Genomic DNA, 72,089 nt, shown 5'->3' with positions numbered 1-72,089 from the left:
AAAACCGGCAGGTTTTGCTAGATCTAGACACAAAATAAGGCTTAATAAACGAGGTGTTATTTTAGCACAAAGAACAAAGATCTCATCATTTTCACTGCTTCATGTGACACTTTCATAATCGATTCTTTTGGACCTGGAGTGAACATAAGGCTGAATCCACGTGATAACTTTTTTCTAAAAAGGTCCAAACTGTACGTTTCAAGTTTAAAACTGGCAGGTTTTGCTAGATCTAGACACAAAATAAGGCTTAATAAACGAGGTGGTATTTTAGCACAAAGGACAAAGATCTCATCATTTTCACTGCTTCATGTGACACTTTCTTAATCGATTCTTTTGGACCTGGAATGAACATAAGGCTGAATCCACGTGATGGCATTTTTCCAAAAAGGCCTAAAAAGCACGTTTCAAGTTTAAAACCGGCAGGTTTTGCTGGATCTTGACACAAAATAAGGCTTAATATACGAGGTGGTATTTTAGCACAAACGACAAAAATTTCATCATTTTCACTTCTTCATGTGACACTTTCTTAATCAATTCTTTTGTACCTGGAGTGAACAGAAGGCTGAATCCACGTGATGGCATTTTTAAAAAAAAGGCCTAAAAAGCACGTTTCAAGTTTAAAACCGACAGGTTTTGCTGGATCTTGACACAAAGTAAGGCTTGATATACGAGGTTGTATTTTGGCACAAAGGACAAAAATCTCATCATTTCAACTGCTTCATGTGACACTTTGTTAATCGATTCTTTTGGACCTGAAGTGAAGATAATGGTGAATCCACGTGATGGCATTTTTCCAAAAAGGACCAAACTGCACGTTTTAAGTTCAAAATCGGCAGGTTTTACTGGATTTAGACACAACATAAGTCCCAATATACGAGGTGGTATTTTAGCACAAGGGACAAAAATCTCATAATTTTCACTGCTTCATGGGACACTTTCCTATTCGATTCTTTTGGACCTGGAGTGAACAGAAGACTGAAACCACGTGATGGCATTTTTCCAAAAAGGCCTAAAAAGCACGTTTCAAGTTTAAAACCGACAGGTTTTGCTGGATCTTGACACAAAGTAAGGCTTGATATACGAGGTTGTATTTTGGCACAAAGGACAAAAATCTCTTCATTTTCACTGCTTCATGTGACACTTTCTTAATCGATTCTTTTGGACCTGGAGTGAAGATAAGGCTGAATCCACGTGATGGCATTTTTCCAAAAAGTCCCAAACTGCACGTTTCAAGTTCAAAATCGGCAGGTTTTGCTGGATCTAGACACAAAATAAGTCTTGATATAGGCGGTGGTATTTTAGTACAAAAGACAAAAATCTCATCATTTTCGCTGCTTCATTTGACACTTTCTTAATCGATTCTATTGGACCTGGAGTGAACATAAGGCTGATTCCACGTGATGGCATTTTTCTAAAAAGGTCAAAACTGCACGTTTAAAGTTTCAAACAGGCAGCTTTCGCTGAATCTAGACACAAAATAAGGCTTGATATACGAGGTGGTATTTTAGCACAAATGACAAAAATTTCATAATTATCACTTCTTCATGTGACACTTTCTTAATCGATTCTTTTGGACCTGGAGTGAACATAAGGCTAAATCCTCGTGATGGCATTTTTCTAAAAAGGTCCAAACTGTACGTTTCAAGTTTAAAACCGGCAGGCTTTGCTAGATCTAGACACAAAATAAGGCTTAATAAACGAGGTGGTATTTTAGCACAAAGAACAAAGATCTCATCATTTTCACTGCTTCATGTGACGCTTTCTTAATCGATTGTTTTGGACCTGGAGTGAACATAAGGCTGAATCCACGTGATAACATTTTTCTAAAAAGGGCCAAACTGTACGTTTCAAGTTTAAAACCGGCAGGTTTTGCTAGATCTAGACACAAAATAAGGCTTAATAAACGAGGTGGTATTTTAGCACAAAGGACAAAGATCTCATCATTTTCACTGCTTCATGTGACACTTTCTTAATCGATTCTTTTGGACCTGGAGTGAACATAAGGCTGAATCCACGTGATGGCATTTTTCCAAAAAGGCCTAAAAAGCACGTTTAAAGTTTAAAACCGACAGATATTGCTGGATCTAGACACAAAATAAGGCTTAATAAACGAGGTGGTATTTTAGCACAAAGAACAAAGATCTCATCATTTTCACTGCTTCATGTGACACTTTCTTAATCGATTCTTTTGGACCTGGAGTGAACATAAGGCTGAATCCACGTGATGGCATTTTTCCAAAAAGGCCTAAAAAGCACGTTTTAAGTTTAAAACCGGCAGGTTTTGCTGGATCTAGGCACAAAATAAGGCTTAATAAACGAGGTAGTATTTTAGCACAAAGGACAAAAATCTCATCATTTTCACTGCTTCATGGGACACTTTCTTAATCGATTCTTTTGGACCTAGAGTGAACATAAGGCTGAATCCACGTGATGGCATTTTTCCACAAAGGTCCAAACTTCACGTTTCAAGTTTAAAACCGGCAGGTTTTGCTGGATCTTGACACAAAATAAGGCTTAATATACGAGGTGCACGTGGTATTTTAGCACAAACGACAAAAATTGCATCATTTTCACTTCTTCATGTGACACTTTCTTAATCAGTTCTTTTGGACCTGGAGTGAACATAAGGCTGAGTCCACGTGATGGCATTTTTCTAAAAAGGCCCAAACTGCACGTTTCAAGTTTAAAAGCGGCAGGTTTTGCTGGATCTAGACAAAAAATAAGCCTTAATAAACGATGTGGTATTTTAGCACAAAGTACAAAAATCTCATCATTTTCACTGTCTCGTGTGACACTTTGTTAATCGATTCTTTTGGACCTGGAGCGAACAGAAGGCTGAATCCACGTGATGGCATTTTTCCAAAAAGGCCCACACTGCACGTTTCAAGTTCAAAAACGGCAGGTTTTACTGGATTTAGACACAAAATAAGTCCTAAAATACGAGGTGGTGTTTTAGAACAAGGGACAAAAATCTTATAATTTTCACTGCTTCATGTGACACTTTCTTAATCGATTCTTTTGGACCTGGAGTGAACAGAAGGCTGAATCCACGTGATGGAATTTTTCCAAAAAGGCCTAAAAAGCACGTTTCAAGTTTAAAACCGACAGGTTTTACTCGATTTAGACACAAAGTAAGGCTTGATATACGAGGTTGTATTTTTGCACAAAGGTCAAAAATCTCATCATTTCCACTGCTTCATGTGACACTTTCTTAATCGATTCTTTTGGACCTGGAGTGAAGATATGGCTGAATCCAGGTGATGGCAATTTTTCCAAATACGCCCAAACCACACGTTTCAAGTTCAAAATCGGCAGGTTTTACTGGATTTAGACACAACATAAGTCCTAATATATGAGGTGGTATTTTAGCACAAGGGACAAAATTTTCATTATTTTCACTGCTTCATGTGGCACTTTCTTATTCGATTCTTTTGGACCTGGGGTGAAGATAAGGCTGAATTTACGTGATGGCATTTTTCTAAAAAGGTCCAAACTGCACGTTTCCAGTTTAATAGGAGCAGGTTTTTCTTGTTATAGACACAAAATAAGGCTTCATACACGAGGTGGTATTTTAGCACAAAGTACAAAAATCTCATCATTTTCACTGCTTCATGTGACACTTTCTTAATCGATTCTTTTGGACCTGGAGTGAACAGAAGGCTGAATCCACGTGATGGCATTTTTGCAAAAAGGCCCAAACTACCCGTTTCAAGTTCAAAACCGGCAGGTTTTGCTGGATCTAGACAAAAAATAAGGCTTAATAAACGATGTGGTATTTTAGCACAAAGTACAAAAATCTCATCATTTTCACTGCTTCATGTGACACTTTCTTAATCGATTCTTTTGGACCTGGAGTGAACAGAAGGCTGAATCCACGTGATGGCATTTTTCCAAAAAGGCCCAAACTGGACGTTTCAAGTTCAAAACCGGCAGGTTTTGCTGGCTCTAGACAAAAAATAAGGCTTAATAAACGATGTGGTATTTTAGCACAAAGTACAAAAATCTCATCATTTTCACTGCTTCATGTGACACTTTCTTAATCGATTCTTTTGGACCTGGAGTGAAGATAGGGCTGAATCCACGTGATGGCATTTTTCCAAAAAGGCCCAAACTGCACGTTTCAAGTTCAAAATCGGCAGGTTTTACTGGATTTAAACACAACATAAGTCCCAATATACGAGGTGGTGTTTTAGCACAAGGGACAAAAATTTCACCATTTTCACTGCTTCATGTGGCACTTTCTTAATCGATTCTTTTGGACCTGGAGTGAAGATAAGGCTGGATCCACGTGATGGCATTTTTCCAAAAAGGCCCAAACTGCACGTTTGAAGTTCAAAATCGGCAGGTTTTACTGGATTTAGACACAACATAAGTCCTAATATACGAGGTGGTATTTTAGCACAAGAGACAAAAATTTCACCATTTTCACTGCTTCATGTGGCACTTTCTTATTAGATTCTTTTGGACCTGGAGTGAACATAAGGCTGAGTCCACGTGATGGCATTTTTCCAAAAAGGCCCAAATTGCACGTTTCAAGTTCAAAACCGGCAGGTTTTACTGGATTTAGACACAACATAAGTCCTAATATACGAGGTGGTATTTTAGCACAAACGACAAAAATTTCACCATTTTCACTTCTTCATGTGACACTTTCTTAATCGATTCTTTTGGATCTGGAGTGAAGATAAGGCTGAATCCACGTGATGGCATTTTTCCAAAAAGGCCCAAACTGCACGTTTCAAGTTCAAAATCGGCAGGTTTTACTGGATTTAAACACAACATAAGTCCCAATATACGAGGTGGTGTTTTAGCACAAGGGACAAAAATTTCACCATTTTCACTGCTTCATGTGGCACTTTCTTAATCGATTCTTTTGGACCTCGAGTGAAGATAAGGCTGGATCCACGTGATGGCATTTTTCCAAAAAGGCCCAAACTGCACGTTTCAAGTTCAAAATCGGCAGGTTTTACTTGATTTAGACACAACATAAGTCCTAATATACAAGGTGGTATTTTAGCACAAGGGACAAAAATTTCACCATTTTCACTGCTTCATGTGGCACTTTCTTATTAGATTCTTTTGGACCTGGAGTGAACATAAGGCTGAGTCCACGTGATGGCATTTTTCCAAAAAGGCCCAAATTGCACGTTTCAAGTTCAAAACCGGCAGGTTTTGCTGGCTCTAGACAAAAAATAAGGCTTAATAAACGATGTGGTATTTTAGCACAAAGTACAAAAATCTCATCATTTTCACTGCTTCATGTGACACTTTCTTAATCGATTCTTTTGGACCTGGAGTGAACAGAAGGCTGAATCCACGTGATGGCATTTTTCCAAAAAGGCCCAAATTGCACGTTTCAAGTTCAAAACCGGCAGGTTTTGCTGGCTCTAGACAAAAAATAAGGCTTAATAAACGATGTGGTATTTTAGCACAAAGTACAAAAATCTCATCATTTTCACTGCTTCATGTGACACTTTCTTAATCGATTCTTTTGGATCTGGAGTAAAGATAAGGCTGAATCCACGTGATGGCAATTTTTCCAAAAAGGCCCAAACTGCACGTTTCAAGTTCAAAATCGGCAGGATTTACTGGATTTAGACACAACATAAGTCCTAATATACGAGGTGGTATTTTAGCACAAACGACAAAAATTTCACCATTTTCACTTCTTCATGTGACACTTTCTTAATCGATTCTTTTGGACCTGGAGTGAAGATAATGCTGAATCCACGTGATGGCATTTTTCCAAAAAGGCCCAAATTGCACGTTTCAAGTTCAAAACCGGCAGGTTTTGCTGGCTCTAGACAAAAAATAAGGCTTAATAAACGATGTGGTATTTTAGCACAAAGTACAAAAATCTCATTATTTTCACTGCTTCATGTGACACTTTTTGAATCGATTCTTTTGGACCTGGAGTGAAGATAGGGCTGAATCCACGTGATGGCATTTTCCAATAAGGCCCAAACTGCACGTTTCAAGTTCAAAATCGGCAGAATTTACTGGATTTAGACACAGCATAAGTCCTAATATACGAGGTGGTATTTTAGCACAAACGACAAAAATTTCACCATTTTCACTTCTTCATGTGACACTTTCTTAATCGATTCTTTTGGATCTGGAGTGAAGATAAGGCTGAATCCACGTGATGGCATTTTTCCAAAAAGGCCCAAACTGCACGTTTGAAGTTCAAAATCGGCAGGTTTTACTGGATTTAGACACAACATAAGTCCTAATATACGAGGTGGTATTTTAGCACAAGGGACAAAAATTTCACCATTTTCACTGCTTCATGTGGCACTTTCTTATTAGATTCTTTTGGACCTGGAGTGAACATAAGGCTGAGTCCACGTGATGGCATTTTTCTAAAAAGGCCCAAACTGCACGTTTCAAGTTTAAAAGCGGCAGGTTTTGCTGGATCTAGACAAAAAATAAGCCTTAATAAACGATGTGGTATTTTAGCACAAAGTACAAAAATCTCATCATTTTCACTGCTTCATGTGAGACTTTCTTAATCGATTCTTTAGGACCTGGAGTGAACAGAAGGCTGAATCCACGTGATGGCGTTGTTCCAAAAAGGCCCAAAGTGCACGTCTCAAGTTCAAAAACGGCAGGTTTTACTGGATTTAGACACAACATAAGTCCTAAAATACGAGGTGGTATTTTAGAACAAGGGACAAAAATCTTATCATTTTCACTGCTTCATGTGACACTTTCTTAATCGATTCTTTTGGACTTGGAGTGTACATAAGGCTGAATCCACGTGATGGCATTTTTCCAAACAGGCCTAAAAAGCACGTTTCAAGTTTAAAACCGACAGGTTTTACTGGATCTAGACACAAAGTAAGGCTTGATATACGAGGTTGTATTTTTGCACAAAGGTCAAAAATCTCATCATTTCCACTGCTTCATGTGACACTTTCTTAATCGATTCTTTTGGACCTGGATTGAAGATAAGGCTGAATCCACGTGATGGCAATTTTTCCAAAAAGGCCCAAACTGCACATTTCAAATTCAAAACCGGAAGATTTTACTGGATTTAGACACAACATAAGTCGTAATATACGAGGTGGAAATTTAGCACAAGGGACAAAAAATTCACCATTTGCACTGCTTCATGTGGCACTTTCTTATTCGATTCTTTTGGACCTGAAGTGAAGATAAGGTTGAATCCACGTGATGGCATTATTCCACAAATGCCAAAACTGCACTTCGGTTTTAAACTTGAAACGTGCTTTTTAGGTATTTTAGCACAAGGGACAAAAATCTCATCATTTTCACTGCTTCATGTGACACTTTCTTATTCGATTCTTTTGGACCTGGAGTGAACAGAAGACTGAATCCACGTGATGGCATTTTTCCAAAAAGGCCTAAAAAGCACGTTTCAAGTTTAAAACCGACAGGTTTTGCTGGATCTAGACAAAAAATAAGCCTTAATAAACGATGTGGTATTTTAGCACAAAGTACAAAAATCTCATCATTTTCACTGCTTCATGTGACACTTTGTTAATCGATTCTTTTGGACCTGGAGTGAAGATAATGCTGAATCCACGTGATGGCATTTTTCCAAAAAGGCCCAAATTGCACGTTTCAAGTTCAAAACCGGCAGGTTTTGCTGGCTCTAGACAAAAAATAAGGCTTAATAAACGATGTGGTATTTTAGCACAAAGTACAAAAATCTCATCATTTTCACTGCTTCATGTGACACTTTTTTAATCGATTCTTTTGGACCTGGAGTGAAGATAGGGCTGAATCCACGTGATGGCATTTTCCAATAAGGCCCAAACTGCACGTTTCAAGTTCAAAATCGGCAGAATTTACTGGATTTAGACACAGCATAAGTCCTAATATACGAGGTGGTATTTTAGCACAAACGACAAAAATTTCACCATTTTCACTTCTTCATGTGACACTTTCTTAATCGATTCTTTTGGATCTGGAGTGAAGATAAGGCTGAATCCACGTGATGGCATTTTTCCAAAAAGGCCCAAACTGCACGTTTGAAGTTCAAAATCGGCAGGTTTTACTGGATTTAGACACAACATAAGTCCTAATATACGAGGTGGTATTTTAGCACAAGGGACAAAAATTTCACCATTTTCACTGCTTCATGTGGCACTTTCTTATTAGATTCTTTTGGACCTGGAGTGAACATAAGGCTGAGTCCACGTGATGGCATTTTTCTAAAAAGGCCCAAACTGCACGTTTCAAGTTTAAAAGCGGCAGGTTTTGCTGGATCTAGACAAAAAATAAGCCTTAATACACGATGTGGTATTTTAGCACAAAGTACAAAAATCTCATCATTTTCACTGCTTCATGTGACACTTTCTTAATCGATTCTTTTGGACCTGGAGTGAACAGAAGGCTGAATCCACGTGATGGCGTTGTTCCAAAAAGGCCCAAAGTGCACGTCTCAAGTTCAAAAACGGCAGGTTTTACTGGATTTAGACACAACATAAGTCCTAAAATACGAGGTGGTATTTTAGAACAAGGGACAAAAATCTTATCATTTTCACTGCTTCATGTGACACTTTCTTAATCGATTCTTTTGGACTTGGAGTGTACATAAGGCTGAATCCACGTGATGGCATTTTTCCAAACAGGCCTAAAAAGCACGTTTCAAGTTTAAAACCGACAGGTTTTACTGGATCTAGACACAAAGTAAGGCTTGATATACGAGGTTGTATTTTTGCACAAAGGTCAAAAATCTCATCATTTCCACTGCTTCATGTGACACTTTCTTAATCGATTCTTTTGGACCTGGAGTGAAGATAAGGCTGAATCCACGTGATGGCAATTTTTCCAAAAAGGCCCAAACTGCACATTTCAAATTCAAAACCGGAAGATTTTACTGGATTTAGGCACAACATAAGTCCTAATATACGAGGTGGAAATTTAGCACAAGGGACAAAAAATTCACCATTTGCACTGCTTCATGTGGCACTTTCTTATTCGATTCTTTTGGACCTGGAGTGAAGATAAGGTTGAATCCACGTGATGGCATTATTCCACAAATGCCCAAACTGCACTTCGGTTTTAAACTTGAAACGTGCTTTTTAGCTATTTTAGCACAAGGGACAAAAATCTCATCATTTTCACTGCTTCATAGGAGACTTTCTTATTCGATTCTTTTGGACCTGGAGTGAACAGAAGACTGAATCCACGTGATGGCATTTTTCCAAAAAGGCCTAAAAAGCACGTTTCAAGTTTAAAACCGACAGGTTTTGCTGGATCTAGACACAAAATAAAGCTTGATATACGAGGTTCTTTTTTGGCACAAAGGTCAAAAATCTCATCATTTCCACTGCTTCATGTGACCCATTCTTAATCGATTCTTTTGGACCTGGAGTGAAGATAATGCTGAATCCACGTGATGGCATTTTTCCAAAAGGGCCTAAAAAGCACGTTTCAAGTTCAAAACCGGCAGGTTTTACTGGATTTAGACACAACATAAGTCCTAATATACGAGGTGGTATTTTAGCACAAACGACAAAAATTTCACCATTTTCACTTCTTCATGTGACACTTTCTTAATCGATTCTTTTGGATCTGGAGTGAAGATAAGGCTGAATCCACGTGATGGCATTTTTCCAAAAAGGCCCAAACTGCACGTTTCAAGTTAAAAATCGGCAGGTTTTACTGGATTTAAACACAACATAAGTCCCAATATACGAGGTGGTGTTTTAGCACAAGGGACAAAAATTTCACCATTTTCACTGCTTCATGTGGCACTTTCTTAATCGATTCTTTTGGACCTGGAGTGAAGATAAGGCTGGATCCACGTGATGGCATTTTTCCAAAAAGGCCCAAACTGCACGTTTGAAGTTCAAAATCGGCAGGTTTTACTGGATTTAGACACAACATAAGTCCTAATATACGAGGTGGTATTTTAGCACAAGGGACAAAAATTTCACCATTTTCACTGCTTCATGTGGCACTTTCTTATTAGATTCTTTTGGACCTGGAGTGAACATAAGGCTGAGTCCACGTGATGGCATTTTTCCAAAAAGGCCCAAATTGCACGTTTCAAGTTCAAAACCGGCAGGTTTTGCTGGCTCTAGACAAAAAATAAGGCTTAATAAACGATGTGGTATTTTAGCACAAAGTACAAAAATCTCATCATTTTCACTGCTTCATGTGACACTTTCTTAATCGATTCTTTTGGACCTGGAGTGAACAGAAGGCTGAATCCACGTGATGGCATTTTTCCAAAAAGGCCCAAATTGCACGTTTCAAGTTCAAAACTGGCAGGTTTTGCTGGCTCTAGACAAAAAATAAGGCTTAATAAACGATGTGGTATTTTAGCACAAAGTACAAAAATCTCATCATTTTCACTGCTTCATGTGACACTTTCTTAATCGATTCTTTTGGACCTGGAGTGAAGATAGGGCTGAATCCACGTGATGGCATTTTCCAATAAGGCCCAAACTGCACGTTTCAAATTCAAAACCGGAAGATTTTACTGGATTTAGACACAACATAAGTCCTAATATACGAGGTGGTATTTTAGCACAAACGACAAAAAATTCACCATTTGCACTGCTTCATGTGACACTTTCTTAATCGATTCTTTTGGACCTGGAGTGAACAGAAGGCTGAATCCACCTGATGGAATTTTTCCAAAAAGGCCTAAAAAGCACGTTTCAAGGTTAAAACCGACAGCTTTTACTGGATCTAGACACAAAGTAAGGCTTGATATACGAGGTTGTATTTTTGCACAAAGGTCAAAAATCTCATCATTTCCACTGCTTCATGTGACACTTTCTTAATCAATTCTTTTGGACCTGGAGTGAAGATAAGGCTGAATCCACGTGATGGCAATTTTTCCAAAAAGGCCCAAACTGCACGTTTCAAGTTCAAAATCGGCAGGATTTACTGGATTTAGACACAACATAAGTCCTAATATACGAGGTGGTATTTTAGCACAAACGACAAAAATTTCACCATTTTCACTTCTTCATGTGACACTTTCTTAATCGATTCTTTTGGATCTGGAGTGAAGATAAGGCTGAATCCACGTGATGGCATTTTTCCAAAAAGGCCTAAACTGCACGTTTGAAGTTCAAAATCGGCAGGTTTTACTGGATTTAGACACAACATAAGTCCTAATATACGAGGTGGTATTTTAGCACAAGGGACAAAAATTTCACCATTTTCACTGCTTCATGTGGCACTTTCTTATTAGATTCTTTTGGACCTGGAGTGAACATAAGGCTGAGTCCACGTGATGGCATTTTTCTAAAAAGGCCCAAACTGCACGTTTCAAGTTTAAAAGCGGCAGGTTTTGCTGGATCTAGACAAAAATAAGCCTTAATAAACGATGTGGTATTTTAGCACAAAGTACAAAAATCTCATCATTTTCACTGCTTCATATGACACTTCCTTAATCGATTCTTTTGGACCTGGAGTGAACAGAAGGCTGAATCCACGTGATGGCATTTTTCCAAAAAGGCCCAAACTGCACGTTTGAAGTTCAAAATCGGCAGGTTTTACTGGATTTAGACACAACATAAGTCCTAATATACGAGGTGGTACTTTAGCACAAGGGACAAAAATTTCACCATTTTCACTGCTTCATGTGAAACTTTCTTAATCGATTCTTTTGGACCTGGAGTGAAGATAAGGCTGAATCCACGTGATGGCAATTTTTCCAAAAGGGCCCAAACTGCACGTTTCAAGTTCAAAATCGGCAGGATTTACTGGATTTAGACACAACATAAGTCCTAATATACGAGGTGGTATTTTAGCACAAAAGACAAAAATTTCACCATTTTCACTTCTTCATGTGACACTTTCTTAATCGATTCTTTTGGATCTGGAGTGAAGATAAGGCTGAATCCACGTGATGGCAATTTTTCCAAAAAGGCCCAAACTGCACGTTTGAAGTTCAAAATCGGCAGGTTTTACTGGATTTAGACACAACATAAGTCCTAATATACGAGGTGGTATTTTAGCACAAGGGACAAAAATTTCACCATTTTCACTCCTTCATGTGGCACTTTCTTATTAGATTCTTTTGGACCTGGAGTGAACATAAGGCTGAGTCCACGTGATGGCATTTTTCTAAAAAGGCCCAAACTGCACGTTTCAAGTTTAAAAGCGGCAGGTTTTGCTGGATCTAGACAAAAAATAAGCCTTAATAAACGATGTGGTATTTTAGCACAAAGTACAAAAATCTCATCATTTTCACTGCTTCATGTGACACTTTCTTAATCGATTCTTTTGGACCTGGAGTGAACAAAAGGCTGAATCCACGTGATGGCATTTTTCCAAAAAGGCCCAAAGTGCACGTCTCAAGTTCAAAAACGGCAGGTTTTACTGGATTTAGGCACAACATAAGTCCTAAAATACGAGGTGGTATTTTAGAACAAGGGACAAAAATCTTATCATTTTCACTGCTTCATGTGACACTTTCTTAATCGATTCTTTTGGACCTGGAGTGAACAGAAGGCTGAATCCACGTGATGGAATTTTTCCAAAAAGGCCTAAAAAGCACGTTTCAAGTTTAAAACCGACAGGTTTTACTGGATCTAGACACAAAGTAAGGCTTGATATACGAGGTTGTATTTTTGCACAAAGGTCAAAAATCTCATCATTTCCACTGCTTCATGTGACACTTTCTTAATCGATTCTTTTGGATCTGGAGTGAAGATAAGGCTGAATCCACGTGATGGCAATTTTTCCAAAAAGGCCCAAACTGCACGTTTCAAATTCAAAACCGGAAGATTTTACTGGATTTAGACACAACATAAGTCCTAATATACGAGGTGGAAATTTAGCACAAGGGACAAAAAATTCACCATTTGCACTGCTTCATGTGGCACTTTCTTATTCGATTCTTTTGGACCTGGAGTGAAGATAAGGTTGAATCCACGTGATGGCATTATTCCACAAATGCCCAAACTGCACTTCGGTTTTAAACTTGAAACGTGCTTTTTAGCTATTTTAGCACAGGGGACAAAAATCTCATCATTTTCACTGCTTCATGTGACACTTTCTTATTCGATTCTTTTGGACCTGGAGTGAACAGAAGACTGAATCCACGTGATGGCATTTTTCCAAAAAGGCCTAAAAAGCACGTTTCAAGTTTAAAACCGACAGGTTTTGCTGGATCTAGACAAAAAATAAGCCTTAATAAACGATGTGGTATTTTAGCACAAAGTACAAAAATCTCATCATTTTCACTGCTTCATGTGACACTTTGTTAATCGATTCTTTTGGACCTGGAGTGAAGATAATGCTGAATCCACGTGATGGCATTTTTCCAAAAAGGCCCAAATTGCACGTTTCAAGTTCAAAACCGGCAGGTTTTGCTGGCTCTAGACAAAAAATAAGGCTTAATAAAAGATGTGGTATTTTAGCACAAAGTACAAAAATCTCATCATTTTCACTGTTTCATGTGACACTTTTTTAATCGATTCTTTTGGACCTGGAGTGAAGATAGGGCTGAATCCACGTGATGGCATTTTCCAATAAGGCCCAAACTGCACGTTTCAAGTTCAAAATCGGCAGAATTTACTGGATTTAGACACAGCATAAGTCCTAATATACGAGGTGGTATTTTAGCACAAACGACAAAAATTTCACCATTTTCACTTCTTCATGTGACACTTTCTTAATCGATTCTTTTGGATCTTGAGTGAAGATAAGGCTGAATCCACGTGATGGCATTTTTCCAAAAAGGCCCAAACTGCACGTTTGAAGTTCAAAATCGGCAGGTTTTACTGGATTTAGACACAACATAAGTCCTAATATACGAGGTGGTATTTTAGCACAAGGGACAAAAGTTTCACCATTTTCACTGCTTCATGTGGCACTTTCTTATTAGATTCTTTTGGACCTGGAGTGAACATAAGGCTGAGTCCACGTGATGGCATTTTTCTAAAAAGGCCCAAACTGCACGTTTCAAGTTTAAAAGCGGCAGGTTTTGCTGGATCTAGACAAAAAATAAGCCTTAATAAACGATGTGGTATTTTAGCACAAAGTACAAAAATCTCATCATTTTCACTGCTTCATGTGACACTTTCTTAATCGATTCTTTTGGACCTGGAGTGAACAAAAGGCTGAATCCACGTGATGGCATTTTTCCAAAAAGGCCCAAAGTGCACGTCTCAAGTTCAAAAATGGCAGGTTTTACTGGATTTAGGCACAACATAAGTCCTAAAATACGAGGTGGTATTTTAGAACAAGGGACAAAAATCTTATCATTTTCACTGCTTCATGTGACACTTTCTTAATCGATTCTTTTGGACCTGGAGTGAACAGAAGGCTGAATCCACGTGAAGGAATTTTTCCAAAAAGGCCTAAAAAGCACGTTTCAAGTTTAAAACCGACAGGTTTTACTGGATCTAGACACAAAGTAAGGCTTGATATACGAGGTTGTATTTTTGCACAAAGGTCAAAAATCTCATCATTTCCACTGCTTCATGTGACACTTTCTTAATCGATTCTTTTGGATCTGGAGTGAAGATAAGGCTGAATCCACGTGATGGCAATTTTTCCAAAAAGGCCCAAACTGCACGTTTCAAATTCAAAACCGGAAGATTTTACTGGATTTAGACACAACATAAATCCTAATATACGAGGTGGAAATTTAGCACAAGGGACAAAAAATTCACCATTTGCACTGCTTCATGTGGCACTTTCTTATTCGATTCTTTTGGACCTGGAGTGAAGATAAGGTTGAATCCACGTGATGGCATTATTCCACAAATGCCCAAACTGCACTTCGGTTTTAAACTTGAAACGTGCGTTTTAGGTATTTTAGCACAAGGGACAAAAATCTCATCATTTTCACTGCTTCATGTGACACTTTCTTATTCGATTCTTTTGGACCTGGAGTGAACAGAAGACTGAATCCACGTGATGGCATTTTTCCAAAAAGGCCTAAAAAGCACGTTTCAAGTTTAAAACCGACAGGTTTTGCTGGATCTAGACACAAAATAAGGCTTAAAAAACGATGTGGTATTTTAGCACAAAGTACAAAAATCTCATCATTTTCACTGCTTCATGTGACACTTTCTTAATCGATTCTTTTGGACCTGGAGTGAAGATAAGGCTGAATCCACGTGATGGCATTTTTCCAAAAAGGCCCAAACTGCACGTTTCAAGTTTAAAATTGGCAGGTTTTGCTGGATCTAGACACAAAATAAGGCTTAATAAACGACAAAGATCTCATTATTTTCACTGCTTCATGTGACACTTTGTTAATCGATTCTTTAGACACTCTCCAGACACAAAATAAGGCTTAATAAACGACAAACATCTCATCATTTCCACTGCTTCGTGTGACACTTTGTTAATCGATTCTTTTGAACCTGGTGTGAAGATAAGGCTGAATCCACGTGATGGCATTTTTCCAAAAAGGCCCAAACTGCACGTTTCAAGTTCAAAACCGGCAGGTTTTGCTGGCTCTAGACAAAAAATAAGGCTTAATAAACGATGTGGTATTTTAGCACAAAGTACAAAAATCTCATCATTTTCACTGCTTCATGTGACACTTTCTTAATCGATTCTTTTGGACCTGGAGTGAAGATAGGGCTGAATCCACGTGATGGCATTTTCCAATAAGGCCCAAACTGCACGTTTCAAGTTCAAAATCGGCAGGATTTACTGGATTTAGACACAACATAAGTCCTAATATACGAGGTGGTATTTTAGCACAAACGACAAAAATTTCACCATTTTCACTTCTTCATGTGACACTTTCTTAATCGATTCTTTTGGACCTGGAGTGAAGATAAGGCTGAATCCACGTGATGGCATTTTCCAATAAGGCCCAAACTGCACGTTTCAAGTTCAAAATCGGCAGGATTTACTGGATTTAGACACAACATAAGTCCTAATATACGAGGTGGTATTTTAGCACAAACGACAAAAATTTCACCATTTTCACTTCTTCATGTGACACTTTCTTAATCGATTCTTTTGGACCTGGAGTGAAGATAGGGCTGAATCCACGTGATGGCATTTTCCAATAAGGCCCAAACTGCACGTTTCAAGTTCAAAATCGGCAGGATTTACTGGATTTAGACACAACATAAGTCCTAATATACGAGGTGGTGTTTTAGCCCAAGGGACAAAAATTTCACCATTTTCACTGCTTCATGTGGCACTTTCTTAATCGATTCTTTTGGACCTGGAGTGAAGATAAGGCTGGATCCACGTGATGGCATTTTTCCAAAAAGGCCCAAACTGCACGTTTGAAGTTCAAAATCGGCAGGTTTTACTGGATTTAGACACAACATAAGTCCTAATATACGAGGTGGTATTTTAGCACAAGGGACAAAAATTTCACCATTTTCACTGCTTCATGTGGCACTTTCTTATTAGATTCTTTTGGACCTGGAGTGAACATAAGGCTGAGTCCACGTGATGGCATTTTTCTAAAAAGGCCCAAACTGCACGTTTCAAGTTTAAAAGCGCCAGGTTTTGCTGGATCTAGACACAAAATAAGCCTTAATAAACGATGTGGTATTTTAGCACAAAGTACAAAAATCTCATCATTTTCACTGCTTCATGTGACACTTTCTTAATCGATTCTTTGGACCTGGAGTGAACAGAAGGCTGAATCCACGTGATGGCATTTTTCTAAAAAGGCCCAAACTGCACGTTTCAAGTTGAAAACCGGCAGGTTTTGCTGGCTCTAGACAAAAAATAAGGCTTAATAAAAGCAAATTTATATGTAATATAAATGCCAATTTACATGTAATATAAATTAAAGTTAATGTGACAACCATGAAAGGAGTTCAGAGAAGTCATAAGATCACTCTATTCTAATACGCAGATCTGTCACGCAATATGCTGCAAGACTACCACTCTTGCGTTACATTCAAAGGTCAAACTCACTTCTTAGTGTGATGCGCTATTCGGGCTGGCCAATCACATCGCCCCTTTTCTATTATGTCAATCAAGGCCATGCGGTTTTATCTAGACTTGAGTAGTTTTACTTCAAATTCTCCGAGCTCCCTAAAAGAGTTTTCACAATAATTATTATTGCTGTGATATCCTTCGATTGTTTCTCGCTTCAACATCGCTCCATCAGTACTTTATGAGTTATCCTGGTATCTGCCCACGAACTACGTTCCGGTTTTACTCATTTTATTCTGTCGTTCGAAGAAAAATGTGCGTACGATCTGTCGAAGGCCTCGCACTACTGAACAGGTATTCGGTCCAGCAACTCAGGAACTTGATATGCACACACAGAACAGATTACCTCTACCGGAATATGGCCACTCTACCGACTCGGCTTCAAGGTCCTGTGGTCTCCAAACCGCGGCTAAACCCGACACTACAGCAACCTCACAAAAACATTATTTGTATGGTGGAGACAACATGCCTTCGTTTGCCCGAGATTATGTAAGCTTAATGTGAATGAACGACTTATAAAGAACAAGACGATTTCTTCAACTAGAATATACTATTCTCTTGTCAAGCCGGAGAACAGTCAACAAGGGTCAAGGCCGTCGTGAATGTCTTTCAAGCCTCGTCTAGCGCGCCGCCTTTTCTCCCGCCGAAAGTGGTCAGCAAAAAATTGGACAAGCAATCCGGATTTCCCTAGGGTGCTTCTTGGCCAAGTGGGATCCAGGAGCTTGCTAAAAGCTAAGTATAAATATTTATAAGCTGATTCTATTTTGCGTTATATTAGACCGGCGTTAAATGAGATTTCAATATGAAAACAAACGAAACTTAGAGCAATTTGCAGGCTGCCGTTTCCACCAGCCGTCGGAAAGCCTAAAGGCCTGGAAATTACAAGATACCGGTGGAATTCGCTATTGTTATCTTCTGTAATGTTCGAAGTCATGTCTTAATACCTGAGTAGACGAGACCCTTTATAATTTGGCTGCTCAAAGTTGAGGAAGAGCGACATAAACTTAGCTTTGCTGGAGGCTAGGGTGGTGAATTCTCGTCCCTTGTCACTAAAGTAAAAATAGGACAAATAACAACTCAAAGCAACGAAAGTTCTCAGCTTAAAGAATACTTTATGAAGATTCTAAAAATGTAAACAGTTTTTTACATTTAATGCAAGAAATTTGAGGTATTTAAAGGTGCCATTGTCACTGCCATTTTAACAAAAAATATGTTATAACTCAAGGGGAAATTGAACAATAATATTATTGTAGCAAGAATTTGATCCAAGACATACAGGGGCGTACCTGCCTTTACTACCACTAAAATTGCCTAGGAACTTGACGGCCCTGACATAAAATACAAATTATAACAGGACTTTCTACGGGAGTATGTCACAGGAAATACAAAAGTGAGGATTCTAGGATCAAAACATAAAATTTTGCTTTGTAGTGAATACATTACTTTGTTCATGCAGAAGCATTGAACCATTTCAAGCCTGCCAAGTTTAGTGGCACAAGGATAAATCCAACAGGAGCTACTCTATCTACAATGAATGCATGTCTGTGTCGCAAGTGTGATTGTTCCCAAGGGTCCTAGAGATTAGGACCCCAGTTTCTTGGGAACCAGGGCATGTGGTTGTGTTTGTTCCCAAGGGTCCTAGAGATTAGGACCCCAGTTTCTTGGGAACCAGGGCATGTGGTTGTGTTTGTTCCCAAGGGTCCTAGAGATTAGGACCCCAGTTTCTTGGGAACTAGGGCTTCCTGAAAGGAAGGAGAGGATTCCAGTCTCTCGTTGCCAACCAACTAACCTGTGATACATGTACCCTGCATGATTTCTATTGATGATTCTGATTGGCAACTCGAGCACTTCATCCCTTACCCCTTTTCTCCCACTGAACTTGTTCTCTTGTTTTGACTTCATGGGTTGGGAACATTAACGATGTGGTATTTTAGCACAAAGTACAAAAATCTCATCATTTTCACTGCTTCATGTGACACTTTCTTAATCGATTCTTTTGGACCTGGAGTGAAGATAGGGCTGAATCCACGTGATGGCATTTTCCAATAAGGCCCAAACTGCACGTTTCAAGTTCAAAATCGGCAGGTTTTACTGGATTTAGACACAACATAAGTCCTAATATATGAGGTGGTATTTTAGCACAAGGGACAAAAAATTCACCAATTGCACTGCTTCATGTGGCACTTTCTTATTCGATTCTTTTGGACCTGGAGTGAAGATAAGGTTGAATCCACGTGATGGCATTATTCCACAAATGCCCAACCTGCACGTCGGTTTTAAACTTGAAACGTGCTTTTTAGGTATTTTAGCACAAGGGACAAAAATCTCCGCATTTTCACTGCTTCATGGGAGACTTTCTTATTCGATTCTTTTGGACCTGGAGTGAACAGAAGACTGAGTCCACGTGATGGCATTTTTCCAAAAAGGCCTAAAAAGCACGTTTCAAGTTTAAAACCGACAGGTTTTGCTGGATCTAGACACAAAATAAAGCTTGATATACGAGGTTCTATTTTGGCACAAAGGTCAAAAATCTCATCATTTCCACTGCTTCATGTGACCCATTCTTAATCGATTCTTTTGGACCTGGAGTGAAGATAATGCTGAATCCACGTGATGGCATTTTTCCAAAAGGGCCTAAAAAGCACGTTTCAAGTTTAAAACCGACAGGTTTTGCTGGATCTAGACACAAAATAAGGCTTAATAAACGATGTGGTATTTTAGCACAAAGTACAAAAATCTCATCATTTTCACTGCTTCATGTGACACTTTCTTAATCGATTCTTTTGGACCTGGAGTGAAGATAAGGCTGAATCAACGAGATGGCATTTTTCCAAAAAGGCCCAAACTGCACGTTTCAAGTTTAAAATTGGCAGGTTTTGCTGGATCTAGACACAAAATAAGGCTTAATAAACGACAAAGATCTCATTATTTTCACTGCTTCATGTGACACTTTGTTAATCGATTCTTTAGACACTCTCAAGACACAAAATAAGGCTTAATAAACGACAAACATCTCATCATTTCCACTGCTTCGTGTGACACTTTGTTAATCGATTCTTTTGAACCTGGTGTGAAGATAAGGCTGAATCCAGGTGATGGCATTTTTCCAAAAAGGCCCAAACTGCACGTTTCAAGTTTAAAACCGACAGGTTTTACTGGATCTAGACACAAAGTAAGGCTTGATAAACGATGTGGTATTTTAGCACAAAGTACAAAAATCTCATCATTTTCACTGCTTCATGTGACACTTTCTTAATCGATTCTTTTGGACCTGGAGTGAACAGAAGGCTGAATCCACGTGATGGCATTTTTCCAAAAAGGCCCAAACTGCACGTTTCAAGTTCAAAACCGGCAGGTTTTGCTGGCTCTAGACAAAAAATAAGGCTTAATAAACGATGTGGTATTTTAGCACAAAGTACAAAAATCTCATCATTTTCACTGCTTCATGTGACACTTTCTTAATCGATTCTTTTGGATCTGGAGTGAAGATAAGGCTGAATCCACGTGATGGCATTTTTCCAAAAAGGCCCAAACTGCACGTTTCAAGTTCAAAATCGGCAGGTTTTACTGGATTTAAACACAACATAAGTCCCAATATACGAGGTGGTGTTTTAGCACAAGGGACAAAAATTTCACCATTTTCACTGCTTCATGTGGCACTTTCTTAATCGATTCTTTTGGACCTGGAGTGAAGATAAAGCTGGATCCACGTGATGGCATTTTTCCCAAAAGGCCCAAACTGCACGTTTGAAGTTAAAAATCGGCAGGTTTTACTGGATTTAGACACAACATAAGTCCTAATATACGAGGTGGTATTTTAGCACAAGGGACAAAAATTTCACCAGTTTCACTGCTTCATGTGGCACTTTCTTATTAGATTCTTTTGGACCTGGAGTGAACATAAGGCTGAGTCCACGTGATGGCATTTTTCTAAAAAGGCCCAAACTGCACGTTTCAAGTTTAAAAGCGCCAGGTTTTGCTGGATCTAGACACAAAATAAGCCTTAATAAACGATATAGTATTTTAGCACAAAGTACAAAAATCTCATCATTTTCACTGCTTGATGTGACACTTTCTTAATCGATTCTTTTGGACCTGGAGTGAAGATAAGGCTGAATCCACGTGATGTCATTTTTCCAAAAAGGCCCAAACTGCACGTTTCAAGTTTAAAATTGGCAGGTTTTGCTGGAACTAGACACAAAATAAGGCTTAATAAACGACAAAGATCTCATTATTTTCACTGTTTCTTGTGACACTTTGTTAATCGATTCTTTAGACACTCTCCAGACACAAAATAAGGCTTAATAAACGACAAACATCTCATCATTTTCACTGCTTCGTTTGACACTTTGTTAATCGATTCTTTTGAACCTGGTGTGAAGATAAGGCTGAATCCACGTGATGGCATTTTTCCAAAAAGGCCCACACTGCACGTTTCAAGTTCAAAATCGGCAGGTTTTACTGGATTTAGACACAACATAAGTCCTAATATATGAGGTGGTATTTTAGCACAAGGGACAAAAAACTCATCATTTTCACTGCTTCATGTGACACTTTCTTATCGATTCTTTTGGACCTGGAGTGAACAGAAGGCTGAATCCACGTGATGGCATTATTCTAAAAAGGTCCAAACTGCATGTTTCAAGTTTAATCCGACAGGTTTTGCTGGATCTAGACACAAAGTACGGCTTCATAAACGATGTGGCATTTTAGCACAAAGGACAAAAATCTCATCATTTTAACTGCTTCATGTGACAGTTTCTTAATCGATTCTTTTGGACCTGGAGTGAAGATAAGGCTGAATCCACGTGATGGCAATTTTTCCAAAAAGGCCCAAAGTGCACGTTTCAAGTTCAAACTCGGCAGGTTTTACTCGATTTAGAGACAACATAAGTCCTAAAATACGAGGTGGTATTTTATCACAAGGGACAAAAATCTCATCATTTTCACTGCCTCATGTGACACTCTCTTAATCGATTCTTTTGGACCTGGAGAGAAGATAAGGCTGAATCCACGTGATGACAATTTTTCCAAAAAGGCCCAAACTGCACGTTTCAAGTTCAAAACAGGCAGGTTTTCCTGGATTTAGACACAACATAAGTCCTAATATACGAGGTGGTTTTTTAGCACAAACGACAAAAATTTCATCATTTTCACTGCTTCATGTGGCACTTTCTTATTCGGTTTTTTTGGACCTGGAGTGAACATAAGGCGGAATCCACCTTATGGCATTTTTCTAAAAAGGTCCAAACTGCACGTTTCCAGGTTAAAATTGGCAGGTTTTGCTGGTTCCAGACACAAAATAAGGCTTGATATACGAGGTGGTATTTTAGTCCAAAAGAAAAAAATTTCATCATTTTCACTTCTTCATGTGACACTTTCTTAATCGGAGTGAAGATCAGGCTGAATCCACGTGATGGCAATTTTTCCAAAAAGTCCCAAACTGCACGTTTCAAGTTCAAAACCGACTGGTTTTCCTGGATCTAGACAAAAAATAAGCCTTAATAAACGATGTGGTATTTTAGAACAAAGTACAAAAATCTCATCATTTTCACTGCTTCTTGTGACACTTTGTTAATCGATTCTTTAGACACTCTCCAGACACAAAATAAGGCTTAATAAACGACAAAAATCTCATCATTTTCACTGCTTCATGTGACACTTTCTTAATCGATTCTTTTGGACCTGGGGTGAAGATAAGGCTGAATCCACGTGATGGCATTTTTCTAAAAAGGTCCAAACTGCACGTTTCAAGTTTAAAATCGGCAGGTTTTGCTGGATCTAGACACAAAATAAGGCTTAATAAACGATGTGGTATTTTAGCACAAACGAAAAAAAATTCATCATTTTCACTGCTTCATGTGTCACTTTCCTAATCTATTCTTTTGGACCTGGAGTGAACATAAGGCTGAATCCACGTCATGGCATTTTTCCAAAAAGGCCTAAAAAGCACGTTTGAAGTTTAAAACCGAAAGGTTTTGCTGGACCTAGACACAAAAAAGGCTTGATATACGAGGTTGTATTTTTGCACAAACGACAAAAATCTCATCATTTTCACTGCTTCATGTGACACTTTCTTAATCGATTCTTCTGGACCTGGGGTGAAGGTAAGGCTGAATCCACGTGATGGCATTTTTCCAAAAAGGCCCAAACTGCACGTTTCAAGTTCAAAATCGGCAGGTTTTACTGGATTTAGACACAACATAAGTCATAATATACGAGGTGATATTTTAGCACAAGGGACAAAAATTTCATCATTTTCACTGCTTCATGTGGCACTTTCTCATTAGATTCTTTTGGACCTGGAGTGAACATAAAGCTGAATCCACGTGATGGCATTTTTCTAAAAAGGTCCAAACTGCACCTTTCAAGTTCAAAATCGGCAGGTTTTACTGGATTTAGACACAACATAAGTCCCAATATACGAGGTGGTGTTTTAGCACAAGGGACAAAAATTTCACCATTTTCACTGCTTCATGTGGCACTTTCCTAATCGATTCTTTTCGACCTGGAGTGAACAGAAGGCTGAATCCACGTGATGGCATTTTTCCAAAAAGGCCTTAAAAGTACGTTTCAAGTTTAAAACCGACAGGTGTTGCTGGACCTAGACACAAAAAAGGCTTGATATACGAGGTTGTATTTTAGCACATTGGACAAAAATCTCATCATTTTCACTGCTTCATGTGACACTTTCTTAATCGAATCGTTTGGACCTGGAGTGAAGGTAATGCTGAATCCACGTGATGGCATTTTTCCAAAAAGGCCCAAACTGCACGTTTCAAGTTCAAAATCGGCAGGTTTTACTGGATTTAGGCACAACATAAGTTTTAATATACCAGGTAGTATTTTAGCACAAGGGACAAAAATTTCACCGTTTTCACTGCTTCATGTGACACTTTCTTATCCGATTCTTTTGGACCTGGAGTGAACAAAAGGCTAAATCCACGTGTTGGCATTTTTCTAAAAAGGTCCAAACTGCACGTTTCAAGTTTAAAATCGGCAGGTTTTGCTGGATCTAGACACAAAATAAGGCTTAATAAACGATGTGGTATTTTAGCACAAACGAAAAAAAATTCATCATTGTCACTTCTTCATGTGACACTTTCTTAATCGATTCTTTTAGACCTGGAGTGAAGATAGGGCTGAATCCCCGTGATGGCATTTTTCCAAAAAGACCCAAACTGCACGTTTCAAGTTTACAACCGACAGGTTTTGCTGGGCCTTGACACAAAAAAGGCTTGATATACGAGGTTGTATTTTTGCACAAACGACAAAAATCTCATCATTTTCACTGCTTCATGTGACACTCTCTTAATCGATTCTTTTGGACCTGGAGAGAAGATAAGGCTGAATCCACGTGATGACAATTTTTCCAAAAAGGCCATAACTGCACTTTTCAAGTTCAAAATCGGCAGGTTTTACTAGATTTAGACACAACATAAGTCCTAATATACGAGGTGGTATTTTAGCACAAACGACAAAAATTTCATCATTTTCTTTGCTTCATGTGGCACTTTCTTATTCGATTCTTTTGGACCTGGAGTGAACATAAGGCTGAATCCACGTGATGGCATTTTTCTAAAAAGGTCAAAACTGCACGTTTCAAGTTTAAAAGCGGCAGGTTTTTGCTGGTCTTAGACACAAAATAAGGCTTGATATACGAGGTGGTATTTTAGTCCAAAAGACAAAAATTTCATCATTTTCACTTCTTCATGTGACACTTTCGTAATCGATTCTTTTGGACCTGGAGTGAACATAAGGCTGAATCCACGTGATGGCATGTTTCCAAAAAGGCTTAAAAAGCACGCTTCAAGTTTAAAACCGGCAGGTTTTGCTAGATCTAGACATAAAATAAGGCTTGATATACGAGGTGGTATTTTAGCACAAAGGACAAAAATCTCATCATTTTCACTGCTTCATGTGACACTTTCTTAATCGATTCTTTTGGACCTGGAGTGAAAATAGGGCTGAATCCACGTAATGGCACATTCCAAAAAGGCCCAAACTGCACGTTTCAAGTTCAAAATCGGCAGGTTTTACTGGATTTAGACACAACATAAGTCCCAATATACGAGGTGGTGTTTTAGCACAAGGGACAAAAATTTCACCATTTTCACTGCTTCATGTGGCACTTTCTTAATCGATTCTTTTGGACCTGGAGTGAACATAAGGCTGAGTCCACGTGATGGCATTTTTCTAAAAAGGTCCAAACTGCACGTTTCAAGTTTAAAAGCGGCAGGTTTTGCTGCATCTAGATAAAAAATAAGTTTTAATATACGAGGTGTTATTTTAGCACAAGGGACAAAAATTTCACCATTTTCACTGCTTTATGTGGCACTTTCTTATTCGATTCTTTTGCAACTGGAGTGAAGATAAGGCTGAATTCACGTGATAGCATTTTCCTAAAAAGGTCCAAACTGTACGTTTCCAGTTTAAAAGCGGCAGGTTTTGCTGGATTTAGACACAACATAAGTCCTAATATACGAGGTGGTATTTTAGCACAAACGACAAAAATTTCATCATTTTCTTTGCTTCATGTGGCACTTTCTTATTCGATTCTTTTGGACCTGGAGTGAACATAAGGCTGAATCCACGTGATGGCATTTTTCTAAAAAGGTCAAAACTGCACGTTTCAAGTTTAAAAGCGGCAGGTTTTTGCTGGTCTTAGACACAAAATAAGGCTTGATATACGAGGTGGTATTTTAGTCCAAAAGACAAAAATTTCATCATTTTCACTTCTTCATGTGACACTTTCGTAATCGATTCTTTTGGACCTGGAGTGAACATAAGGCTGAGTCCACGTGATGGCATTTTTCTAAAAAGGTCCAAACTGCACGTTTCAAGTTTAAAAGCGGCAGGTTTTGCTGGATCTAGACACAAAATAAGGCTTCATATACGAGGTGGCATTTTAACACAAGGGACTAAAATTTCATCATTTTCACTGCTTTATGTGGCACTTTCTTAATCGATTCTTTTGGACCTGGAGGGAAGATAAGGCTGAATCCACGTGATGACAATTTTTCCAAAAAGGCCCAAACTGCACGTTTGAAGTTCAAAATCGACAGGTTTTACTGGATTTAGACACAACATAAGTCCTAATATACGAGGTGGTATTTTAGGACAAACGACAAAAATTTCATCATTTTCTTTGCTTCATGTGGCACTTTCTTATTCGATTCTTTTGGACCTGGAGTGAACATAAGGCTGAATCCACGTGATGGCATTTTTCTAAAAAGGTCAAAACTGCACGTTTCAAGTTTAAAAGCGGCAGGTTTTTGCTGGTCTTAGACACAAAATAAGGCTTGATATACGAGGTGGTATTTTAGTGCAAAAGACAAAAATTTCATCATTTTCACTTCTTCATGTGACACTTTCGTAATCGATTCTTTTGGACCTGGAGTGAAGATAAGGCTGAATCCACGTGATGGCATTTTTCCAAAAGGGCCCAAACTGCACGTTTCAAGCTCAAAAGCGGCAGGTTTTACTGGATTTAGACACAACATAAGTCCCAATATACGAGGTTGTATTTTAGCACAAGGGACAAAAATTTCACCATTTTAACTGCTTCATGTGGCACTTTCTTAATCGATTCTTTTGGACCTGGAGTGAAGATAAGGCTGAATCCACGTGATGGCAATTTTTCCAAAAAGGCTCAAACTCAACGTTTCAAGTTCAAAAGCGGCAGGTTTTACTGGATTTAGACACAACATAAGTCTTAATATACCAGGTGGTATTTTAGCACAAGGAACAAAAATTTCACCATTTTCACTGCTTCATGTGGCACTTTCTTAATCGATTCTTTTGGACCTGGAGTGAAGATATAATAAGGCTGAATCCATGTGATGGCAATTTTTCCAAAATGCCCAAACTGCACGTTTCAAGTTCAAAACCGGCAGGTTTTACTGGATTTAGACACAACATAAGTCCTAATATACGAGGTACACAAAAGACTAAAGTTTCATCATTTTCACTTCTTCATGTGACACTTTCTTAATCGATTCTTTTGGACCTGGAGTGAAGATCAGGCTGACTCCACGTGATGGCAATTTTTCCAAAAAGGCCATAACTGCACGTTTCAAGTTCAAAACCGGTAGGTTTTGCTGGATCTAGAAAAAAAATAATGCTTAATAAACGATGTGGTATTTTAGCACAAAGTACAAAAATCTCATCATTTTCTCTGCTTTATGTGGCACTTTCTTATTCGGTTCTTTTCGACCTGGAGTGAACAGAAGGTTCAATCCACGTGATGGCATGTTTCCAAAAAGGCTTAAAAAGCACGCTTCAAGTTTAAAACCGGCAGGTTTTGCTGGATCTAGACATAAAATAATGCTTGATATACGAGGTGGTATTTTAGCACAAAGGACAAAAATCTCATCATTTTCACTGCTTCATGTGACACTTTCTTAATCGATTCTTTTGGACCTGGAGTGAAAATAGGGCTGAATCCACGTAATGGCACATTCCAAAAAGGCCCAAACTGCACGTTTCAAGTTCAAAATCGGCAGGTTTTACTGGATTTAGACACAACATAAGTCCCAATATACGAGGTGGTGTTTTAGCACAAGGGACAAAAATTTCACCATTTTCACTGCTTCATGTGGCACTTTCTTAATCGATTCTTTTGGACCTGGAGTGAACATAAAGCTGAGTCCACGTGATGGCATTTTTCTAAAAAGGTCCAAACTGCACGTTTCAAGTTTAAAAGCGGCAGGTTTTGCTGGATCTAGATAAAAAATAAGTTTTAATATACGAGGTGTTATTTTAGCACAAGGGACAAAAATTTCACCATTTTCACTGCTTTATGTGGCACTTTCTTATTCGATTCTTTTGGAACTGGAGTGAAGATAAGGCTGAATTCACGTGGTAGCATTTTCCTCAAAAGGTCCAAACTGTACGTTTCCAGTTTAAAAGCGGCAGGTTTTGCTGGATTTAGACACAACATAAGTCCTAATATACGAGGTGGTATTTTAGCACAAGGGACAAAAATTTCACCATTTTCACTGCTTCATGTGGCACTTTCTTATTAGATTCTTTTGGACCTGGAGTGAAGATAAGGCTGAATCCACGTGATGGCATTTTTCTAAAAAAGTCCAAACTGCACGTTTCAAGTTTAAAAGCGGAAGGTTTTGCTGGATCTAGACAAAAAATACGGCCTAATAAACGATGTGGTATTTTAGCACAAAGGACAAAAATCTCATCATTTTCACTGCTTCATGTGACACTTTCTTAATCGACTTGTTAGGACCTGGAGTGAAAATAAGGGTGAATCCACGTGATTGCATTTTTCCAAAAAGACCCAAACTGCACGTTTCAAGTTCAAAATCGGCAGGTTTTACTGGATTTAGACACAAGATAAGTCTTAATATACGAGGTGGTATTTTAGCACAAGGGACAAAAATTTCACCATTTTCACTGCTTCATGTGGCACTTTCTTATTCGATTCTTTTGGACCTGGACTGAACATAAGGTTGAATCCACGTGATGTCATTTTTGTAGTTTAAAACCGGCAGGTTTTGCTGGATCTAGACACAACATAAGTCCTAATATACGAGGTGGTATTTTAACACAAGGGACTAAAATTACATCATTTTCACTGCTTTATGTGGCACTTTCTTAATCGATTCTTTTCGACCTGGAGTGAAGATAAGGCTGAATCCAAGTGATGGCATTTTTCCAAAAAGGCCATAACTGCACTTTTCAAGTTCAAAATCGGCAAGTTTTACTAGATTTAGACACAACATAAGTCTTAAAATAAAAGTTGGTATTTTAGCACAAGGGACAAAAATCTCATCATTTTCACTGCTTCATGTGACACTTTCTTAATCGATTCTTTTGGACCTAGAGTGAACAGAAGGCTGAATCCGCGTGATGGAATGTTTCCAAAAAGGCTTAAAAAGCACGTTTCAAGTTTAAAACCGGCAGGTTTTGCTGGATTTAGACACAACATAAGTCCTAATATACGAGGTGGTATTTTAGCACAAAGGACAAAAATTTCATCATTTTCACTGCTTCATGTGTCACTTTCGTAATCTATTCTTTTGGACCTGGAGTGAACAGAAGGCTGAATCCACGTGATGGCATTTTTCCAAAAAGGCCTCAAAAGTACGTTCCAAGTTTAAAACCGACAGGTTTTGCTGGACATAGATACAAAAAAAGGCTTGATATACGAGGTTGTATTTTAGCACAAAGGACAAAAATCTCATCATTTTCACTGCTTCATGTGACACTTTCTTAATCGATTCTTTTGGACCTGGAGTGAAGGTAAGGCTGAATCCACGTGATGGCATTTTTCCAAAAAGGCCCAAACTGCACGTTTCAAGTTCAAAATCGGCAAGTTTTACTGGATTTAGACACAACATAAGTCTTAATATACCAGGTGGTATTTTAGCACAAGGGACAAAAATTTCAAGATTTTCACTGCTTCGTGTGACACTTTCTTATCCGATTCTTTTGGACCTGGAGTGAACAAAAGGCTAAATCGACGTGTTGGCATTTTTCTAAAAAGGGCATAACTGCACGTTTCAAGTTCAAAATCGGCAGATTTTGCTGGATCTAGACACAAAATAAGGTTTGATATACGAGGTGTTATTTTAGTACAAAGGACAAAAATTTCATCATTTTCACTGCTTCATGTGGCACTTTCTTAATCGATTCTTTTGGACCTGGAGTGAAGATAAGGCTGAATCCACGTGATGGCATTTTTCAAAAAAGGCTATAACTGCACGTTTCAAGTTCAAAATCGGCAGGTTTTACTGGATTTAGACACAACATAAGTCCTAAAATACGAGGTGGTATTTTATCACAAGGGACTAAAATTCCATCATTTTCACTGCTTTTGTGGCACTTTCTTAATCGATTCTTTTGGACCTGGAGTGGAGATAGGGCTGAATCTACGTGATGGCATTTTTCCAAAAAGGCCATAACTGCACGTTTCAAGTTCAAAATCGGCAGGTTTTACTAGATTTAGACAATACATAAGTCATAATATACGAAGTGGTATTTTAGCACAAAGGACAAAAATTTCATCATTTTCACTGCTTCATGTGACACTTTCTTAATCAATTCTTTTGGACCTGGAGTGAACATAAGGCTGAATCCACCTGATGGCATTTTTCTAAAAAGGTCCAAACTGCACGTTTCCAGTTTAAAAGCGGCAGGTTTTGCTGGATCTAGACACAAAATAAGGCTTGATATACGAGGTGTTATTTTAGTACAAAGGACAAAAATTTCATAATTTTCACTTCTCCCTGTAACACTTTCTTAATCGATTCTTTTGGACCTGGAGTGAACAGAAGGCTGAATCCACGTGATGGAATTTTTCCAAAAAGGCCTAAAAAGCACGTTTCAAGTTTAAAACCGACAGGTTTTACTCGATTTAGACACAAAGTAAGGCTTGATATACGAGGTTGTATTTTTGCACAAAGGTCAAAAATCTCATCATTTCCACTGCTTCATTTGGCACTTTCTTAATCGATTCTTTTGAACCTGGAGTGAAGATAGGGCTGAATGCACGTGATGGCATTTTTCCAAAAAGGCCATAACTGCACGTTTCAAGTTCAAAATCGGCTTGTTTTACTGGATTTAGACACAACATAATTCCTAATATACGAGGTGGTATTTTAACACAAGGGACTAAAATTTCATCATTTTCACTTCTTCATGTGGCCCTTTCTTAATCGATTCTTTATGACCTGGAGTGAAGGTAAGGCTGAATCCACGTGATGGCAATTTTTCCAGAATGCCTTAACTGCATATTTCAAGTTCAAAACCGGCAGGTTCTACTGGATTTAGACACAACATAAGTCCTAATATACGAGGTGGTATTTTAACACAAGGGACTAAAGTTTCATCATTTTCACTGCTTCATGTGACACTTTCTTAATCGATTCTTTTGGACCTGGAGTGAACAGAAGGCTGAATCCACGTCATGGCATTTTTCTAAAAAGGTCCAGACTTCACGTTTCCACTTTAAAAGCGGCAGGTTTTGATGGATCTAGACACCAAATAAGGCTTGATATACGAGGTGGTATTTTAGTACAAAGGGCCAAATTTCATAATTTTCACTTCTCCCTGTAACACTTTCTAAATCGATTCTTTTGGACCTGGAGTGGAGATAGGGCTGAATCCACGTGATGGCATTTTTCCAAAAAGGTCATAACTGCACGTTTCAAGTTTAAAAGCGGCAGGTTTTTCTGGATCTAGACACAAATTAAGGCTTAATAAACGATGTGGTATTTTAGCACAAACGACAAAAATTTCATCATTTTCACTTCCTCATGTGACACTTTCTTAATCGATTCTTTTGGACCTGGAGGGAAGATAAGGCTGAATCCACGTGATGGCATTTTTCCAAAAAGGCCCAAACTGCACTTTTCAAGTTCAAAATCGGCAGGTTTTACTGGATTTAGACACAACATAAGTCTTTATATACGAGGTGGTATTTTAGAACTAGGAACAAAAATTTCACCATTTTCACTGCTTCATGTGGCACTTTCTTATTAGATTCTTTTGGACCTGGAGTGAACAAAAGGCTGAATCCACGTGATGGCATTTTTCCAAAAAGGCCCAAACTGCACGTTTCAAGTTCAAAATCGGCAGGTTCTACTGGATTTAGACACAACATAAGTCCTAATATACGAGGTAGTATTTTAACACAAGGGACTAAAGTTTCATCATTTTCACTGCTTCATGTGACACTTTCTTAATCGATTCTTTAGGACCTGGAGTGAACAGAAGGCTGAATCCACGTCATGGCATTTTTCTAAAAAGGTCCAGACTTCACGTTTCCACTTTAAAAGCGGCAGGTTTTGCTGGATCTAGACACAAAATAAGGCTTGATATACGAGGTGGTATTTTAGTACAAAGGGCAAAATTTCATAATTTTCACTTCTCCCTGTAACACTTTCTAAATCGATTCTTTTGGACCTGAAGTGGAGATAGGGCTGAATCCACGTGATGGCATTTTTCCAAAAAGGTCATAACTGCACGTTTCAAGTTTAAAAGCGGCAGGTTTTTCTGGATCTAGACACAAAAAAAGGCTTGATATACGAGGTTGTATTTTAGCACAAAGGACAAAAATCTCATCATTTTCACTGCTTCATATTACACTTTCTTAATCGATTCTTTTGGACCTGGAGGGAAGATAAGGCTGAATCCACGTGATGGCATTTTTCCACAAAGGCCCAAACTGCACGTTTCAAGTTCAAAATCGGCAGGTTTTACTGGATTTAGACACAACATAAGTCTTAATATACCAGGTAGTATTTTAGCACAAGGGACAAAAATTTCACCATTTTCACTGCTTCATGTGACACTTTCTTATCCGATTCTTTTGGACCTGGAGTGAACAGAAGACTGAATCCACGTGATGGCATTTTTCCAAAAAGGCCCAAACTGCACGTTTCAAGTTCAAAATCGGCAGGTTTTACTGGATTTAGACACAACATAAGTCCTAATATACGAGGTGATATTTTAGCACCAGGGACAAAAATTTCACCATTTTCACTGCTTCATGTGGCACTTTCTTATTAGATTCTTTTGGACCTGGAGTGAACATAAGGCTGAATCCACCTGATGGCATTTTTTTAAAAAGGTCCAAACTGCACGTTTCAAGTTTAAAAGCGGCAGGTTTTGCTGGATTTAGACACAACATAAGTCCTAATATACGAGGTGGTATTTTAGCACAAAGGACAAAAAATTTCCTCATTTTCACTGCTTCATGTGTCACTTTCCTAATCGATTCTTTTCGACCTGGAGTGAAGATAAGGCTGAATCCACGTGATGGCATTTTTCCAAAAAGGCCTAAAAAGTACGTTTCAAGTTTAAAACCGACAGGTTTTGCTGGACCTAGACACAAAAAAGGCTTGATATACGAGGTTGTATTTTAGCACAAAGGACAAAAATTTCATCATTTTCACTTCTTCATGTGACACTTTCGTAATCGATTCTTTTGGACCTGGAGTGAAGGTAAGGCTGAATCCACGTGATGGCATTTTTCCAAAAAGGCCCAAACAGCACGTTTCAAGTTCAAAATCGGCAAGTTTTACTGGATTTAGACACAACATAAGTCTTAATATACCAGGTGGTATTTTAGCACAAGGGACAAAAATTTCAAGATTTTCACTGCTTCGTGTGACACTTTCTTATCCGATTCTTTTGGACCTGGAGTGAACAAAAGGCTAAATCGACGTGTTGGCATTTTTCTAAAAAGGGCATAACTGCACGTTTCAAGTTCAAAATCGGCAGATTTTGCTGGATCTAGACACAAAATAAGGTTTGATATACGAGGTGTTATTTTAGTACAAAGGACAAAAATTTCATCATTTTCACTGCTTCATGTGGCACTTTCTTAATCGATTCTTTTGGACCTGGAGTGAAGATAAGGCTGAATCCACGTGATGGCATTTTTCAAAAAAGGCTATAACTGCACGTTTCAAGTTCAAAATCGGCAGGTTTTACTGGATTTAGACACAACATAAGTCCTAAAATACGAGGTGGTATTTTATCACAAGGGACTAAAATTCCATCATTTTCACTGCTTTTGTGGCACTTTCTTAATCGATTCTTTTGGACCTGGAGTGGAGATAGGGCTGAATCTACGTGATGGCATTTTTCCAAAAAGGCCATAACTGCACGTTTCAAGTTCAAAATCGGCAGGTTTTACTAGATTTAGACAATACATAAGTCATAATATACGAAGTGGTATTTTAGCACAAAGGACAAAAATTTCATCATTTTCACTTCTTCATGTGGCCCTTTCTTAATCGATTCTTTATGACCTGGAGTGAAGGTAAGGCTGAATCCACGTGATGGCAATTTTTCCAGAATGCCTTAACTGCATATTTCAAGTTCAAAACCGGCAGGTTCTACTGGATTTAGACACAACATAAGTCCTAATATACGAGGTGGTATTTTAACACAAGGGACTAAAGTTTCATCATTTTCACTGCTTCATGTGACACTTTCTTAATCGATTCTTTTGGACCTGGAGTGAACAGAAGGCTGAATCCACGTCATGGCATTTTTCTAAAAAGGTCCAGACTTCACGTTTCCACTTTAAAAGCGGCAGGTTTTGATGGATCTAGACACCAAATAAGGCTTGATATACGAGGTGGTATTTTAGTACAAAGGGCCAAATTTCATAATTTTCACTTCTCCCTGTAACACTTTCTAAATCGATTCTTTTGGACCTGGAGTGGAGATAGGGCTGAATCCACGTGATGGCATTTTTCCAAAAAGGTCATAACTGCACGTTTCAAGTTTAAAAGCGGCAGGTTTTTCTGGATCTAGACACAAATTAAGGCTTAATAAACGATGTGGTATTTTAGCACAAACGACAAAAATTTCATCATTTTCACTTCCTCATGTGACACTTTCTTAATCGATTCTTTTGGACCTGGAGGGAAGATAAGGCTGAATCCACGTGATGGCATTTTTCCAAAAAGGCCCAAACTGCACTTTTCAAGTTCAAAATCGGCAGGTTTTACTGGATTTAGACACAACATAAGTCTTTATATACGAGGTGGTATTTTAGAACTAGGAACAAAAATTTCACCATTTTCACTGCTTCATGTGGCACTTTCTTATTAGATTCTTTTGGACCTGGAGTGAACAAAAGGCTGAATCCACGTGATGGCATTTTTCCAAAAAGGCCCAAACTGCACGTTTCAAGTTCAAAATCGGCAGGTTCTACTGGATTTAGACACAACATAAGTCCTAATATACGAGGTAGTATTTTAACACAAGGGACTAAAGTTTCATCATTTTCACTGCTTCATGTGACACTTTCTTAATCGATTCTTTAGGACCTGGAGTGAACAGAAGGCTGAATCTACGTCATGGCATTTTTCTAAAAAGGTCCAGACTTCACGTTTCCACTTTAAAAGCGGCAGGTTTTGCTGGATCTAGACACAAAATAAGGCTTGATATACGAGGTGGTATTTTAGTACAAAGGGCAAAATTTCATAATTTTCACTCCTCCCTGTAACACTTTCTAAATCGATTCTTTTGGACCTGAAGTGGAGATAGGGCTGAATCCACGTGATGGCATTTTTCCAAAAAGGTCATAACTGCACGTTTCAAGTTTAAAAGCGGCAGGTTTTTCTGGATCTAGACACAAAAAAAGGCTTGATATACGAGGTTGTATTTTAGCACAAAGGACAAAAATCTCATCATTTTCACTGCTTCATATTACACTTTCTTAATCGATTCTTTTGGACCTGGAGGGAAGATAAGGCTGAATCCACGTGATGGCATTTTTCCACAAAGGCCCAAACTGCACGTTTCAAGTTCAAAATCGGCAGGTTTTACTGGATTTAGACACAACATAAGTCTTAATATACCAGGTAGTATTTTAGCACAAGGGACAAAAATTTCACCATTTTCACTGCTTCATGTGACACTTTCTTATCCGATTCTTTTGGACCTGGAGTGAACAGAAGACTGAATCCACGTGATGGCATTTTTCCAAAAAGGCCCAAACTGCACGTTTCAAGTTCAAAATCGGCAAGTTTTACTGGATTTAGACACAACATAAGTCTTAATATACCAGGTGGTATTTTAGCACAAGGGACAAAAATTTCAAGATTTTCACTGCTTCGTGTGACACTTTCTTATCCGATTCTTTTGGACCTGGAGTGAACAAAAGGCTAAATCGACGTGTTGGCATTTTTCTAAAAAGGGCATAACTGCACGTTTCAAGTTCAAAATCGGCAGATTTTGCTGGATCTAGACACAAAATAAGGTTTGATATACGAGGTGTTATTTTAGTACAAAGGACAAAAATTTCATCATTTTCACTGCTTCATGTGGCACTTTCTTAATCGATTCTTTTGGACCTGGAGTGAAGATAAGGCTGAATCCACGTGATGGCATTTTTCAAAAAAGGCTATAACTGCACGTTTCAAGTTCAAAATCGGCAGGTTTTACTGGATTTAGACACAACATAAGTCCTAAAATACGAGGTGGTATTTTATCACAAGGGACTAAAATTCCATCATTTTCACTGCTTTTGTGGCACTTTCTTAATCGATTCTTTTGGACCTGGAGTGGAGATAGGGCTGAATCTACGTGATGGCATTTTTCCAAAAAGGCCATAACTGCACGTTTCAAGTTCAAAATCGGCAGGTTTTACTAGATTTAGACAATACATAAGTCATAATATACGAAGTGGTATTTTAGCACAAAGGACAAAAATTTCATCATTTTCACTGCTTCATGTGACACTTTCTTAATCAATTCTTTTGGACCTGGAGTGAACATAAGGCTGAATCCACCTGATGGCATTTTTCTAAAAAGGTCCAAACTGCACGTTTCCAGTTTAAAAGCGGCAGGTTTTGCTGGATCTAGACACAAAATAAGGCTTGATATACGAGGTGTTATTTTAGTACAAAGGACAAAAATTTCATAATTTTCACTTCTCCCTGTAACACTTTCTTAATCGATTCTTTTGGACGTGGAGGGAAGATAGGGCTGAATCCACGTGATGGCATTTTTCCAAAAAGGCCATAACTGCACGTTTCAAGTTCAAAATCGGCAGGTTTTACTGGATTTAGACACAACATAATTCCTAATATACGAGGTGGTATTTTAACACAAGCGACTAAAATTTCATCATTTTCACTGCTTCATGTGGCACTTTCTTAATCGATTCTTTTGAACCTGGAGTGAAGATAGGGCTGAATGCACGTGATGGCATTTTTCCAAAAAGGCCATAACTGCACGTTTCAAGTTCAAAATTGGCAGGTTTTACTGGATTTAGACACAACATAATTCCTAATATACGAGGTGGTATTTTAACACAAGGGACTAAAATTTCATCATTTTCACTTCTTCATGTGGCCCTTTCTTAATCGATTCTTTATGACCTGGAGTGAAGGTAAGGCTGAATCCACGTGATGGCAATTTTTCCAGAATGCCTTAACTGCATATTTCAAGTTCAAAACCGGCAGGTTCTACTGGATTTAGACACAACATAAGTCCTAATATACGAGGTGGTATTTTAACACAAGGGACTAAAGTTTCATCATTTTCACTGCTTCATGTGACACTTTCTTAATCGATTCTTTTGGACCTGGAGTGAACAGAAGGCTGAATCCACGTCATGGCATTTTTCTAAAAAGGTCCAGACTTCACGTTTCCACTTTAAAAGCGGCAGGTTTTGATGGATCTAGACACCAAATAAGGCTTGATATACGAGGTGGTATTTTAGTACAAAGGGCCAAATTTCATAATTTTCACTTCTCCCTGTAACACTTTCTAAATCGATTCTTTTGGACCTGGAGTGGAGATAGGGCTGAATCCACGTGATGGCATTTTTCCAAAAAGGTCATAACTGCACGTTTCAAGTTTAAAAGCGGCAGGTTTTTCTGGATCTAGACACAAATTAAGGCTTAATAAACGATGTGGTATTTTAGCACAAACGACAAAAATTTCATCATTTTCACTTCCTCATGTGACACTTTCTTAATCGATTCTTTTGGACCTGGAGGGAAGATAAGGCTGAATCCACGTGATGGCATTTTTCCAAAAAGGCCCAAACTGCACGTTTCAAGTTCAAAATCGGCAGGTTTTACTGGATTTAGACACAACATAAGTCTTTATATACGAGGTGGTATTTTAGAACTAGGAACAAAAATTTCACCATTTTCACTGCTTCATGTGGCACTTTCTTATTAGATTCTTTTGGACCTGGAGTGAACAAAAGGCTGAATCCACGTGATGGCATTTTTCTAAAAAGGTCCAAACTGCACCTTTCAAGTTTAAAAGCGACAGGTTTTGCTGGATTTAGACACAACATAAGTCCTAATATACGAGGTGGTATTTTAGCACAAACGACAAAAATTTCATCATTTTCACTACTTCATGTGTCACTTTCCTAATCTATTCTTTTGGACCTGGAGTGAACATAAGGCTGAATCCACGTCATGGCATTTTTCCAAAAAGGCCTAAAAAGCACGTTTCAAGTTTACAACCGACAGGTTTTGCTGGACCTAGACACAAAAAAAGGCTTGATATACGAGGTTGTATTTTAGCACAAAGGACAAAAATCTCATCATTTTCACTGCTTCATATTACACTTTCTTAATCGATTCTTTTGGACCTGGAGGGAAGATAAGGCTGAATCCACGTGATGGCATTTTTCCACAAAGGCCCAAACTGCACGTTTCAAGTTCAAAATCGGCAGGTTTTACTGGATTTAGACACAACATAAGTCTTAATATACCAGGTAGTATTTTAGCACAAGGGACAAAAATTTCACCATTTTCACTGCTTCATGTGACACTTTCTTATCCGATTCTTTTGGACGTGGAGTGAACAGAAGACTGAATCCACGTGATGGCATTTTTCCAAAAAGGCCCAAACTGCACGTTTCAAGTTCAAAATCGGCAGGTTTCACTGGATTTAGACACAACATAAGTCCTAATATACGAGGTGATATTTTAGCACCAGGGACAAAAATTTCACCATTACCACTGCTTCATGTGGCACTTTCTTATTAGATTCTTTTGGACCTGGAGTGAACATAAGGCTGAATCCACCTGATGGCATTTTTCTAAAAAGGTCCAAACTGCACGTTTCAAGTTTAAAAGCGGCAGGTTTTGCTGGATTTAGACACAACATAAGTCCTAATATACGAGGTGGTATTTTAGCACAAAGGACAAAAAATTTCCTCATTTTCACTGCTTCATGTGTCACTTTCCTAATCGATTCTTTTCGACCTGGAGTGAAGATAAGGCTGAATCCACGTGATGGCATTTTTCCAAAAAGGCCTAAAAAGTACGTTTCAAGTTTAAAACCGACAGGTTTTGCTGGACCTAGACACAAAAAAGGCTTGATATACGAGGTTGTATTTTAGCACAAAGGACAAAAATTTCATCATTTTCACTTCTTCATGTGACACTTTCGTAATCGATTCTTTTGGACCTGGAGTGAAGGTAATGCTGAATCCACGTGATGGCATTTTTCCAAAAAGGCCCAAACTGCACGTTTCAAGCTCAAAAGCGGCAGGTTTTACTGGATTTAGACACAACATAAGTCCTAATATAGGAGGTGGTATTTTAGCACAAAGGACAAAAATTTCATCATTTTCACTGCTTCATGTGTCACTTTCCTAATCTATTCTTTTGGACCTGGAGTGAACAGAAGGCTGAATCCACGTCATGGCATTTTTCCAAAAAGGCCTAAAAAGAACGTTTCAAGTTTAAAACCGACAGGTTTTGCTGGACCTAGACACAAAAAAAGGCTTGATATACGAGGTTGTATTTTAGCACAAAGGACAAAAATCTCATCATTTTCACTGCTTCATGTGACACTTTCTTAATCGATTCTTTTGGACTTGGAGTGAAGATAAGGCTGAATCCACGTGTTGGCATTTTTCTAAAAAGATCCAAACTGCTCGTTTCAAGTTTAAAATCGGCAGGTTTTGCTGGATCTAGACAAAAAATAAGGCTTAATAAACGATGTGGTATTTTAGCACAAACGACAAAAATTTCATCATTTTCACTTCTTCATGTGACACTTTCTTAATCGATTCTTTTAGACCTGGAGTGAAGATAGGGCTGAATCCACGTGATTGCATTTTCCAAAAAGGCACAAACTGCACTTTTCAAGTTCAAAATCGGCAGGTTTTACTGGATTTAGACACAACATAAGTCCTAATATACGAGGTGGTATTTTAGCACAAAGGACAAAAATTTCATCATTTTCACTGTTTCATGTGTCACTTTCCTAATCTATTCTTTTGGACCTGGAGTGAACAGAAGGCTGAATCCACGTCATGGCATTTTTCCAATAAGGCCTAAAAAGTACGTTTCAAGTTTACAACCGACAGGTTTTGCTGGATCTAGACACAAACAAAGGCTTGATATACGAGGTTGTATTTTAGCACAAAGGACAAAAATCTCATCATTTTCACTGCTTCATGTGACACTTTCTTAGTCGATTCTTTTGGACCTGGAGTGAAGGTAATGCTGAATCCACGTGATGGCATTTTTCTAAAAAGGCCCAAACTGCACGTTTCAAGTTCAAAATCGGCAGGTTTTACTGGATTTAGACACAACATAAGTCTTAATATACCAGGTAGTATTTTAGCACAAGGGACAAAAATTTCACCATTTTCACCGCGTATTCACCACGCGCGAGAATAAATCCTCTGGTACTCAGGGTAGGTTGACGGTAGGTTACAGTAGCCGCACTGTAATAATAACTACACGATTTATATTTTTGACGTAAGTTACGCGAGTAAATAAAATATACAAATCATCCCCAATTTCAGGTAAGTGAATATTATTATCTTAATCTTTAATCTTAAATTTGAAATGTAAGAGTCCTAACAAACAAATCTTTCCTCCGATCTTTTTAGTTCAATTATTGACAAGAAATTCATAACGTGACGCAGGTCACGCAATGAGCTCAGTCGATGATTTTACTGTTTTTTCTTCTTTCTTCGCGTCTGTATAACCTGTTGATAGGCATAAGACGTCAACAAACTCAAACAAAGTTTAAACGTGCTTTCTTTGTGCAAATCATAGCTCCCAAATGTAAATTTAGCGGACCAGGCATCACGCCAGGGGAATAACCTTCTGAATCACGCAGTCAGGTTTGCTCTATTTATACTTGCAAAGATCATCGGACGACGTTAAACAGAGAAATACAACGGGATGGAATTAGTCTACTCTTTATTTTGGCGTAAAGTGGACTTTTTTAAAAAATGTCATTCATGAACTGGTTTGGGTTTATTTTATTGAACATTGGGAACAAAATAAAAATTTGCATGCGTAAACAGGAATTCCTCCGGCAAGCAAGAGAGATGGTGAAGGAAATTCATGTCACGCACACTCCATGTCTCATGCAAACACGATTTGTGTGTTTCTCAAGTGACTGCTTTTCTGTGGCTGTGACTGTGGCACTCAGCTTTCCGGTGCCGTGCCTTTCTAGCCAAAGAACTGAAAGACTGAAAGATTAACCGTGCACATAGTTTCAAACTGCTTGAAGTTTCTTGTTTTTTTTTTTTTGTTTTTTTTCAAAATTATCATCCGAAATCCTTAGCAGCCTTAGCATAGGAAAGACGGGAACCCTGGGTTCTACAGTATTTGAAGGGAATATTTGTGTGGTTACACGAAGTACTAGCTGCAGAGTGACCTCGTGTGGCGCGAAGTGAGATGTTTTCGGCTGTCTTTGCCGACACCATGCAGCATTTTGGCGTTCAGGTGAGTTGTTTTGCCGTTCTTTCTTCCGTATTTCCTGTTATTCGACATGTCGCAAAGACTGATTAGGCTTTCGTTGTTTCAGCAAAGCTGTTACTCGAATCTTCGATGCGTGAATTTGAAAAATGTGGTTCTCTTGAACGACGCTTCGCGTACTTTACAGCTGGCGCTTGCCCATTTATCAACTGAAAGCATCCTAATTTGTTCTTTTTTTTATGAATGTCAGGTTCTGCTGCGAATTTTGGATGGCCTATCGTAACAACGAACCAATGGCTGTGTTTACGCTACGAGGGAGCAAATTATCACATCTCAGTACCAAAGATACATGTACAGCACCACTTGAATTTGGAAACTTCGGAAAGCTGAGTTTTGTAGACTGAAGCTTCGTGGCAGCGAGTAATTGATATACCGTCAAAGCAAACGGTGAGAGAAAGTTTTCTTCCCTTTAGGTGGCACGTGTTCTTTTGCTGACTGATAATTTTGTCATAAACATGCGAATACTTGAACTTCTTATACAATCATACATGAGCTCATTTTATACATGACTGGTGTTGTGAACGTGAGAAATGCAGAAGAGTTACGTCTGTACTTAATTTACAGAGTTAAAAGTCTTAAGTTAACATCTTAAGTTTTTCACTGTGACATAATACGTGACAAAACTTGCACGAGTTCGGGTATTCTCATCCAGCGCACTTGTTTTCTTACAGTAAGAATAATTGTACAAAATATCATTAACCAGGTCGGACCTAGGGCCCAGTTCACAATCTCGCCAGTTTTTCTTTTTGTGGGTAAATTGCTCCAGATGCTCACAGCCCAGTCAACGTCTTGAAGATAATATTGGAGATAAAAGCCCTAGGAGACAATTTTAAAATTTCTTATGCTTTAGATAGTAAATTCCTGTTAAATTTAACAAAATTCTGCTTTCAGCAAATGCCTTTATAGTCAGGTACCCAGGAGTCCAAAATGTGACACCCACAGGCATTTTTGTCTGATTTTTGGCAACATAGCTATTTTTACTAAATCAAGTACGCTGATTTCGAAAATCAATGTTGCCAAGCTTTATTCTTGCGTTAAGATGATGTTTTGATGCATTTAATTATGACGTTATGGTCCAAATAAGGAATTTCCTTTCCTTTAGCTATTTTAATTATAATACATCCAGAAATTCATTTAAAGCATTGTTAGTGTGCTGTAAAAATGATTTAAAGAATTTTCTGAGAGTTTTTACGCTGTTTCTGTGAAAATCAAGCCCTTCAGTGACAATTGACCACGCCCTCTTAAACAAAATTCACCCTATCGCGGGAACCTTATCACGTGTGTAGTTTTGTTATTTTGTCAAAGAACAAATGTGATTTTTGTATTAACAAATCGCTATAGTTGCAATAAGAAAGAAAAATATTGTCGTTGTGCCACGCTGAAGCTACGAGCTAGCGAGCATCAAGAATGACGCCATTACAATTTTCATATATTGAGTTTCCCTTGTTTCAGCATTTCGTTTAAGTTTTGTGGTAAAATAAATGGAAATAACATCATAGTTAATGTTGTAATATATCATCGTTGTTATAGTTAGAGATAAAACTTTATTGTTTGTCTTGTATATTGCTGAATCTAACTTATTTCACAATGCACTTTGTCTGTTATAGGCTCATGATAAAGACTTTGGTTGAACGCATGTAAAATTAACGAATTCAAAATGATCATAACATTGCTCCTTGCTTTCAGGTTTAAACCTGTCTATAATATTTTTAATTAATATCGGTAAATATTTTTAATATATCTTCTGAACTTTTTTAAAAACACTGATCTAATATTGCTTTTTAAACAAGTTTCTTTAAAGCGCTTTAGCGCAGGTTGATATAGCAATTAGCGTCGGTCTTGGTGCATCTACACAGCCCAGTGCACATGTACATGGCATGCATTTTTCTAAATTCATAACGAAGAGGCACATATATAGCCAGTGGTCAGATCGGATTTCATACATTCAACAAACAAACGTTTTCTGCGGAGGAAGTGGTGTCAGCTTCGAGGACATCTTCGCTGACCGAGAAGAAAAGAAAAGAGTGTTCTGTGAAAACTCTCCACAGATGAAAGAGGTGCTGTTACAGCTGGTGATGGTGTGAGATGGTAACAATGAGTTATCAGGAAGATTTGCTGTGACATCCTCTAAAGTTATTCACGTTGGATTCTCTGAATTCGAAGTTCCTGCCCATATCCACACTGTTGATGAGAGCTTAGCGCGATCGATGTGCCAGGAGAAGTAACAGCAAGTCTGTGCCTCGAGTGGAAACTATTATGTTGTCGACATGCCCGCTATGACTGACTGCATAACGAACAAACTTCGTATCGGCTTCCTCTTGGTTGGATCTCAAAAAGGCTACATCTAGGCCAGGATCTGAGCAGAATCCACTTAGTATGAAAAACCAGCAGATATACTATGATTGCAGAGTCAGTGCCTGCGAGATAAGTTCATCTGAGAGAATCCGTGCAAAGTCCACTTTGTGCTCTCGGAGCGTCGACTTCTTGTCGTTGCTTTTATGGAGTGCCTCCGATCGAGTAACACATCAATCCTCTGGTATCCAGGACCTTTCCGTAAAACAGTGTTCAAGTAACATTCCGCAAACCCACCGAAAGCATTTGCATTTTTGGTTTGCCAATAGCTGGCTGACGGTGGAGAACGTAAGCTTTGCAAAACGCCTTTGTTCTTTGCATACGTAATTTCTAAAAAACGAAGCTAGATTCAGCGAATTTGAATACAGATCAATGTTAAGCACACGTAAACGAACTTGCATGCGAAATTTGGAGTTGTTTGTGACATTTTTTTAATTTGGCCAAAACACAAAGTGCGTTTCTTGCGCTTAGGCCTTCAAGTGTCGGCTCGAGATGTTCGCTAATTCGATTATTGAGCCAAAACTAAAAGACTTGAAGGCGTAAGCGCAGGAAACGCACTTTGTGTTTTGGCCAAATTGAAAATTCTCACAAACAACTCCAAATTTCGCACGCAAGTTCGTTTACGTGTGCTCGACACTGCCCTGTATTTAATTTTGCTGGTCTTTCCTTCGTTTTCGAAAAATAACACATGCAAAAAGACAAGGTTTTTGCTTGCGCGGCGTCTTTTGACTTTTCTTTTACAAACGATTAATAAAGGAAACCTTTTGTTTCTCAAGACGATGAAGTCAGCTAGATTTTTAGGGTTAAAGTCCTAGCCCTAACGCAAAAGGTAACCCCAAGGCCATAGGGTCGGGATTAGAGTTTCAGATTAGGGTTACAGACTTAGCCCTAACGCAAAAGCCTAGCCCTAACGCAAAAAAAAAAAAAAAAAAGTTTAACACTAACCCCAAGGGATTAGGGAGTTAAGCCGTTTCAAGTTAAGTTTAGGATCAGAGTCAGCCTCAACCTTTTATAGATTGCGCTTTTAATGCAGTAAGCTTTCACGCCAGTTTGCTTGCAGCTAGCTTTTTCTGCAGTCTGCTTGCAGTTATCTAGTTTTTGTTGTTTCGGGCAAGACTATTCTACTCTGTTACCGTTACCGTTAGCTGTACTGAATTTGCCGAGGTGAAAGTCAAATAAAGACTGATTGTTGATTGAATACGTTTGCTCGTGTTGTCACATTATACTAGTTTTGCTTTCAGTTGAGTGCGGCCGGCTTGCTCTCACTTCTATCTCCACTCCTTACATCATCACACATCTACAAAATCCCGCGAAAACAAGATAAACTTATGAGGTTTTCGCTCGCACGAATCGATAGATTCATTGATGAATATTTAATGAGACACAGAAAATATTTTGCGAAGGGAAGGTGTCCTGGGAACATATAAAGAATTTTTTAAAGTCTAAAACCAGGTCACTTCTCGGCAACTTTGTCGCGGCAGCACCCAAGCGGATCCTGCAAAACTCGCATTGACGAAGTTCCCGGCAAGAAACCTCTTGTTTTAGACTCTCTATGCCGCCAGGCTCAAAACTACCTCGGTTTGTGCAACGTTTTTTCCGAAGCGCTAAACAGCGCTGTTGTACAAAACAAAGTCATAAACATCACTCAGTTCTTCGAGCGATGCTGTAAACTTACGGGTATTCATGATGTCCTTCAACCACCTGGCAGCAGCACTTACGCTAAAACTAACCAAAGGCTTCAAATGATTTTCAGGAACAAACGGCCATTTTTTTTTCTCTTTCCTCTCACGTGACGCCTATCAGGTGACATCGCGTCACAATGTGTTCAGTCCAGTCCTTTTCTTAAAGCGAATCCTCAAAATGGTGGATAGGAACTAAAATCATGGCTCTGACACGTTTTTCAACCTCCCCGGACAGTTAAATAACGCTAGAAGGAAAGATTTACACGCGATGTGTCAAAAAACTCATGCTGCTGGCTGACGGTGGAGAACGTAAGCTTTGCAAAACGCCTTTGTTCTTTGCATACGTAATTTCTAAAAAACGAAGCTAGATTCAGCGAATTTGAATACAGATCAATGTTAAGCACACGTAAACGAACTTGCATGCGAAATTTGGAGTTGTTTGTGACATTTTTTTAATTTGGCCAAAACACAAAGTGCGTTTCTTGCGCTTAGGCCTTCAATTAGTATGCTGCCACCAGGGCGAAGCCATCGAAGAACAAACTGACTCTAGGCACTTGACCTTTTCTTCTGAGAACGTCTTCTAAAATTGACTTGTTTCACACTTGTGGGGTTCATTTCTGAGAGAAACAGTGGCACCGGCATTATACCTCAGATGCTACAATATGGCTTGCATGTTTATCTCGCGCCTGCCTTCATACACCATCACTAGACAACATAGAATACTCTGATTTCCATGCAAATTTAAAGTCTTTCTCTTTTTGCGGCTAGTTGCAGCACTTTTAATTTCATAAAGGCTGGCAAATAGAGGTGGATTATTCTTGCGAACAGGGTCACGAAAGTTTGTCTTCCATCCTTTCTTCCCGTTCCCGTTCTTCCTCTCTGTCTGAAGATAGTAGCCTCCATTCCACGAATCGTTCAAGCTGAGTCTGTCCAATCGAAAGTTAACAAATTGACATCAGTTTTTTATGCGTCTGTCCTGTTATTGATGATAAATTGCGTCATAACATTGTTAGAGTGTTGTAGATTCCCGAGCCGCAAGGCGAGCAGATCTACAACAAACTTTGACAATGTTATGACGAAATTTATCATCAATAACAGGACAGACGCATAAAAAACTGATGTCAGTTTGTTTTTTACAATAACAAAAAGCCAAAACTGATTGCCGTACGTGCGATTGCCGTACGGCCGCAGAATCTAAATTTTGTTGCTGTAATTTGGAATATTACACTCATAGGCTCGTAAATTAAAAGTTTGGAAAGAATACCGCCAGAAATACACGAGGAAATTCGAATTGTTCAACTAACCTTTAATCCACTGAAAAGTGTTCACAAAATAATCCGCTAAAACGTGGTTCAGCTTTCTAATTTCATTGACAGCACACATTCCCGCTCACCGCCGATTTTCGGTCTGAATCCTCAATAAACATCCAGTTCTCTTCTCTCTCAGGTCGCACTGGTTTCTTAAGTTTTAACCGATAAATTTTAGATGATTTCCTCATTGAAGACTTCTAGTTTGGTGGTATAATTCTCGCCTCATCAAGAATACAGCGCTAAATCAGTGCTGAAAAGTTTGACAAAACCTTCGCTGATTGCTTCAGCTACGAGTTTCATGTGTCTGCACTCTTATTGACAATGAAAATTAGCCAATCAGCGTGCGAGATTTCGCTCAGTTATTGTAAAAATCTTGTTTTATTTCTAGAGTCACAAGATCTTTCTTGGCAATTTTTTGCAATGTCTCATTTGTCCGTGACAACAACAACCCGGATTTTGTTGTGTGGAATGTAGAGAATTCTCAGCCTCATTATCTTGCTTCTGTCTCTATAAAACCAGTCGTTATGGTGTATGTCAAACATCGCTGATGTTTGTGGAGCAATTCAATTACAACTTTCTATTAATACAAGAATCACATTCATTTTTAAACAAAATGGTAACACTATACCCGTGATAAAGTGAATTTTTGTGAGAGGGCGTGGTCAATTCTCACTGGACGGCTTGATATTCATAGAAACGGTATAAAAACTATCAGAAAATTCTTAAAATCATTTTACAGTATACTTATAATGTTTTGAACGAATTTCTGGATGAATTATGCTTAAAATAGCTAAAGGAAAGAAAATTCCTTATTTGGACCATGACGTCATAATTAAATGCATCGAAACATCATCTTAACGCAAGAATTAAGCTTGGCAACATTGATTTTCGAAATCAGCGTACTCGATTTAGTAAAAGAGCAATGTTGCCAAAAACCAGACAAAAATGCCCGTGGGTGTCACATTTTGGACTCCTGGGTTCTCTCGTTCTAGCGACTTAGATAGCGTAGATAGCTCAGTTCCCTCGACTAGTTTTGAAATTGCGTTCGCTAGAAGTTTCAATTCTCCTCGATCGACCATCAGATGCTTAACTTATATAATCGTCACTAAAACAGCTAGTTCACTTCGACTTCGTTACTTAATTTATTTCTCAGAGTCAATCTTTGGTGGCGAGGTGTCTTCGGCTTGGTGGCGAGGCGTCTTTGCTTGGTGGCAAATTGGTTAGTGGCGAGTCTCCCTGGTGGCGAGGTGGCCGTAATTCAGTTGACTGATGTTGAATTTGACGAGTGAAGGCCGGTTAGTGTCATAACTTTTGAAACCTTTCCAAAAGGGAGACCGATGGCAGCAGTATCTTGATTTATAGATTGCAAAGGTGAGCTATCTGAAATCATTGTTTGCTTTGACGTGCATTGTTGTCGATAATATTTAACTTTTCCCTTCGCGACTCGCCATCTTCCTTTTACTGCTTTTGATAATATTTATTCGGGTATTTATCTCAAGCCATTAAAAATAACACAGTGACGGTATCCGTATTCCTATTTTTACGAGAAGCCAGAGTTCACTCAGAAAGAACTTCTACCCTATTGCTGATTTAGCTGATCTAAAATGTTTTGTTTGATAAGTTGCATAAATGCATGTAAGTGATTCTAGTAAGCGGTGTTGACTTCATTACATTTCAGACCATTTCAATACGGAACTTTCACACAATCTTCAGTATCGACTAGGGGTGGAAATCAAATCTGGGCCTTTCTGTTGCTAAATGACGAAGTTCATAATGATTTAATGTATTTATCTTATCATACCGTAGGTTTGTAATGTATTGGAGGTTCGTTTTGTAGTCAAGGCAAATAAAAATTAAAATGAATAAGAAAAATGCAATTTCTGGGATCATTGTAAAGCGTTATCGCCTGTGCATGCATGTATGCGTGCCGGTTATTTAAATCTGTGTTCTGATACATTTAGCGGTTTTCTAAAGCAATTGGAATGAAAAGGGATGGATGGTTGTACAACAAGGTATTTTGACAAGAGACTACCAGATATTTTGTCTGTTTACTTTTGAGGAAAATTTCTGTATTTTGTACATGTATGTATCGTCTTACGTGAAATTCCCTCCGTGGTGGGGGTATGGATATTTTCTGGAACCACACAATAGGAATCTGATCTGCAAGACATTGATATATTGATGTTTTGCAGCAGCTGAGTTCTATGGTGTTATACCATATTTTCTCTGTTATAAGGCGCACAGTTTTTTCAAGGAAAATCTGTTTTTTCTTCGGAAGTTTTTGACTAAATTGGGGTGCATCTTATAGCCGAGTATTTTCGCCCAACAAAATCTTATGGCCGCCATTTTACCTGAACTTGCAGTTAAAATAAGAAAAAAGAAAACTCTTAGTGTTGGTCATTCACTTTTATAATATTTTCCACTTCTACAACAAGAAACAGCAAGTTTCAATGTGAAGTTTATTATCGCGGTATTGAAGAGTTGACAAGTTTTGGTAACAACTGTTTTTGTCAGCATTATGTTGAAACAGGCAAAGAAAATCAAGCATACTTATATTAAACAAACCTTTCTAGTTAGAAGACAAGGAAAACACCAAAAAAAGCCTGAGAATCCGAAAAACACTCGATAAACAAAGTGCGAAGCGAGAAGAAGCATGCTTGGGTACTTGGTAACCAAGCTTCAAACTCAGTGGTCACTGGTAACTACACATCTGCCAGGTTACTAAGCAGTCAAGTTCGAAGCACGAACGATGGAAAGATGTTTACCTCGAGCGAATTTACGTCTTATATTAGCAAGAAATCTTACAGTACTGTGCAAAAGTAATGCAAACGAAATTCGTCGAAATTCGTTTTTTGTTCTCGCGAATTTTCTAATTATCGAGACATGTTTCGTAGCGCTCCATGCAAAAAAATCGCGAACTTCGTCGAAAATTCGGGACTGCGAAATTCGAAATAGCGAATTTTCGAGGTAGACAAACAATGACTTATCGAAATTTGAAGCAGCAAAATTCGCTGCATGTAGCTTTCACTCGACCATAGATAAACTAACGTGAAGCGTGTTCCATCAAGGTCATAACAATTAAATAAGTTATTTGAGCCGTGACAAAGTAAAATATACCGTACTGAAACATTGCTTGGGGCAAATGAAAGTTTTTTAAAACTTCAAAGAACACCACTGTAGAGGCTATATTTACAACATAAACAAGCGCGATACAAATGTTTTCAGAAGCCTACTTCGAAGAAACAAGACAGGGGTTAAACAAATAAAAGGTTTACTACTGAAAACATTTCAGCCTCTTATGGATGGGAGAAAACTTTATTTGTACCTTTACATAACTCAAACGAATTGCCTTGAGTAAGATTCTTGTTTACAGCTGTACAAATTAAGCTTACAGTATATCAGTGAAAGCACATGGCACGGGGTCCACAAAGTTTACATGTCGATCGTACAAGAAACTTTTCGAACATCTTACCTTGTAAAATAAGTCCTACTTTGTACACAAAAATATTGAGAAAGTAAAAATATTTCACCGCCTCCATATCTACTCTTTCCTTCGATCTAGTGGCTCAATAAAATGGTGAAACATACGCTAGCACATGCTCGCGCGCTCGCCATGTGACTTGTCCGCCATGTTGAATGTTGACACACTTTCTCCGGTAATGCTTAAAGTAAAATAAAACGATCTGTCATAAAACAATGGTCATCGTCTTTTAGTTTGAATGGCAGCACCTCAAAGAGACATTCTTTATAGTCATAAAGCAGGGCAGAGCCATAGCTTTAGAAAAGGCCAACAGACATTTTAACACAGCGAAAACAGAGCTCGAAATTTCGAAGGGTGTATTTCGAACAGAGCGAATTTTCGCTCGAGTTTTCGAAGTCAATTTCGAGGCAAGCGAAATATGCTCACGAAAATTCGCGACGTTTAAAACAATAGACGAAATGAAAACTGCTACTTTTTCGCTGAAAATTCGCTTCGAACGAAATTTCGCGATTTTTTCATCGAAAAGCCCCGAAAAGTTGCGAATTTCGACGAATTTCGTTTGCATTACTTTTGCACAGTACTGTACCTCTTTACTCGAAAATGGTGCCAAGGAGTATCAGCAACATTCTAACATTCAAATTTCTGTATGGAGAACTGTCCTTAAATTGATGACTCCATCTTTTTAACTACCAAACTCATGGTGCATCTTATAACCGAGTGTTTTTGCAAAATTTTTAGTTTGGAAACTTGGCATGACAAATTTGCCAAGTTTGGGGTGCGTCTTATAACCGAGTGTGCCTTATAACCGAGAAAATATGGTAACTTTTTTTTCCATAATTATATTCTAGAGTGAAAGCACATTCATTGTAAAACCTCAGAGGAGCAGAAGAGAAGATGCAGAAGTTGTACAGGTACATGTAAATGTATTATTTTTTGGTGAAGTAATAATTATTATTATTTATTATGTAAACTGTAAATCAATAGCAACAGGTGTGAATATCAATATTATAACAAAGCTCAAGTCTTTGGAGCAAGTTTTATTTCCAGCATTGAAAGAACAATGAACTATAAAGAAAAGAGAAAACAATAAGCTAGCTTATACATACCAGTGAGCTGGTTCTGAGCGGTACTGTATATGTTAATCAGCTAACGGACAAGTTGGCATAAACTTGCCAGCATGCAGCCACCTCCTGAAATGGCCACATGCAGGCTAACATCAACTTGTGTACAACTGGAAATGACAATTTTGACTGTACTGAAATATATGTATATATACATGTACATGTAAACAGGTACTATATACTTGTACAAGTGATAACAAAGCATGATTTCAGCTACCATTGTAATGAAAAACAATGTAAATGATCATGTAAATCTTCATCAAGTAAAAATTTACTTGATTAAAAGAAGTTGAGATCGCTCAAAGCTATTCTAGTCTTTTAAACTAAAGTACTGGAAGGTGTATAGCCATATGTGTTGAAGCACTAAATAATACTGTAAACAAAAAACCCTGTACAGAGTGAGACAAAAATAAAAAAGGCAGCTTGGCCTTCGGGCAAGCTGTTATTTTATCTTACTAGCCCAAAGCTCTGAGAAGCTAGCCCGAAGGTAATTAGCATAATTAATTATATGCAAATTTAAAATTGTTCTTCCTTTGGAGACAATAAATACATAAATATTCAAAAAGAAAAAGAAAATAATCTTACCACAAGAATTAAAACAAACACATAACGATTTTGTGGCAACTAACTTTGTAGCTTAATGTAGAGGATTGCAAATATGAAGGATCCTGAAGGATACATTTCAAGAGACATAATTCATATGCATACATGACGTACCCAATGCCTGCAATGCATTTTGGGGCGTTTTCAAAAATGGTCAGTCATTTGCAAGTTTTACAAAGTGATGGAGTACTTTACGGCAAAGCAATACCATGCATTGGAGAACTATGACTTCTTTTCTTATTGTGAATGTTTTAGAAGCAAAGATCTTCCAATATAATTTTCTGGAAAGACACAATTCCTCAGAAAATGGCCGTTACTCATCTTAACAGAGAGAAATATAGTCGCCACGTTCAAGTTGGCGACTATAAAACCAGGAGTTTTTGTCTCCAAGGATGCAGTGAGTCACATTTTTGAGCCCCAAATTTTTCCCTCTAGTCTAATTTGTCTGATGCACATTTATTTCTGAAGGTTGTTATAAAAAAAACAATGTTTCTTGCCCGTGTGTTGCTTGCCCGTCGGGCAACCCGTGATCAGAATATGCTAGCCCGACGGATAATTCCACTAGCCCCGGGCTATCGGACAGCACCTTTGTCGCGCCCTGCTGTAAAACACTAGAGAAATTCTAAAAAATTATAAATAAACAGTTGTGAAAGCTTTTAACCCATTGGCGCCTGTGCCGGCCATAGCCGACCGCGCGAAAACCACCCCCCAAAATGCCTGTGCCGGCCTCAGCCGGCCTTGAAAACCACGTGTTGGCAAATGCCCTTTTCCTCCCTCCCTTGAGTTTTTTTGGTTCTCCTATTGTTCTATAGATAATAAGGGCAAATAAACCAATCAGAATCTGTTTTCTGCGCATATATTTAGGGAACTCTAGGGGTCCTAGAAAGAAGGTTTTTCGTCTTATTCCGTGCGTTGAAAATGTACATGGAAATCATGGAGCCGCGCGGCACGTATTTACAAACTTCCAAGGCCTTGTTTTTGATTCTGAACAAGAAAAATACCATCTTTGGGACTTAAAACGGAAAGGAGAAACACTATAGAATTTTAAAGTGGCCCTAAAACGGAAAACCATGGAGTACAGAGTGCTAAAACCTTGTTGATGAAGGATTTATCTTTCCTTCCACCGCCGTGAAGACATGGTGTAATGGCGCTTACAAATGTGTTTTGAATTCAAATCACGGACTTGAAAACGGACTAAATGCGGCTTCTCAAGTCTTCTGAGAACGAAATGGTAATGTACTGTTATTGCTTCGAACTTGGATGTAATTTTTTGAACGATCGGTAAATCCATTTAGTGTACAATTGACTCCAAAAGCTGCCTGCTAAAATTAAAACTTCGATTTCAACATGAACATGTGAATATAATTCTGCCGTGCAGTACAGCACGGCTCGAAAAATTTCGATATTGTAACGCTTGTTAACACATTTCTTGACTTCATCCGAACTAAAAATAAATTATAAACAAAGTTTCTTTCAAGGTTCTCTCATTAATCCATTTTGAGTCCAGAATTTTAGGCTTTTAAAGGAGAACAGATTTGTTGCGCACGTGTTGTTATCTGAGATCTATATCTTTCGGGAGACTTGCTTCTTCATTGTCTAGCTTAGCTTTATTTTGAATTATGTCTATCGCTTTTGAAAATTACAACAGTGCTTCAAAATACACAAAGGAGTATGTCTATTAACATTAATAGTAAAGGAACGCGTGGAAAGCGGTCCTAGTGTTGATTTAGTAGTCTGAATTCTGTAATTTTGTAAGCGTTTTTTATGCTTTTCCACGCCGCTGTGATTTAAAGATAATTTTATCATCTTGAATAACCGGTTTTCTGCACCAAGAAAAAAGCTAAGTGTTATTGAATTAATGACAGAGTCAGTTGTACAGATTGTAAACCTATCTTTTACCAGACTATTTTACGATTTTTCTTAAGGATTTGTACAAAATCTCCGTGTTTTGCGAGCTCCAAAATGACGCGCGGAGGTGAATAAAATTTTATCGCTGTCTTTAGTTTGGTTTGAGATCAATTAATCAAGGCTGATGATCTCTTTAAGTCATAAATTGGTCTTTCAACATGTCTAGTTTTAATAAAAGTTTACTTCAGAAACTACTTGTTTGTCTGAATTTACTGCGCATATGGTTTATTTTTTCCACTTGTGCGTTTGCATTCAAAGCCGTAAAAGAGCCAGGTATTTAGGGGTGGGTGCGTGCGTAAAACCTTCAGGCGTCAATGGGTTAAAGCCAAACAAAGAAACAATGGCTAAGTGGTACTATAAACTGTGCAACAAATAGATTTATGACTGGCAAACATTTTTAAGGCTGATGCAAAGTTTATAGTTTCCATGATTACTATAAAATTCCTGCACCATACATGTACCCAAAAAGATCAACTTGTTTTGTAGAATGAATTATATCATTAGTCAAGTACTTGTTTTTATTTTTTTAGTACTTGGTCGATATTAATCTCAACTTAAACAATATTCAAAATTCCTCTTGTGCCCTCATTTAAAGGGGTTGCGGGTGGGCGCTTATTAACTTTTCCTACCTACAGGGTGGGCGCTTATTCAAGGTGGGCGCTTATTCAAGATTAGTCGCTTAATCGAATAAATACGGTAATCACACTCTTGCGCCCTTTCCTACTCCAAATATTGCTCCTTCTTACCTTCACCGTGCACTAACTTCATGTGTCTGTTTAGATTTCCCTCACGGTTGCTAGAATAGTCGCACTCCTGGCACGTAAAGGGTTTTTCTTCCTTGTGGATCGGTTCATGGGTTTTTAGGTGATTTGGGCGTGAAAACGTTTGACCACAAGTCAGGCGGGTCAACCGTTTGCTTCTACCTGACATCTTCCTAACAAACAAACAAAATAGAAATAGAAAAAATGCATAGGAATAAAATAGTTTTATCATCACCAACATTTACTAAAATAAAGTAAATGAAAAAGATAACATTCTATTGATTTTTAGAGCCTCAATGAATTCAACTGGATTGTTGCAATAGTTCAGAAAATAAAGCATTAAATACAAGCAAATGGTTCGGTGACAGCGCCTTTGTATAAAGGCATCTAAGACACCTATTTGCTGTAACATTTCATATCAGTATTTCAAAGGGTACAGTCAAGAAAACTGTTAGCAATGCTATTGCCTTTTGTAATTATTGGGGCTTAAGTGAAATAAGATTATCAGAGTGGAGTTAATTGTTCTTTCCTTAGAGAATTCAAACTGTTGCAAAGCAAAGTAATGTTAGTCCAACCCGTGTGACCAGTGTTGACTGACTATCGCCCTTCAGAACTTGGCTTCTTCCCTTTGTCTTTGTTGCCAAACATCTGTCTGGTGAGAACTCAACCTCAATTCTCTATGCTGACAAGCATAGATTTTTGCCTTCAGTTGTAGTACTTGCTACTGCTCCTTGATTTATCCTGCTGCTTAAGATGTTTACTCCAGGTCCACCAAACACAACCCCATGGTGACAGCTGAAGCAGTAGTGCCAGTATTGAACACTGCAATTGTCTCACATGCTGCAGTACAACCCTCCAAGCTCCACAAATATTGGTTTAAAAACACTTGGATCAAAACTGATCATTTACAGCTATGTTCTGTTCTGTTTCTTTATTTCTGGGTTTTTCCTTTGTTTGCCTTTATGGAGATCATCCACCAGGCACCATCATACTTGTACGCAGTCCAGTTAAAATGTGCTGGAAACCAGCAATTTTGCTGCCTACATATATAACAAAGTATTTGCTGTTAACTATGCACTCAGTCAATTAAATTAAGCAGATTTAAGTTTTTAATTTTGCCACAGACTTTGACACACAATGCCTTTTATGTTTAAACTACATTTATAATCACTTTGATCTTGTTTTGCTTTCATAATGAGACATATAAGCCAAAACACAGCAAAACATGTTCTCTTGGCTCATGAAACAGCCAAAATCAGCCATGTTTGAAAATTGCACTATAATGCATGCATTCCCAACCCTTGAATGGATATACATGCAGCGTTTTGTATGCTGATAGGTTGTATCTTCAAGATGTCTTACTGAAGAAAAATCAATAAATTAATTTTTAATTAATATCTTATTAAGGCTGACACAAGCAGGCCTGGCAACTCTGTTGCACTTTCAGATGCCTGGAACATCTAATAAAAGGCTACACGACTGAAATACATGAAACTGAATTTTTTTTTTTAATTCATGCCAGAGACATTTCAATGTTTATGGAAGGAGAATTTTACAGTCCAAGTCCAGTACTACAGTAGTCCTGTGCAATCTTTACAGCTTTCGGCCATTGAAACTGGTGTGCTTTCAACCAAGGCTCTTTTGGTTGTTAAAAGTGGTGGGCTTTCAGGGAAGGTACTTTTGGCTGTTGAAACTGGTGTGCTTTCAACCAGGGTACTTTTGACCCTTAAAATTGTCGGTGTGCTTTCAAGCAAGCTATTGCCAGAACAAATGCCCATCACATAAGCTGATGATGGTGTGCACATCCCATCAAGGGCTGGCACCTGGGCTGGCTACGCATCTTCATGTTTCACATCCTGTGAAGGAATTGAGGGATGAAAATTGTTTTCATCATTCTCTGGAGATGGTGGTGGTGGGTTCTAGTTGGCTCTCTATTCTTTTTTGTGCTGGGGTAGTGACTGTACTGGATTTTCTCTTTTTAGGTGCATCACGTTTTGACTAAAACACAAAATAAATAATTATTTTAAAAACAATCTTAGTTTTGGGTTATTTAACAAGAAAAACGAGTTAGAAAATTTTCCGGTGATCTGATGCACAAGTACAATGTGTTACAGCATTGAGCAAAGACTTACATTTGTATAACAAATAACTGCCATTGAACCAGAGTGGATGTGATGTGGGTATGAATGTGTAACACCATGCCAGACCAGTCTTTTAACCTAAATAGTTAGTTTATAGTATGGCATCATGAAAGCTCAGTTCCAAGTTACATAATTGTGAGACAATGGACAACAATAACAACTGACTTTATTTAACATAAAAAGCATATGTATTCAAAAAAAACCTAATGGACAACCAAGAGAACAGCTCCTCACAAACTTCTCTGTCTACATGTACATCCTTTTAACAAAAGGAAGCAAAAGTAAAATTACACAAATTGCTGACTTCGTTCACCACTTCAGTGGTCATTAAGTTAATTAAAATATTTTAATAAATCACATTGATAAGTGCAATTTCTGTATGCAAGTTATTCCTTTTAAGGACTTATCCAGCTTGCTAATTATCATGGTTGGCAGATGGTCCCTCATGTTTTGCTGCTGTTCTTTCTTAATCCTTAATCACCCAAACTTTCAGCCATTCACTCTATTTGCAGCTTTGCTACAGTCATGTCTTATTGAGGACCTGGTTCCTCTATTTCTTACCTATTTAGAGTTAGTCCTGCCCATTATACCACAGCCATTCACAACACTTCATTGACGCAAAAAAGTTTGACACAATACACCTGGGGCTGTAGAAAACTTGTGCTAACAAATATGATTTAAAGAAGTAGTTTTTTGTCATGGTGGATTAGCATTGTGCTTATCTCTTTGATTGATGGCTCTGATCTTTCTTCTTGGTCTTCTTTTTAGTAATTTTTATTTTCTTTCATTTCACTCTCTATAATTTCAAAATTAGAACAAAAACAAATGTTAAAAATATAATCATGAAATGGCCAACACAATTTATTTAAATACACGTTCATTTTGTATATTGTCCAAATAACGGGTAATTAATACTGCTGTTTCTAATTTAGGCCCTGGTATGGCTGTTTCCCAATGACTTAACCTTCTACGTGTAAGTACAGCTGTACCTTCCATCTTTGAGACCTTTTTCATGGTCTTCCTCGTGGTAATTTTAGTAAAATCACAAAATAAAATACATTGACACTGTTCATGTAATGGGTAAGTTAAATGATGTTCACAATTGGCGCACTGGAATGACTATTCCCTGTTGTCTTATCTTCTTTATTTTCTTGGTCTTTCTCTTTACAACAATCTTTATTTTACTTTAAACAAACACACTCAACAGAAAATTAATGTTTAAGGTGGGGGGGGGGGAGTTGGTTAAGGCTCTTAAAATAATTAAAGAGCAAACAAGTCAGTAACAATAATTGGGTTGGAAAAATACAAAACTAATTAAATCAAAACATTTCTCAAGTCTTGGGGTAAATGCATGTAACTACATGTACAATTATACAAAAATGTAGTCTTCAATAAGCTGATTTAGTAAAGTTTAAGGTATCAGCCACCGTTAAAAGGTGCAGTTTTTCTAAATTTGAGATTTTGTGATGTTCAGATAAAGCTCTTCAAGGGCGTTCTTTTACAAAAAAGTTCACAAAAAAATCTTATTTCTGCGCGAAGTTATTGCGCGATAAAGTTTTTGCAAGGTTAATTATGTTAATTGCCCGTTGAGATGTCCTGTCAACGCGTCACGAAATCCCAGATCCATTGTTCACGCAAGAACATATTTGCAAGAACAAGCGGTAAAGCGCCGAATGCGGGCAGTCGGTTTCCGCGCCAACAAATGAAAGCCGATCGTAAATTCATGTTGAAGAACCGGTTGAAGATCAAGAAAGTGGTCACACTGAATAGAAGACGCGCTACTGTTCAATGGAAACAGACACGCATACCGGTAAATATTGAAATAAAACGACAGTGACAGTGGATACGGCCTGCCTTGTGAAACATTTAGGGTTTACAATCGACGATATTTGTTGTCTGAAAATATGTAAGCCTTAAATCAAATTTATTCTTACCCAGCTAGAACTACTAGTCTCATTTCGGCAAGCCTGTTTTCTTTTGTGTTGACCGAACGTTATTTCGAGGCTGGGCTTTCAGCAGCAATCGCCGTTTGTTAGCGGCTTTGTCGCGCTTTCGATGAATCAGCACACAACCAAACTCGAAGCATGTCAAATTATATAACATAAATGCGGCTCCGTATGTGGAGCGAAAATTTTGAATTTTCTATAAACTGTATAAACCTCGATTTGTATCCGGTCAGAAGATAAAAATATATCGCCACGTTCCGCGTAAATGTTTTGCCTGCTAATGTAACCTGTCAAGCATCTATTGTTAGAGAAGGATGACCCTTCCTGGTAAGCATCAACCTTGACGTTCCAGGCGTTATAATCCCATTATGGGTAAGACTCCGCAAAAAATATATTTCGCTTTTTTCTCGGAAAGAAAATTTCGACAAGTTGAACGTACGTTTTTAACTCTAAGTCGGCAGCCCCTGAACCGATTTGGCTGAAATTTGGCCAGCTTATTGCCAGATAGTTTTTCTCCAAAACCGTGTCTGCGATTTTTGTTTTCTTTTCTCGTTTTCGAATAATTTATATTTTTCCACAGGAAGTGGCGATGATTCGTCTCCCCTAACTTCATCTGCGCATTACAAAAGAACAAACGCACTTGTCAAAAATCTGAGACACGGTTTTTTAGAGAAAGGTGTTAAGAGGCAAACGCGATGTTTATCGTTTTCTTCCGCTTATTTTCGGCGGGCCTGGAGCTTGATTTACACAGACATATACTTTCGCAAAAACGTCTCAATTTTGCGTTTATTTTAAGTTTTCGTCATTTTTAAAGGAATAATTCATAATCTGGAACTATTAAGCTTTCAGAAAATGTGTGGTTTGTAGGGGTTTGTATTAAAAACAAAAGCGCTGGAGCGATCCGGGCGCGGACGGTCCTGAAGGGTGGCTGATACATTAAAGTAGCAAGTTAATCATTAAAAACGCAAATCTTTTGGCCTTTTCCTAATTACCTTTCCCATGCACTAATCTTGCCAAATGACTATACAGTACTGTGCAAAAGTAATGCAAACCAAATTCGTCGAAATTCGTTTTTTTGTTCTCCCGAATTTTCGTCGAAATTTCTTCGAATTATCGAGACATGTTTCGTTGCGCTCCACGTGAAAAAATCGCGAAATTCGTCGAAAATTCGAGACTGCGAAATTCGAAAGAGCTAATTTTCGAGGTAGACAAACAATGACTTATCGAAATTCGAAGCAGCGAAATTCGCTGCATGTAGCTTTCACTCGACCATAGTTAATAAACTAACGCGAAGCGTGTTCCATCAAGTTCATAACAATTCAATAAATTATTTGAGCCGTGACAAAGTAAAATATAACTGTATTTAGGTTTGATAAACGTTTTATCATTTGCTCAAGAAATAATCTTTTGCACACTGATTTCCTTCGGAAACTGTGAACCGTGTGCTTCCTTAAATAAAAATCAAACTGCAAGTTCCAGATTCAGAAAAATTGTAGAATCTGGAGAATGTTACGTCTAAGAGAATTGTCATATTTTGCTTTTCTACGATTTAGCTATTATCCCACTCTTCTAAAAACGACAACAAAAAACCAACAATCGTTATAATTCAGTAAGGAGAAATTTACATCAGAATTTAAAGTTAAAAGATTGTTGGCTTCCTTAAATACTAAAAAAACTAACAAGTCTAGGAAGCAATATAAGTGTCAGAAAACATAAAACATGCACTCATCTCTAACTGGAAATAAGGGAAAGAAAACAATTATACTTACTAGGAATGAAGTCTTAAATAAAATGAATGATTTAAGTTTAAAGCAGCAAATAAATCACTGAAAAAGTAAATCTGCCCTTTTCCTGCCCGTGCTTTAATCCTGTGTGCCTTGTTAAATTGCATTTTCGATTGCTTGTAAACTCACAGACTGGGCACTGGAATGGTTTCTCCGCAACGTGTACAAGCTTGTGTTTTTCGAATTGATTTTGCTGGTAAATGACTTGTTACAAATAGTGCAGATAAATTCCTTGTTTCCGCGACAGAGTTGCAAACAAGATAAAAGTGAAAATAAAATGGTCAGAATGATAAATTTAAAATACGTCGACTTGTCATAGAAAAAATTAATAAGAATCTATCTACCAGTATTTTTTTAAGCATGCGTTCAATTAACTTCTATTTGCCTTTTTATTGTTTTCGATAACCCTATTGGAATAAGTGGTACTGTAATCTGTAACATTTTGAAGTTACATTTCAAAGATCATCGATCAGAGAATCACCTCTGCAAAGACGTTCTCTCCTGAGCAATGGGATTTATTATCAGAGTCAATATAAAACCTTGCTTCTACTTACCTTTCTTGTGCATTAATCTCGCATGCCTGGTTAAATTGCATTTACGATTGCAGGTAAACTCAGACTGGGCACTTGAATGGCTTTCCTCCTAATGAGCAACTATGTGGTTTTACTTGTTGATTTTTTTCTTGAAAATTATTTAGTGCAAATAGTGCAAACTTTGAGCCAAGGTTCCTTGTGACTCATTTTGAAAAAAGTTGGAGGTCAAGATAAGATGTTGCAAGACCAAGAGAGTTCATGAAAACTGTCACATAACATCTCTCACGCCCCATAAAGTTGTGCAATGCCATAATGGCTACCAGAAAAAAATGTTGCCTTATCTGGTTCTAAGGACAAGTAGGCTGCAATTTTATTATATATCTTTCGAATAATTCAAAGACATTATGTCAATATCTATGTACCGGTAAATATTAAAAATTTAAGCTAAAATGTTATTTTTGACAGAAGTTCAGATCAGTTATCACTTATGCTGGCTATTGCAACGTAAGAGTGTGAAAAACAATGATTGAGATGCATGTACCTCGATATAATGAACATTTTGGTACTTTTTCATATTACAGTACCGCCTGGAATCATATGCACATCAGCCGCGGGTTTCCCGAGGTGGACGCGCGGGTAGTGCACGCGGTTTGCCCGTGCGTCAACCTCGGGAGGAACGAACGAAGCACGAGACGAAACCGAGACGAAACCGAGGGAATCACGCGTTCTTCAAAGCCGCGTCTTCGTGCTTTTAATTGCCTTTGTTAGCTTTATTGTTGCTCTTCATTGTTAGGTTTTTGACACCGTCACCCAAGAGATTTGATCGGAAACCACAACAAGCAAAAGAGAACGCTGGTTCGTCCAAAAAATCAGCGGAATAACCCGGAATAACATTTTGATCCCGCCGCCTGCGAAAAACGTGCGACATTGAAGAGAACGTTTTTAATATTCGCCTAAACATCGAAATATCACAGGATTATTTCTTGCCCTGTTTTAAATGCACTTTAAATCGCAGCTACAAACTGAGTTGACGAGTTTTAAATCGAAAATCCATCAAAAGTTGTTTGCTGTTCACGCTTCGATTAATTTCATTCAAGATTTGCATAGTTAAACATATGTTGACGCGTACTTGTCCTCGCGTTGTCTTATTTGTTCTGTTTTTATTAGACAAGTAAATATTATTTCGCCTGCTTGCACTCAAATTCATTTTCTTACCGGTTTTCTTGTCCCTTTGCAATTTTTTGAATCAGAGACTGCCGGACCGGCACATCCAGTTGAATTTTTGCATATTCATTCGACCAACATATTTTAGGTAGTTTTCTGCACGATGTCACAAAAGTTTTACAATTAAAAATAAAAAAGATCAAACCCTAAGAAGGAAAATTATCGGCACAAGATATGAGATTTTAAAAAAATACAAAATCTAAACGTGCAATGCAAGCGCTCGTTCATTCACGTGGCAATGTTATGTTATCGAATAGCACGCGTTGCTTGACACTTCTCAGAAAACGATCAACTTTGCTCAGCTTGGTCGCGCGCGAAAAATTTTGTTCTTCTTAAGGACTCTTAAAGAAGGGAAGGAAAATTTCTGAAACGGCCAGTGAATTACAAGATGTAGATGGGTTGGAGATCGAAGGAAGAACTGTCGGGAAGTTGTTGCAGAAAACACAATTTGTCAATTGCCGAAAAGCTGCGAAATGACAAGTTTATTCATCGAGTTGTTTACCAGCATTCCGAATGTCTGGAAAGGCGAGACAGGATTCATGTTCTTTGTAGTTGTTTCTGACTACCATCGAGCCGAAAATCACTAACCCAACGTCAAATTTAGAACTGACCGAAAATAGCTATTCTGATCGACGCGAAATAATTCTTATCGGCAAAAATCTAGTTGAACGGCAAATGAACTTTTGGTGGATTGGAAGCCGACAATTGTCGGCATTTGTCGCTCGAAAGAGAACACATTCCCTGCAAATAAATTTCATTGATTTCTTAATCTTCTGTGAAACTTTTATTCGATCTTAATAAACGCTCGCCTTGTTAAGTAACAGACTTTAAATACGTTCGTTTTCATAACTAGACATTGCAAGAAAACATGACAAGCGTGACCTTTGCGACCTTTATTTATACACGGGCGCCGATCTGTCAGATCATTTGAAGATAAGAAATCCTTGGCGCGGCTGCAAAAAGATTTTCGCTTCCTTCATTTTCGGATGAATGAATCGAGAGAAGTGCTTTTACAGGCCTCATTAATTTCGATTTTTTCATTCACGTTTTGCATTTTTGAAAAAAATTAATTCTTTCGCGAAGCGACAAGTTTCGACTCAAAAGCTTCTCATGCTAGCACGCACGGAACATTCAATACGAACCCGTGAAGATCTTGAAGTTCAACAAAATTTACCAGTAATCCCATAAAAACTGTTTGAAAGAAATTTGCATTTCATTGCTGAATACGGTGTAAGCAAGTTGTAAATGTGAGAAAAAATCCATTGAAACGAAAACAATAAAAACAACAATAGCCGACAGATCCTTTTGTGTCGGCCTTTCGTCCATTTGACCGAAATGAATTTCTGACCTCGGTTTTCATTCGTGAACCGCGCGGGTTTCGTTCGTGAACCGCGCGGTTTCGTCTCGTCCCTCCCGCGTGCAATACACGCGTTCTGCCCTCGAGCTTCACGCGTGCCAATGTGCATATGATTCCAGGCGGTACTGTATTTTATAACTAAATTTTCGTTAAAACGAACCCTTGATATAACGAACGATTTTCATCATGGCCATTCCCTTGGCACTTTGTTAAATCGTCTGAGCTTTCACTGTAAGGGAATTTTGTCGGGACATCGAAAATTGTCCGTCATTTAGAGGTGTCCGTAATCTCTATCGTCATAGATGACGACCGGGACCTTAATGTTTTCTTCTTCGCAGTACCTTTTTAAGCTTCTCAAGGATATGCCCCTTTGTATCTGGGGCTATTTGTCAATTAAATAGTCTAATACCTTGTTTAGGTTGCCGTCAGGCTTTTGCAATATTTTCTCAATATTCTTTTTTTCGTTCAATTTGGCGATAGCCGCCATCACATTCTCGACCTCAGAGCTCTTGTCATTTGCACGTGACTGTCTCTGGAAAACTCCACTCAAGTGTAGCCAAAATCTGGCTACTATGACTCTATTGCGCACGCTCCACATTACAGAGACAAAAACGGCTCTTGCAACGATTATTATCATGTTTTATTGAAATCAACATTTACAAACATCAACAATATTAACATAAAAACAAAACATACAAATAGTTATATCATCAACGAGAACGAAAAATATTACCGTAATAATAATAAAAAATACATGGTAACTGATAAGAAGTAGAGGTACAAATTACAATAGTACATGTTAAAAATAATAATAAATAAATTTAAAATGGTATTCCTTTAGGCTGTTTTCTTTGCATATTAAATTTTTTCGGATTGAATTGTAGGTGTTGTTCCACTGTTGATCATTAAATTTTACAACGTTTTCCCATCGTTTAGGTATATAAAAAGTCTCTTGCTTTTGCATTAAAAAGATTTAACTCAGTCCCATTGCCTAATTGAAAAGATGTAAGGTCGTTGTAATTTTGTGCTGGGGTGGAATTTTGTGTCCTCCCCTTTGATAACAAAAAATTTGGAATGGCAGAAATTACTTGATAAAACTCTATAAAGTTAGTTTTATTTAAGCCAAATTTATTCCGAAAGCTGCTATTATTAGAAAGAAAGCTTCCATCCTCACATAGGAGATCTCTGATCACCCGTACTCCTTTCGAATACCACTCTCTATTGAAGAACGGTTTTCCTCCAATTAAAATGTCCTTGTTGTTATAAAATACTTGCCTTTTTATTGTTTTCAATAACAACCCTATTGGAATAAGGTGTACTGTTATCTCTAACATTTTGGAGTTACATTTAAGAGTGCGAAAAACAATGATTGAGATGCATGTACCTCGATATAAAGAACATTTTGATTACTTTTTCAAATTTATTATATCTAAATTTTCGATCTTACGAATCCTCGATAAACGATTTTCACCATTCCCTTCGCACCTTGTTAAATTGACTGAGGTTTCCCTGCAAGGGAATTTTGTCGGGATATTGGAAATTGTCCGTTATAGAAATGTGTCTGTAAGAAAAGGTTTTAATCAGTTTACTGACATTTCGTACTCCGACGGACAAATTTCCCGTTTGAACCTCTATGGTCATGAATAGTGATGGGGACCTTGATGTTTTCCTGTTCTTACTATTAAGTTCTTACTTTCCATGAACTTAGTGAGAAAAGTGCAGATACACAGTATTTAATTTTCTAACATTCCCAGAGGTTAATTGTAGAGAAAGAAGTGGAATTACTCCCTTACACTTGGCTATGTTGAAGTAGTGAGATATGATGCAAAACCCTTAGGGACATTTCTTGGAAAATGTGCCATCATCTTTTACAAGTTTCCGTACGGCTCCTGAACATAACAATCGACAGCCTCCCAGCCTTACTTTTCTGCTTACTGAATGTGTTTGTTCCTCTCCTTAACAAGTTTCCTACCTTCCTCCAAGGCTTGGTTCCGCACTGTTTCATCGCTGGAAGAAGCAGCGGTGTCTAGTTGATCGAGCACTTTCATGTTTAGCTCGTACTGGATCTTGTTACAATTATATTTGAAGTCAGGTTGTGGTCACTTTTCGCGTGATCGCTCCGTAGCCGGCCGTGACTTCAGCTCTTTCTCGAGGTGTAGACGTTCCTCGCTCTTTTGGTGAGCATTCAGGAGCTTTTTAGCCCACTATGGAGTGCTGTCTGGTGATTCCATGATTCCATTCCAAACAGTTAGAGGACTTCGACTTCGAGCGGCGTTCCTTTCACGGTGGGGATTTATGGCACAAACTACTGGATGACTCACGACAATCCTCAGTTCTTTCATACTTGTTTCGCAAACGTTTTCGTGACTTCCTCATTGCGCTGCGTTGCGTTGTGGGCCAAAAGGTTCTGTGTAGCCCTCAATGTTGGTGGCATATCTTGATAGGTGGCAAATTAAACGCTAATTTTTAGTAACAATTAAATGAAGAAAAGCTGTTGCAACGAAGACAAGAACAAAAAACTGAATCACATGACCGAGATGAAAACTGATATCCTGACTAGGATCCAGGGTCCCCCATCCAGTATGCTTTCGATAAATTCTTCTTCGTCCTTCGAACCAGAACATTTCCCCAGCATGGAGATCACAGTGTTCAAACTCAAGTGCTTTTTCGGCCACGGCCAGTCCAAGTGCTGTCTGTTGCAATATGCTCCAAGCTTCGGACATTGATTGAAATTCAAACTTCTCTAGGTCAGTTCCACCATTTGTGAACTCAAAAACTATGAAAAATTGTCTTATGGACACTTCACCTATGGAGAGGGGGACAGTTGACTGTACCAACCTCCCAAAGGACTTGTATCTGCTGAAGGTTGTCAATGTTCCGTGGTATGCATAATGAATCCAGCCAGTCAGGCAAAGAACCAGATCCATACACCATGAACATTTGTATTGTTGCAGCTAGGGTCAGTTGTGGATGTGGAAACAGTAGGTTGGTTGCTTGTTTGTGGGATAAAGGCAGTTATACTGGAAAAATTGGCAAATTTCCCATTTGGAATTTTATATGGATATTGTATGGAATTTGTGTGGAAATGGACTATTTTACAAACATGGAAATAGTACAAGTTTTCCAAACATAGATTTTGTCTTAATACCAATTTGGATTCTTAAGATACCAAACATGGATTTCCTTGTGTAAGAACATCACACTTGAAAATAAACAAAACCTTATTTGGATTTTATGGTAACAGGTCAACATACTGGGATTTTCCTTTTCCTGAACATGGATTTTAACAGAACCCAATGTGCAAAGTAACAAAACCACACTAGTATTTGCTACTAAATACATGTTTGGATTTGTATGTAAACAAATTTGGTTTCTAACCATTTTCCCTCTTTTGGGAAATTAGTGTAATGTACATATATATAGAGAGAGAGAAAGCTTGAATTTTGGCATACTCTCTGGTAATGTTTTATTGTAACAACAAAGATATCATCTGCTTTTGCATCTAAGTCAATAAAATTGATGCAAATTAATATGGATTAATTAAATTACAAAGTTGCTGACAATAACATGAATTTTAAAGAACTATCCTGAAATACAATGCTCTCTATTGCATTCAGGAAAAACATAGCTATTAATACAGATATAGCTTTTTGTTCTTTCAAACTTTCAAATTTCAACAGTAAACTGGATGGCCTTGCATCAAGTTATCGAAAACAGTCCAGCATATAGTCCATCAAGGTTGTGGTTACTAAGTACATACTCAGCAATTAAGAGTCCTTTGCTTTAGACTCTTCCAAAATAATGTCCTTGACTACTTTAAGAGGTTTAAATCAGTTTACTAACCTTTTCGCTGTCCGACGGACAAATTTACCGTCTGAACCTCTGCCTGATGTTCTGCAACTGGCAATACCTTTTGACACTTCTTAAAGATATGCCCCTTTGCACGTTAGGAAAGGTTACATGTAAGTACTCTACTACTTCATTATAGTCTCCCCCGGATTCTTGTAAAATCCGCTCGATTTGTCTTTGATGATGTACGATAACCTGGCCCTATCTTCCAGCCAGGTGCAATGGAAGGAAGTATACTGTGTTTGATACAGTGGATAACAAGTCATAATAAACTGCTATAAATTCTTACCAAAGTTTCAAATTAAAACATTTGGCGCACAGTACGCCTTCTTTCCCTTGTTCTTATGATCACTGTATGTGTGATCCCGAGCAGTTGATGATATTTCAAGTCTTGCCACGGCAGTTTAGCTTTCCAATTTTGTTTCTGTAAACCTTCTTCAAAAGACTGCCCGATATGTACTCTTTCAATGTTTTAGCGTGAAATTCACGTTCCTTTCCTCAATTCACTCCCCTTGGTTCAGGCAGTTGCAAAAGTGCCTCTCTGAAAGCCTCCGATTTTAGCTAACATTGGTTATAAAGCGTCTGAAATGTAAAAATGACAAAAATATACATACTAGTACACTAATACAAATGCTGCAATCTGCTTGGTTGGTGCTTCTTATATGCCAATTACATGTATGTACAATAATCTGGCCCTATCTTCCAGCCAGCTGCAATGGAAGGAGAAAACCTGTGTTTGATACAGAGGATAACAAGTCATAATAAACGGCTATAACCTCTTACTAAATTTTCTGATTAAAGCATTTCAAAAGTCTTGCCACAGCAGTTTAGCTTTCCAATTTTGTTTCTGTAAACCTTCTTCAAAAGACTGCCCGATATGTACTCTTTCAACGTTTTAGCGTGAAAACCACGTTCCTTTCCTCAATTCACTCCCCTCGGTTCAGGTGGTTGCAAAAGTGCCTCTCTGAAAGTGCCCGTCTCTGGCCAACAGGTTATAAAGCGTCTGAATGCCAAAAATATACATACGATAAGAAACCAGAACTCTTCTTTACACTGCATCCTTTTACATACAATACTGTTTATAAGTAAAACTCTACTAACATATTAATACAAATGCTGCAATCTGCTTGGTTGGTGCTTAATATATGCCAATGATGTACGATAACCTGGCCCTATCTTCCAGCCAGGTGCAATGGAAGGAAGTATACTGTGTTTGATACAGTGGATAACAAGTCATAATAAACTGCTATAAACTCTTACCAAAGTTTCAAATTAAAGCATTTGGCGCACAGTACGCCTTCTTTCCCTTGTCCTTATGATCACTGTGTATGTGATCCCGAGCAGTTGATGATTTTTCAAAAGTCTTGCCACGGCAGTTTAGCTTTCCAATTTTGTTTCTGTAAACCTTCTTCAAAAGACTGCCCGATATGTACTCTTTCAACGTTTTAGCGTGAAATTCGCGTTCCTTTCCTCGATTCACTCCCCTCGGTTCATGCAGTTGCAAAAGTGCCTCTCTGAAAGACTCCGTTTTTGGCTAACACTGGTTATAAAGCGTCTGAAATGTAAAAATGACAACAAAAGCTGCTATCTGCTTGGTTGGTGCTTACATTTTGAAGTTACATTTCAAAGATCATCGATCAGAGAATCACCTCTGCAAAGACGTTCTCTCCTGAGCAATGGGATTTATTATCAGAGTCAATATAAAACCTTGCTTCTACTTACCTTTCTTGTGCATTAATCTCGCATGCCTGGTTAAATTGCATTTACGATTGCAGGTAAACTCAGACTGGGCACTTTCCTCCTAATGAACAACTATGTGGTTTTACTTGTTGATTTTTTTCTTGAAAATTATTTAGTGCAAATAGTGCAAACTTTGAGCCAAGGTTCCTTGTGACTCATTTTGAAAAAAGTTGGAGGTCAAGATAAGATGTTGCAAGACCAAGAGAGTTCATGAAAACTGTCACATAACATCTCTCACGCCCCATAAAGTTGTGCAATGCCATAATGGCTACCAGAAAAAAGTTGCCTTATCTGGTTCTAAGGACAAGGAGGCTGCAATTTTATTATATATCTTTCGAATAATTCAAAGACATATGTCAATATCTATGTAAATATTAAAAATTTAAGCTCAAATGTTATTTTTGACAGAAGTTCATGTACCTCGATATAACGAACATTTTGGTTACCTTTTCAAATTATTTTATAACTAAAATTTCGTTAAAACGAACCCTTGATATAACGAACGATTTTCATCATGGCCATTCCCTTGGCACTTCGTTAAATCGACTGTGCTTTCACTGTAAGGGAATTTTGTCGAGACATCGAAAATTGTCCGTCCTTTAGAGGTGTCCGTAAGAAAAGGCTTTAATCAGTTTACTTACCTTTCTCTGTCCGATGGACAAATTTCCCTCTATCTCTATCGTCATGGATGACAACCGGGACCTTAATGTTTTCTTCTTCACAGTACCTTTTTAAGCTTCACAAGGATATGCCCCTTTGTATCTGGGGATATTTGTCAATTAAGTAGTCTAATACCTTGTTTAGGTTGTCGTCAGGCTTTTGCAATATTTTCTCAATATTCTTTTTTTCGTTCAATTTGGCGATAGCCACCATCACATTCTCGACCTCAGAGCTCTTGTCATTTGCACGTGACTGTCTCTCTCTTGAAAACTCCACGCAAGCGTAGCCAAAATCTGGCTACTATGACTCTATTGCGCACGCTCTACATTACAGAGAAATGTGAATTTGTTACACATGAAATGTGTCTGTAAGAAAAGGTATAAATTAATTTACTGACCTTTGGTAGTCTGACGGATAAATTTCCCGTTTGAACCACTATCGTCATGAATAGTGATCGGGACCTTGTTGTTTTCCTGATCACAAAGATATGCCCCTTTCTACATTCAGGAATTTGGTGTGTAGGTAGTCAACTACCTTATTCACGCATGTAAATAGCACATAAATGGACATGGGTAGCTACCACATGCCTTACATGCCATCTTTCCTTACAAACAAAAAATAAAATTACTATGAAATGTGAAATTGTTACACATGAAATGTGTCTGTAAGAAAAGAATGATTTAAATCAGTTTACTGACCTTTCGTAGTCTGACGGACAAATTTCCTGTTTGAACCTCTATCATCATGTAAATGGCACATAAATGGACATGGGTAGCAGCTACCAGATGCCTGACATGACATCTTGCCTTACAAACAAAAAATAAAATTACTATGAAATGTGACTGTAAAAATAATTTAAATCAGTTTACTGACCTTTCATAGTGCGACGGACAAATTTCCCGTTTGAACCTTTATCCTCATGTATAGCGATGGGGACCTTGATGTTTTCCAGTTGACAATATCTTTTAAGACTTCTCAAGGATACGCCCCTTTCTACACTCGGGAATTTGGTCTATAGGTAGTCAACTACTTAATATTCAAGCATGTAAATGGCACGTAAATGGACATGGGTAGCTGCCACGTGCCTTACATGCCATCTTTCCTTACAAACAAAAAATAAAATTACTATGAAATGTGAAATTGTTACACATGAAATGTGTCTGTTAGAAAAGAATGATTTAAATCAGTTTACTGACCTTTCGTAGTCTGACTGACAAATTTCCTGTAAATTCTTTGCTTCTGTGATACGATTGCAAAAAAGATTAAAATGAAATTAAAATGCTTAATTGTCGTAGAAAAATTAATAAGAATGAATCAGTTTAATCATCATAACTCACAGCATTAAGTGGAAAGTTACAAGTTTATATTTGTAAATAAATTTATGTGCATTGTGAGTCGTTTTAAAGTTATTTCTACCAGTATTTTTTCGATAACCCTGTTGGAATAAGGTGTACTGTTATCTCGAACATTTTGGAGTTACATTTCAAAGATCAGCGACCTGCAGACAGGAATCCTTTTGTTCAGCATAGTCCTTGATGGTTATTTCCAGGTGCTTCTAAGGTTGTTTACCTCAAGCGGTCTACTTCCACAACAATCACATTTGGATATGGGTATTGCTCACAGGCGAACGCCTTCACAAGGCTTGTAACTTTCATGAGCCTCCATTACTCATCTTTACATTATTGTGAAAAAGCAATGCACCCGAAAAGCACGAATGTCGTTCTTTGTTCTCCTGAATTTTCGCACGAAATTGCAAGCGAAAATTCGCACCACGTCAAGCAAAATTTTGGGAAAACAAATTAAGTTTTTTTTGCTTTCTATTCTGTCAGGTTTTGACTGTTTATTCCTTTACTTAGCCAAAACCAGGCATTGTTTTGTTCCTTTCTTTTTGAGGGTCTCACCACAAATGTAACTGCTCCCATGCCGGTCTACATGTATATAAAGAATAATCTGTAGTCACTCATGAACAAATACTGCAGATTCTGCAAAAGTAGTATCTACCCCTGTCTTATATTAAACAATTCCCCTTTCTTTTCGTGGGGGGGGGGGGGGGTTAGTTGATTGCTTTCCTTTCCTGCGCCTGAACTTGTGGAAATTATGAATGCAATCAAGTGTCTCATCTGCAGTTCAGTAATGTTTTATTTAACCGCTGCATAAGATTGCCAAACAGAGGCCTAGAAACTAGAACAAAAAAAGAACAAATAAGACAGTTCAGTACGAAATGTAATATTGTAGGGTTCTGTGCTATTTAAACTACATACCGTTTGTCAAGAAAATCAGAAAATTTGACAGGCCCTTCTGGACAAATAAGACCATGTACATATATTGTCACGGAATATACTTGGAAATGACCGTCTCTGGTAAGATTTCCTTAAAAAAAATTGTGCCTCACCATTAACCATGAAATCTGCTTCCACTGGCAAAATCTTCAGTGTAAGGTGTCTGGAAACACAAATAACGACCACAAATAGTCACAATTGCAAATAATTCTTACAGTAGGTTAATAGAAATAGCTGCAAGTAAATATCT

At 38.1% G+C, this 72,089-nt stretch overlaps 1 long non-coding RNA gene and 1 pseudogene across 1 annotated transcript; one reads left to right on the top strand and one right to left on the bottom strand.

Annotated features, from left to right (window-relative positions):
• Nucleotides 1–41,021: 41,021 nt before the first annotated feature.
• LOC144640651 (uncharacterized) lies at nucleotides 41,022–50,912 on the top strand. Its single transcript, XR_013568421.1, has 3 exons — nucleotides 41,022–41,075; nucleotides 41,299–41,495; nucleotides 50,782–50,912. It is a non-coding gene; the product is annotated as an uncharacterized LOC144640651 (long non-coding RNA).
• Nucleotides 50,913–65,179: 14,267 nt separating this feature from the next.
• LOC144640664 (uncharacterized) lies at nucleotides 65,180–65,745 on the bottom strand (annotated as a pseudogene).
• Nucleotides 65,746–72,089: the final 6,344 nt, after the last annotated feature.

The sequence above is a fragment of the Oculina patagonica genome, unplaced genomic scaffold (genome assembly GCF_052425735.1).
Source record: "Oculina patagonica isolate OP01 unplaced genomic scaffold, crgOcupat unplaced4, whole genome shotgun sequence".
NCBI classification, from domain to species: domain Eukaryota; kingdom Metazoa; phylum Cnidaria; class Anthozoa; order Scleractinia; family Oculinidae; genus Oculina; species Oculina patagonica.
This window is presented reverse-complemented; position numbering and strand designations above follow the sequence as displayed.